Raw genomic sequence first — 72,089 nt, 5'->3', positions numbered from 1 at the left:
CAGTTTCTGAATGTCCATGTATTATTTTATCTACATCAAAAATTGCTTTATATCTTGATGCTGTCATATTGTTAATTGAAAAAAGGCACATAACTCTACATCCTCTTGGTAGAGGTATTCAATATGCCTCAATACCATTTAATGCCTTTTGGTTTATTTTTGTCAGAAATTAGTTATGTTGTGTAAATAATAGCCTATGAGCATGTTTCATTCTCCCATTTTTATTTTTCTGCATAGTTTTGTTTTCTGAGAGATTCTTACAGATACCATGATTTCTAAAAAGATTTTAAAAGACAAATCAGCAGTCTCTATGTTTAAAAGGATTGTTTAAATCATATTTAATATTGATCATGATTTACTGGTCTATGTGAGACTATTCCTGCTACATTTTTTTAGCTATCCTGCTTGATACTGTTTTCTATTGTTGTATTTTCTTCTTTCTCCTGCCGTTTTTAAAATTATTCAAGTTTTCTTCCTCTATTTTTCCTTTATTTATCAGGGGTTTGGAAGTTATACATCTATTTTTATCCTCCTGCTAATTTTTTAAACAATGTATTTAAACTTAAAATAGTTCCAAGAATTAATCCATATAATATTGTTCTCTTTAATGAGACAAATATAAATAAATAATCATGCTTTTCCATATACTTTCTCCCCAGCTTTTATATTTTTGGTCACACAAGAGCAAGTTTTTTAAAATTTCAGACTCATTCTTTTGACTTTCACCATCTTTGAGCTGTAACTTGGATAGGGCATTTAGTATTCGTGCTTCCATTCTCTGTGCAATAGTATTTACAATTAAATAGGGGCACACTGTATACCATCAGCATTTTATTATAATAACATAGAATAAAGTTATAAAAATTCTTTGCATGAATTTGTTGAAGAAATATACACAGTGAAATAAGAAATATCAGTGGAATAGGACAGAGAATCCAGGAAGAGGCAAATGTCTATGTCAGCATTTAAAAATTTGAATCATTTAGAAAAAAATTGACTATTTTATACATGATCATGTAATAACTGACTATTTGGAAAATATGACGTTTAATCGCATACATGCATGCAACATACCTAAAAGTATATTTCAGATAGATATAGAGATGAATGTAAAAAACTTAAAGATATGACACATTAGGGGAAAAATTGAAACATTTTAATAGTCTTGAAATTAAAAAACCTTTTTAAATAAATTACAATCTGAAATCCATAAAGAAAACGTTTGACAGTTTTGGCTAATTTTTATACTTTAGTATTTTCAAATATCTTATAGACAAAGATAAAAAGTAAGGCACCAACTAGAAAAAATATTTTCAACATACGTAGTAGTCAAAATTTTTATAACCAAAATAGATATTTAGCTCCTACGAAACAGAAAGAATAAACAATGTAATGGAAAATGAGAAAAGAATAAGAGAAAGCAACTCAGAGAAGAAATCTAATTAGCCAATAAATACCCAGAAATATCATCAACCTCACTAAGATTAGACAAAGATAAGCTAAAAACAAGATTTCAGTGTTTTGTTTGTTTTGTTTTTTGAGACAAGTTCTAGGTCTGTCACCCAGGCTGGAGTGCAGTGGCAGGTTCTCGGCTCACTGCAGCCTCTACCTCTCAGGTTCAAGCAATTCTTGTGCCTTAGCCTCCTGAGTAGCTGGGACTACAGCCATGGCCCAACACCTGGCTATTTTTTGTATTTTTAGTAGAGGTGGGGTTTCACCATGTTGGCCAGGCTAGTCTTGAACTTATGACCTGAGCAATCTCTCCTCCTCAGCCCCCCAAAGTACTGGGATTGCAGGTGTGAGTCACTACAATCAGCCAGATTTCAATGTTTTGTCAAAATAAAGAGAAATAATTTTAAAAAAACACTAATATCCAATTTTGGTAAAGGTGGAAAAAATGAGCAAATTTCTATACTTTAGTTAAGTCTTTTAGAACAGAAAATTTTTTTAATGACAAAGTTACTCCACTTCCAGAATTGTATTTTAGAGAAATGCAAGCACATGTGAGCAAAAAAGTCTATGCAAAGGTATTCATTATAGCATTGATTATTTATTTAAGAAAAAGTATTTGAGTCATCTTGATGTCTCTCACTACAGAATGATTAAATAAATTATGATCCATTCACACAGTACTTTGCAAGTGTTTTAGAAGTATAAGAACTAAATGTACTGACATGTAATGATTCCTGTAACACTGGGGGCACAAAGTCATCTAAATATGTACAAATATATATTTATATTCCTTTTGTGTAAGATAGTGACAGAGAAAGAGAGAGAGAGATAGAAAGAAAGAGAGGGAGAGAAAGAAAGTCAGGGGCAAAAGGAGGAAAGAAAAGGAAAAGGAAACATATTCATGTATTCATGCAGGAAATGTTTGTTGAACATCTGCTACATATCAGTCTTTATTCCTTGATCAAGACAGACAGGGTCCCTGCTCTTAAAGAGCTCTTCTTCTAGAAGCTGACAAAATATAAACAAGAACATGAACAAATAAATAGCTATGTAAGGCAATAATCCACACAGTAATTACTCACACATTAAGAAATATTAGACAGAAAATAATATAAAGAATGCCATAGAGAATAAAGAAGGGAATGTGGCAAATAATAGATCAGTCCTCAGAGAAGACTCATTTGAACTGAAACCTGAATGATGAGAAGAAGCTAACCAGAGAAGCGAAAAGAGAGTTTCAGGAACAGAGCATGGCATCTGCAGTCGCTGAAGCAGAAATGAGTTTAGAATGCTTAACTTAGGAAAAAGGAGACAACTGATGACTGGTGAATATCAGTACAGACGGAAATGTGAGAGCCAAGGTCAGAGAGGTAGGCAAGGACCAGGTCACATGGGGTCCTGAGAGTCAGAGCAAAAGCTCTGGATTTTACTCATGGTGAAATGATTATTGGACGGTTTCCATCAAGTAACAAAACTTGATTTGTGTTTATATGAGTTTACTTTCACCACTACATATAGAATGAATTGCAGGGGGCAGCAGTTGAACTGAGAGGCCATCTAAGAATGTTACAGTGGTATAAATGACAGCGTATGATGGTGTGCATTGTCAGCAAAAATGGAGAAAGTTAAATGAGTTTACCATATACTTAGGAGGGAAAGCAACAGAGCCTACAGATGTGGAGAATATGAGAAAGAAATCAGAGAAGACTCCAAGGTTTTGAAATTGAGGAATTAGGGTAGATGGTGTAATTATTTATTTAATGGAAAGATAAGGGGAGGAGCAGATATTGAACTTGCAGGAATGAAAACTCAGTTTTGATCATCATAGGCTTGAGTTAGTATTAATAATAAAGCTAGCTATCCTGTAATACTATGTATGTTTTAAGCACTTGTCATGTATTACCTCACTTAATCCTTATAAAGTCCTATAGCATAATAATTCTGTAGAGTTTGAAACTTTATGTTTTGTTTTTTTAAAAAAATGGGTACTCTATAGATTATAAGGTACTCATAAAAATTCTGCATTAACTTAAATACATTTGTTTTTTATTTTGTCACTCTAGCTATGCACTTTTTAAAAACATGAATGTCAACAGTTGCAGATAAAATTTAGAAAATTTTGTGAGAAAGTTGAACATTTTGGTTTATTAAGCCTAAAAGAAAAAGATTTTGAACATTCCTCATAAGCCTGATCCTTGACTCTGAGAGTTGAGGCTCATTGGAGGAGGGAAAGGAGAAGAGATTACATCACAGTTTTTCCTCAGGTTCCTTTATTAGCTAAGGCAGAGTGACTATTTGTACATCTCGTTCTCTGACACTCCATTCCTAACATGAAGACTAGTGAAAAGTTAAACAAATTACTATTTTAACTGAGTTTGAAAAAGTTTATATCTGTAAACTTAACTGGATAAAAATCTTGACATTCTATGGGTTTCCAGTTTTATTCAGCTCTTAAAAGAGAACTCTTGTCATCATGTTTCTATATATATTTTAATTGCACTTTGTTCTAAAGAACTACATTCATCCTACAGCAAATTGGAATGGGATGCATATGTTTGCTCATAAAACCTATAACAGCCCTTAAAATGTAATCAATTTTCTCTAAAAAGACTGAATATTCATTCACAGTCCATCAAGCCACTCCCAGGAAAAGCAGTCTAATTTATCTTCTCCTAAGACCTTCACAACAACTACTTTTTTTTTTTTTTTCTGAACAGAAAAGAGGAAAAACATTTTTTCATTTTCCTAGTGATGTCTGGGACAATGCATTGTCCAAAGCACTTGACTACAACTTTCTTCTTCTTCAATCCATTGACAGGTGATTTGTAAAAGTATTATTGTAATCTGTAAAATCGCCAGACAATGGACAAATGATGCCCTTCCAAACCACACTTCTTGAAATTTCTAATCAAAATGTCCTATCTGAAGTAGCTTGGGTCTGACAGCAGGCCCCACCATGAAATGCCAATGTTTATTCATTCAGCGCCCCTCTGCCTTTCGAAGACAACTCTGGCTTTGTCCTCCTGCAGGGAAGAGCATGCTCTTACGTTTGCAGACAGCATTTGACAAAGTTCCACATCAGAGATCAAGGTCTTGGTAGAGAGATTGAGGTCTAAAAAAGGAGGAAAACAGAATGGACATAAATGTACATAAAATGGATTGAATGCTGGCTAAAGGGCAGAAGAGGGTATGGTCATAAATAAAAACTTTTCATGATGACAAAAGGTAACTGGAGAGAGATTATTGTATCACTGTGAGGATCCCACTTATTTATTAACTGTTAAGGTGAATTTGGAAATAGAGTTGAAAGAAAAATATGTTGTCTTTTAAATATAGTCATGTCAGAGATGTGGAGAATAACACTGAGATTATATTTTTTGGAGGGAAAAGCAACAGTAAATTATTTGATATATATTTTATAAATTGATTCAAGCTAATAGGGCTTCAGTTTGAAATGTTAATCTACGATTTTTTTGTATTGTTTACCTCCATACTATTATTAAAAAGGGCAAGTAGATTCTGGATATTAGCCCTTTGTTAGGTGGGTAGATTGCAAAAATTTTTTACCATTCTGTTGGTTGCTGGTTCACTCTAATGATTGTTTCTTTTGCTGTGCAGAAGCTCTGGAGTTTAATTAGATCCCATTTGTCTATTTTGGCTTCTGTCGCCAATGCTTTTGGTTTTTTATCCATGAAGTCCTTGCCTATGCCTATGTCCTGAATGGTTTTGCCTAGGTTTGCTTCTAGGGATTTTATGGTGTTAGGTCTTAGGTTTAAGTCTTCAATCCATCTGGAGTTAATTTTAGTGTAAGGTGTCAGGAAGGGGTCCAGTTTCTGCTTTCTGCACATGGCTAGCCAGTTTTCCCAACACCATTTATTAAACAGGGAATCCTTTCCCCATTGCTTGTTTTTGTCAGGTTTGTCAAAGATCAGATGGTTGTAGATGTGGGCGTTGCCTCCAAGGCTTCTGTTCTGTTCCATTGGTCTATATCTCTGATTTGGTACCAGTACCATGCTGTTTTGATTACTGTAGCCTTGTAGTATAGTTTGAAGACAGGTAGCATGATGCCTCCAGCTTTGTTCTTTTTGCTTAGAATTGTCTTGGCTATGTGGGCTCTCTTTTTGTTCCATATGAAGTTTAAGGTGGTTTTTTCCAATTCTGTGAAGAGGGTCATAGGTAGCTTGATGGGAATAGTGTTGAATCTGTAAATTACCTTGGGCAGTATGGCCATTTTCACAATACTGATTCTTCCTAACCATGAGCATGGAATGTTTTCCCATCTGTTTGTGTCCTCTCTTATTTCCTTGAGCAGTGGTTTGTAGTTCTCCTTGAAGAGGTCCTTTACATCCTTTGTTAGTTGTATTCCTAGGTATTTTGTTCTCTGTAGCAATTGTGAATGGCAGTTCATTCTTGATTTGGCTCTCTTTTAAGTCTGTTATTGGTGTATAGGAATGCTTGTGATTTCTGTACATTGATTTTGTATCCTAAGACTTTGCTGAAGTAAACTGACACAAGAACAGAAAATCAAACACTGCATGTTCTCACTCATAGGTGGGTGTTGAACAATGAAAACACATGAACACAGGGAGGGGAGCATCACACACTGGGGTCTGTTGGGGGACAATAGAGGAAGGACAGTGGGGAGTAGGGAGGTTGGGGAGGGATAACATGAGGATAAATGACAGATATAGGTGACGGGGGAATGGAGGCAGCAAACCACCTTGCCATGTAGATAACTATGAAACAATCCTGAATGTTCTGCTCATGTACCCCAGAACCTAAAGTGCAATAAATATATATATATATATATATATATATATATATAATATATATATATTTTAAAAGGGCAAGTACGCAAACTGTAAAGAGAAGGAAAATAATTGAAAATAGAGAGTGCATTAAATGAAACTGAAAAGAAGAATCTTTTTTCAAGAGAACCAGGGAATTATGAACTCAGCACAAAGCTATCATTGTGGGGGAACCCTTTCCCCTCTGACTCATCACCCACAAAGTGTCAGATGAAATACAGAATTTCTAGTTAAATTTGAATGTCAGATAAACAAATAATCAATATTTAATATAAGTATGTTCCATGCAATATTTATGGGATAGACTGAGCATGGTGGCTCACGCTTGTAATCCCGGTGCTTTGGAAGGCAGATGGGGGAGGGTTACTTGAGCCCAGAAGTTCCAGGCTGCAGTAAGCTATGATCGCACTACTGCACTCCAGCCTGGGCGACCCTTCCTCAAAAAAATAAAAATAAAAATAATATTAATATTTATTTTTAAAATCATGGGATATAGTTATACTAAAAATTATTCGTTGTTTATCAGAAATCTAACTTTATTGAATACCCTGTTTTGTTGCTGCCTCCTACTGTCATTTTTTTAAGTCTTACAACCCTAACATAGGCATAAACTGCCAGCCAACAGTTCTGAACTTTTATAAACTCTCAGTGAAAAGAATGGAATACTTCGAACCATGGTGTAGAAGAAGAACCTTGCCTATGATTAAAGTAGAATCAAACAGAATTAATTATCATTATTAAATTTAGATTTGAGGGAGAATGTCTTCAATTTTATTCTCTTTAACATACTCTTCCTCCTGCTTTACCTTTTCCTGTTCTCTTCATTAGGAATTAGATAGCTTGTAATAAGTAACATTTTACTGTGGCTAATGCTATAATGCATTTTTGAGTCTTAAGGATTTTTTTGTGTTTTGGCTTCTTTTAATAGAAAAAATTGTTTTAGATTACTTTAAACATACCAAAGTAACTTTAGACAGTTTGAACCCAAAATTAAATTTCTCAAAGCTCCTATCAATACAGGCTAATTTTTTAAAAGTGACACAAGAGTGTCAGGAGGGACAGGATACATAGTTTGCCTCTTCTACTAAGTCGTATTGTATCTTTGAATAACTCTGTGGGTTCTTTTGGTCTCTGTTTATTCATATATGAAAAAAATAAAGTTTAAAAATATCAGAGTTTTAAATTAAGGTCATCTCCTGTCTCAGCACTTTAAAATTGCAAAAAATTGAATTAAAGTTATATTAAACATTGAGACTTTTATAAAACTTTACCTTTTTTTTTTTTTTTTTTTTTTTTGACATGGAGTTTCGTTCTTGTTACCCAGGCTGGAGTGCAATGGCGCGATCTCGGCTCACGGCAACCTCCACTTCCTGGGTTCAGGCAATTCTCCTGCCTCAGCCTCCTGAGTAGCTGGGATTACAGGCACGTGCCACCGTGCCCAGCTAATTTTTTGTATTTTTAGTAGAGACGGGGTTTCACCATGTTGACCGGGATGGTCTCGATCTCTTCACCTTGTGATCCACCTGCCTCGGCCTCTCAAAGTGCTGGGATTACAGGCGTGAGCCACTGCGCCCTGCCTAACTTTACCTATTTTTAATTGATTAAATTATCCATTTTTTTTATCTGTACTTACACGGCGTATGCAACTTGAAATTTCTAGTATAGTCCAGCTTTAAAATTCATTCCAGGGCATGCATTTCCAGCAATATGACTGGCTATTATGAGAACTCCCTTGCTATGAAAATTGCATAAAATATAATGGAAAGCCGTTTATGTGCTTATGAGGCAGTGAAGAGCCATTTCTATGGAATGAAAATGAAGGAAAAATAAACACTAGAGAAGGAAGTGAACACTGACACTTTATTGTAGGCATCCTAATTCTGCGTGTGACTAGAGGGGTAGCCTGTAGTTGCTACTAGCCTTGGCAATCAAGAGTTTGGCCTTTCCTTTTTGTTTCTTTTCTGAGCTTTCATTTTAGGTTCAGGGGTGCATATGCAACTATGTTACACTGGTGAATTGTGTGTTGCTGGGCTTTGGTGTACAAATGATTTGCCATCCAGGTAGAGTGCATACTATCTGATAGGTGGCATTTCAACACTTGCTCCTCACCCTTGTCCCCCCTCTGTAGTCCCCAGTGTCTCTTGTTCTCATCTTTATGTCCATGTGTACCCAATGATTAATTCCTACTTAAAAGTGAGAACATACAATATTTGGTCTTCTAAACCTGTGTTAATTTGCCTAGGATAATGGTCTAAAGCTGCATCCATATTGCTGAAAAGAACATGATTTTGTTTATGGCTGCATAGTATTCCATGGTGTATATGTACTACATTTTCTGTATCCTATCTATCATTGATGGACATCTAGATTGATTCCATGTCTTTGCTGCAATGAACATACATGTACATTCTTTGACAGAACAATTAATTTTCCTTTGGATATATATATACAGTAAAGGGATTGTTGGGTTGAATGGTAGTTCTGTCTTTAGTTCTTTGAGAAATCTCCAAATTTCTTGCTATAGTGGCTGAATTAATTTGCATTCCCACCAATGTCTATAAGTGTTTCCTTTTTCCTGAAGCCTCGTCAACATTTGTTTGTTTTGGACTTTTTAATAATGGCCATTCTGATTGGTGTGAGATGATATCTCACTGTGGTTTTTATTTGCATTTTTGTGCTGATTAGTAATGATGAGCATTTTTTCATATGTTTGTTGGCCACCTATATATGTTCCTTTGAGAAATATCTGTTCATGTCCTTTGCCTACTTTTTAATTGGGTCAATTGGTTTTTATTAATTTGTTAAATTCCTTATAGATTCTGAATATTAGACTTTTATTGGATGCATACTTTGCAAATATTTTCTCCCATTCTGTAGGTTGTCTGCTTACCCTGTTGATAGTTTCTTTTGCTGGGCAGAAGCTGATTAGTTTAATAGGTCCCACTGTCAATTTTTATTTTTGTTGCAATTGCTTTTGGAGACTCCATCATGAAATCTTTGCCAAGGCGGATGTTCAGAAGAATGTTTCCTAGGTTTTCTAGGATTTTTATAGCTCCGGGTCTTACATGTAAGTCTTTAATCCATTTTGAGTTGGTTTTTGTATACAGTGAAATGAAGGGCTCCAGTTTCAATCTTCTGTATACAGCAAGCCTGATATCCCAGCACCATTTATTGAATAGTGAGTCCTTTCCCCATTTCTTGTTATTGTCAACTTTGTTGAAAATCAAATATTTGTAGGTGCGTAGCTTTATTTCTGAGTTCCCTAACTTGTTCCCTTGGTCTATGTGTCTATTTGTGTACCAGTACCATGTTGTTTTGGTTACTGTAACCTTGTAGTATGGTTTGAAGTCCAGTAGTGTATGCCTCTGGCTTTATTCTTTCTACTTAGGAAGACTTTGGCTACTCAGGCTCTTTTTTAGTTCTGTATAAATTTGAGAATATGTTTTTCTAATTCTTTAAAAAATTATGTTGGTAGTTTAATAGGAATAGCTTCAAATCTGTACATTGCTTTGGGCAGTATGACCAGTTTAACAATATTAGTTATTCCTATCCAGAAGCATGGAATGTTTCTCCATTTGTTTATGTCATCTCTGAATTTTTTCAGCAGAGTTTTGTAATTTTTATTGTGGAGATCTTTCACCTCCCTCTGTAGTTGTATTCCTAGGTATTTTGTTTTTTATGTGTCTATTCTAAATTAAACTGTATTCTTGACTTGGCTCTTAGCTTGAAAGTCATTGCTGTATAGAAATGCTACTGATTTTTGTCCATTGGTTTTGAATCCTAAAACTTCATTGAAGTTGTTTATCAGTACTAGGAGCCTTTGAGCAGAGAGTGTGATGTTTTCTATGTATAAAATCATAACATCTACAAAGAGAAATACTTTGACTTTCTCTCTTTGTATTTGGATGCCTTTTATTTCTTCTTATTGCTTGATTTCTCTGGCTATGACTTCCAGGTCTCTGTTGCATAGGACTGGTGACAGTGAGCATCCTTGCCTTGTTCTAATTCTCAATGGCAATGCTCCAGTTTTTCTCCATTCAGTATGATGTTGGCTGTGGGGTGCTGTCATAGATAGCTCTTATTGTTTTGAGGTATTTTGAGTTCCTTTGATACTTAGTTTTTTGAGGATTTTTGTTTAAATTTTTGTGGATATTTAGTAAGTGTATATATTTATTGGGTACTTGAGATGTTTCGATACAACATGTAATGTATAATAATCATATCATTGAAAATGGGACATGTATCCCCTCAAGCACTGATGTTTTGTGTTACAAATAATCTACTTATGTTTTTAAAGCTATTTTAAATGCACAAGTAAGTTATTGTTGACTTTAGTCACCATGTTGTGCTATCAAATACTAAGCCTTATTCATTCATTCTATTTTTTTTTACCCATTAGCTATTCCCACCACACCCCCACCTCATTTCTTGAGGGTTTTTAACATGAAGGGGTGTTTGAATTTTATCAAATCTTTTTCTGCATCTATAAATATGATCATATGGTTTATGTTTTAGTTTTATTTATGTGATGAATCACATTTATTGATTTGTACATACTGAACCAACCTTGCATCCATGGAATAAAGCCTACTCAATCATGGTAGATTCACTTTTTGATGTACTGCTAGATTCAGTGTACCAGTACTTTGTTGAAGACTTTTGAGTCTGTGTTCATGAAGCACATTGGCCTAAAGTTTTCTTTTTTTGTTGTGTCTCTGCCAGGTTTTTGTAACAGAACAATGCTGGCTTCATAGAGTGAGTTAGAGAGAAGTCTCTCCGTCCTCTATTTTTTTGGAATAATTTTAGTAGGATTGGTACTAGCTCTTCATTTTATGTCTGGAAGAAGTAGCCTGTGAATCCATCTGGTCCCAGGCTTTTTCTGGTTGGTAGTTTTTTATTAGTGATTCAATTTCAGAACTCGTTATTGGTCTATTCAGAATTTCTGGTCTTATATATCTTTGTTAGGGCTGGGCGCAGTGACTTGTGCCTATAATCCCACCACTCTGGGAGGCTGAGGCAGGCAGATCACTTGAACCATGAGTTTCAGAACAGTCTTGGCAACATGGCAAAACCCCATCTCTGTGAAAAAAATACAAAAATTAGCCAGACATGGTGGCATGTGCCTGTAGTCCCAGCTACTCAAGAGGCTGAGGTGGGAGAGTTGCTTGAGCCTGGGAGGTGGAGGTTGCAGTGAGTCAAGATTGTACCACTGCACTTCAGTTCCGGCGGCAGACAGAGACTATGTATCAGGGTATTTATATTATACACAATATATTATATATATAATATATAATGTGTTGGTTTTCTGCCTTGATAATCTGTCCAATACTGTCAGTGGGATATTGAAATTTTCCACTTATTATTGAAGTGGGATGTGGTTATCTAAGTCTCTTCACAAGTCTCTAAGCATGCGCTTTATGAATCAACTACATTTTTGAGGGAATTGAATCACCAGAAAAATTCACCATCCTGTAAAAAGCCTTTTACTGATCATTAGAATAATGCCAGATTCTTCAATATATACAGGCAGCTTGTAAACACTGTACAGCTCCAAGAAGTGCATATTGCCCAGCACCCACCTTGGATATAGTCAAATTAAATAATGGACAGGGGAGAATTTACCAAAGAGTGGAGCCAAGGACCATAACCAACAACGGACAAGATAATTTCTCCAGGAATTCAAAATAGGATAATCAAAGAACTTCCTCTACACCTAGGGAGGGATGCTTCATAATGACCGTCAGAGTGATTTCATAATTGCTATGGGTCAGCAACTATTGTGTGTCTCTTGTCCTTCTTTCCAAATGGGGTACTAATGATGATTTTTTAATCCCTGCTCCACAATTGTCTATTGGGTTGGTAGGGGAGAGGAAAGGTAGATAATTTGTTCCCCATGAACAGAAACATCTAGACTTGGTGAACAGAATTGTCCATTAGCTAGAGATCCTGCTTGGATTTGGAGTTGCGACTTAAGGAAGGGGTGTGTGATCCATATTTGGAAGGAATTATTTAATGGATGTGGTAAGAAGATAGACTCTGGCAAGAGTAGGCTACATGTTCACCGAATAATTTTTCCTTTCCTCCTCATCACACAGTTTGACTGCGTTTTCTAACATCACTTGCAGTTAGTTATGGACATACCACAGCTTTGGCTAACAAATTTGATAGAAATGGGTATATATTTCCAGCATCTAATACAGTTTTCAAAATACTAGATGCTCAATAGGAAATAATGAGCGCCCTTCTCTCCTCTCACACTTATTTTCAATTTAGTTATTGTATAAATACTAATTGAGTACTCTCATTCTTTGGCCTGCTAGGACTCTCATGTGTAAGGCTGACCCAATACTTCTCTTCCAATAACTTATGATCCACAATATTTAGCATACCCTCACTACTATTAGAATTCTTTTTCCTCTATGCCTTCTAAATTTTCCAAAGTGGTATCAATTAAACTGTTAAATCATTATTAAAGACATTCTCATTGGTTTCTTTTTTACTTCAATGCACTAAATTTAAAGACACACTTTCATGAAGGCTATCTGAGGTTGTGCGTTAGGCTAGTGAGGATTCGCCCTTTCTGATGTAATTTTCCCCCAGAAATTACCCTATCTCCAGAAATTGAGACAGGAAAAGTTTTATAAAAACATATCACTCTAAGAATAGTTTCTGCGATTTTGCATTACCAGCCTCTTGATATCATTGATAAAAAGCAATTACAATGGCATAAGTCTTAAACACCTCTTTGGAAAGCAAAAACATGCATGATAGATCACAAGGCCAAATTTAAGTTTTTTTATCTGAGATATCTTCACAACAGCAGTACTGTTTGTCTTTCCTTTGTGTGATCCAAAATTAACTGTGAGCAATCTAACTGAAATTCTAAAATGGTAAATATATGTGTTCTTTGAAAATAAACAAACACTTTTTAGACATGACCAGTTGCTTAAACACACTATTGATCATTATAATGAAGACCCGAGTCTTTTACTAACACACAAAGCATAATCATTTTGGTTTATGAATTGTCTGCGACAGGGCCCTTCCCCTTCTCCTTTTTTTATGGTCTTTGAACATCACCTTCCTACACATTTCTGTATATACACTAATTAAGAAAATAACATTACATTTGATTTTCCTATTTTTATCTAAAGTGATTATCTTTAACAAATTCTTTAAATTATTCTGCTTTTTGTATCAGTGATTAATGTATTGTGCCTGGTTCCTCTTGCCTGTTAATTGTTTTATACAAGTGGATGCTAATATAAGCAATAAGGTTTTATTAATGTCCCAATCAAATATATTGAAGCATATATGTGTTAAATACACGAGTGCTAAATAGGTGATCTTTCTTAAAAGAACATTAGGTTTTGAACATTGATCCATATGTATTAATTAATGTCTCTTTCAGAGCCTTTCTGTAAGATGATTAAAATTGTTTATATTTTATTATGTAAAACAGTACATTTATTAACATACGGATTTATTCACAAGTATCAGTGAAACCACACTACCTGAAGACACAAGCTTAAATATAGACAGATTCATAATTCAAAATTATTTTATATTTATTTCAAAATAAATATTTTATTAATAAGTACCTTAAAGTCTTGCTCTGCCAATTTTTTGTTTAGGTTCTGTTGTTAAATAAAATAGAAATTGGGCCAGGCATAGTGGCTCATTCCTATAATCCCAGCACTTTAGGAGGCTGAGGTGGGCAGATCACTTGAGGCCACAAATTCAAGACTAGTTTGGCCAATATTATGAAACCCCATCTCTACAAAAACAACAACAAAACAACAACAACAACAACAAAAAACGTAGCCTGGTGTGATGGCACGTGCCTACTATCCCAGCTACTTGGGAAGCTGAGGCAGGAAGATCACTTGAGTCCAGGAGTTGGAAGTTGAAGTGAGCCGAGATCACGCCACTGCACTACAGCCTCAGTGACAGAGTGAGACTCCATCTCAAAAGATAAATAAATAAATTAGTTAATTAAATAAAACAGATTCTGTTCAAATCTAAAAAAGAGAAAATGTTTGTTATATTTTATACTCTTATACTATCAAAAGCATACTTTCCATTATCAGGAAATATCTTGAAATTAGACTTGGCCAAAGCTTTAGTTACAAAAACCCATAGATACTTCAGGAAAAAAAAAATAATAATAAAGATTTAGCAGAAACACAATAAAACATTGATGTCACTGTAAATGTGATCACATAAAACAAAATTTAACTCTTTTTTTTCCCTCAGTTCTCTGAGAGCTGTACCCTGGAACCTTACCATAATGTTTTACTTGCTTAACCTTCAAAACTGAGTTGCTACCCATCAATGAATTAAATCTGGTGACAGTCTCTGAAATTCAATCACTTCATTATTTTTTATCTATATTTTAAAATGTGAAATTTTCAATTTCAAAAGTAGGTCTTGAAGACAAATATCCTATCTATCTGAAGCCTGGTCAAAACAATTTGTAATAATCCTAAGATGCAAATGATTAAGAGCCACAATAAGCAATGAGTTAGTAAAAATTAATAGGAAAAAGACAAACCATCTGTGACAATTTTAAAACACTTGGTTTAAACTCTTTGTTTAAAATTATGTTTTACTTCTCCCAGTGAGAAATTAGGTCTATGTATCCTTCCTAGGATCTGGGTGAAGCCTTGTGACTGTTTCATCTAATAGAGTATGGAAGAGTAATAGTATTGACTTCCAAAGACGCATGGCAATGCAGCTTCACCAGAACATTCACACTTGGATCCCTCAATCTCTGAGTAAAAAGTCCACCTACTCTGAAGACACTCCGCTATGAGGCAGGCAAGCTACGTGGAGAAACCTAAATAAGTGTTCTGCTCAGCAGTCTTGATCTTTGAGTCATTCCAACCCAGGTGCCAGACATATGAGTAAATGAGTGTGTGTATATATTAGTATTAATAGTGTATATTTATTCAGGTATATATTAGTTTCTGCCATGGACTGATTTGCTACTCCCCTCCACCCACAACTCATATGGTGAAATCCTAATTCCAATGTGATGGTATTAGGAGGTGGGGCATTTGGGAGGTAAATAGTTTGTGGGAGTGAAGTTCTCATGAATGGGATTAGTACCCTTATAAGAATAGATCAAAACTGACCAAAGAAATCTGTGGTTTCAAATCTATTCCTATCAAACTGCCAGCATCAGAATTAGAAAAAACTATTATAAAATGTATATGGAATCAAAAAAAGAGCCTGGATAGCCACAGAAATCCAAAGCAAAAAGAATAACTTCAGAGCCATCACACTACTTGACTTCAAACTATACTACAAGGCTACAGTAACAAAAATAGCTTGGTACTGGTAAAAAAAACACATAAACCAATGGAACAGAATACAGAACTCAAAAATAAAGCTGCATACCTACAACCAACAGATCTTCCACAAAGTTGAAAAAAATAAGCAATGAGGAAAGGACTCCCTATTCAATAAATGATGTTGTGACACCTGGCTATCCATATGCAGAAGAATGATGCTGGACTCCTACCTGTCACCATATACAAAAGGTAACTCAAGATGGACTAAATACTTAAATGTAAGACATAAAACTATAACAACCCTTTAAAAAAAAGCTAGCAAATACCCTTCTCGACATTGGTCTTGGCAAAGACTTTATGACTAAGTCCTCAAAAGCAATTGCAATAAAAACAAAAATAGTCAAGTAGAACCTAATTAAAGTAAAGAGTTTCTGCCCAGCAACATAATCTGTCAACAGAGTGAACAGACAACCTAAGGAATGAGAGAAAATACTCTCAAACTATGCATCTGACAAAGATCAACAGATTGAATGGAAAACCTATGGAATGAGAGAAAATACTCCCAAACTATGCATCTGACAAAGATCTAATATTTAGACTCTAAAAGGAACTTAAATCATCAAGCAAAAAACAACCTCACTAAAAAATAAGCAAAGGACCTGAATGGACACTTCAAAAAAAAAAAAAAGACATACAGATGGCCAACAAACACATGAAAAAAAATGCTCAACATCACAAATCATTAGAGAAATGCAAATCAAAATCACAATGAGATATTATCTCACCCCAGTCACGATGGCTATTACTAAAAAGTTTTTTAAAAAAAGAAAGAAAAACAGATGTTGGTGAGGCTGCAGAGAAAAAGGAACACTTATACACTGTTGGTGGGAATGTAAATTAGTTCAGCCACTGTGGAAAGCAGTTTGGAGATTTCTCAAGGAACTAAAAACATAACTGTCATTCAATCCAACAATCCCATTACTGGATATATACTCAAAGAAAAATGAATTATTCTATCAAAAAGACACGTGCACTTGTTTTTCATGGTAGCACTATTCGCAGTGGCAATTACATGGAATTAACTTAGGTTCTCATCAGTGGTGAATCAGATAAAGAAAAGGTGGTACATATACACCATGGAATACTACACAACCATAAAAAATCATCATATCATCTTCTGCAGCAAAAGGAATGCAGCTGAAGGTTATTTTCCTAAGTAAATTATTACAGACACAGAAAACCAAATAATGTATATTCTCACTTATAAGTAGGAGCTAAACATTGGGTAAACGCGGACATAAACAAAGGAACAATAGACACTTGGGACTATGAGATGGTAGAAGGAAGGGGGAGAGCAATGGTTGAAAACTACCTATTGGGTGTCACCCTCATTACCTGTATGACAAGATCAATCATATCCCAAACTTCAGCATCACACAATATACCCACATGTTAAATGTGCACTTGTATACCCCCATAAATCTAAAATAAAAGTTGAAATTTATAAAAGAATAATTCAGAGATCTGGCTACCTCCTTTCTCACCTTGTGAGGATACAAGAGGTCAGCAATCTGCAGCCTAGAAGAGGGTCTTTACCAGAACTGCACCATGCTTACTTCCCGCCTCCAGAGCTGTATGTAATAAGTTTTCATTATTTAGAAACCACCCAGTCTATGATACTTGGTTTTAGCATCCTGAGCTGCCAGTTTCCTGCTATAATAAATTACTACAATTAGTGACTTGAAACAACACAAATATATTTTCTTGGAATCTGGAGGTTAGACAACCAAAGTGGGTATCCCTGGACTAAAGTCAGGGTATTGGCAGGATTGCGTTCCTTCTAGAAGCTCTATGGGAGAAAATTTTTTCTTGCTTCTCTGGATTCTAGAAGCTGCTTGCATTCCTTGGCTTGTAACTGCTTCCTTCATCTGCAAAGCCAGCAATAGCAAATTGAGTCTTTCTCTTATCACATCACTCTGACACTCCCTCTCTTACCTTCCTCTTTCTCTTATAAAGACCCTTGTAATTACATTGGACCCAGCTGAATAATCCAAAATCATCTGCCTTTCTCAAACTATTGGACTTAATCACACTTGCAAGTTTCCTTTTACATGTGTATCATAGTCACAGGTTCTGGGGTTTAGGATGTGGGTACTTTTGGGGCATCATTCTGCCTATCATAAGGTGATAAAACCAGAACTGGCTTTTTAATTTGCAGAGTCCAGGGTAAAATGAAATACACAACTTCATATCAAAAAATTGTTAAGAATCTCAAGATAGCTACAGCACAGCATTAAACCAAACATGGGGCCCTTCTAAGTGTAGAGCCACATGCAGGTGTACAGGCCACATATTCACTCTTTGAACTGGTTCTGGAAACAGCTCACATCAGTCCCAGGCTTCCGGTACCCCTAGCTGAGATCCCAGACATCATAGAGACACCCTGCTGTGCCTTTCTACATTTCTGACCCATAGAATGCAGTGACACGATAAAATTATTGTTTTAAGCTGCTATGTTTTAGTTCTAATCAGTACATTTTAGTTCTACATTCAGTGTTCATTGTAAATGGAACACTGTCTAATAGAAATAATATTATATGACAAAAACATGATTTTTAGGACCAGAACCACCAATAGCCAATAAATATGAAAAAAAGCTTAACAACTTTATAATTAGTCAAATAAATGCAAATTAAACAATAATATCAGTCTGACTCTTACACATTGTCAAAGGATTGAAAACATGTTACGAATGAAGAAATCTTGATGTGTTTGTAAATTTGTGCAAACATATTAGCAGGGCAAATTGTTAATACCCAAACATATATAAAGTAAACATATAGCCTTTGACCCAGTAATTCTACTTCTGTAAGTATTCTCAGAGATTTCCTTGAGATCACTAGTATAAAGATGTTTACTGTAGCATGATTTGAAACTAAAAAAAAAGAGATGACTTAAATATATAATGATGAGAAAATGATTGCATAAAATACAGTACAGTACTATGCAATATGATACAGTCAGTAAAGAAAAAACTATCTCAGTATTTTATGATACAATATTGAATTAAAAGAATAAAATGTGCGCAATAGTTTCCACTTAATCCTGCTTTTGTAAAAATATGTATGTGTATGTTTGTATAGAAAAATACCTGGAAGTTTATACTACTAAAACTTAATTGTTAATTCTAGGAGAAGAGATTATAAAATAAGAAAGGGAATAGGTGAGGAGATCATAAATTGGTTCTGAGGGGAAATTCTAATTCACTGTGTTCCTGAAGTAATTATGTAAGTTTTAATTACTTTTACTTTTACTCTTAAATATATTCCTATTTGGCTAAAATGATCACTCTAGGAAGAGGAATTATCACTTTTTATTTTATGCATTTCTGTGCTGTTTCAATTTTCTAAAATGCATATTTATTATTTTGTCACAAACACACACATTTTTTAAAGAAAATTTTGGCAATTGTTCCAACAATTTTAACTGTTTATCTTTTTGATTAAGCTTTTTCCCTTCAAGAGAAGAGGAAGATACAAATATTTTTCATTAGAGTATTTTAGTTTTTGTGATAATAAAAAACTAGAAAGAAACTAAATGGTCACCAGGAGGACAATGCTGAACTGTACACAACTGAGTGGAATATTAAGCAACAGTTTTTAAAGAATGAAGGTAGAGGTCAATAATATAGAGATATGGAACAATTGAAAGAGAAAAAGATAGACTGGAAGAGGGAAAGGTAAAGGAAAAGGGAGGGGAGTGAAAGGGAAATGGAAGGGAAAGGGAGGAGAGAAGGATAATTGTAAACGTTTAAAAAATTGTTAATAAAATAAAATAAATGCCTAACAAGAAGAATGATTAAGTATAATATGATTCAATCCAATAACAAAAAACACCATACAACCATTAACTCTGATCATAGACATTAATGTTTACTAACATAGAAATCTATTTATAATAACTTCTTACTATATAACTTATTTTTGTTTAAAAATAAATGAAAACTAAACTGACATAGAAAAAAGTTATTAAAATAAATATCTATGGTAAAATTATGAATATTTAATTTCACCTTTGTATATGAGCATTTTATAGTTTTTATTCAAATAATGTATACTTTTACATAGAGGTTTATTTTTACTCTTACAAACAATACAGAAATATTACAGATAATAAAATCAAATTGCAATATTTTAAGCTTTCTGTAAGTCTCTCAGACACAAACATTGAATGAATTCAAGTAATTTCTAAAACTATAATGTCTCTTTTTCTCTTCCAAATTTTTTATGATTTTAGTAAAGATGAAATAAATTAAGTCTGATTTTTCATATCATAAAATTTATGTATATGTATATATATAAAGTTTTCTTAAGTGAAATATATTACACATTAAGATTCAACAAACTATTTTTTCCAAAACTAAGATCCCAGTTCTGTAAATAAAATCTAGGTTAACTGAGTTCTCCATTACATGACAAACCTTTTATTGGTAAAAAGGAGATAACATTATTTGCAGATAGTGTGATTATCTTTTAAAACTTGAGATACTTTTTTGACAATAATTAACATGAATAACACAAGCAAGTGGTCAGTTGCACCAGTAAATGAAATTATCCTCTTTGTGTGTCTTTGCAAGTTGTTGGTTGTGTAAGCTATCTACTTAATGCTCACTTTTGCTATTCAAGCAAAACAATACTTGTACAAGACAAAGTTAAATATTCCTATCATGCTTTACATCAATTTGTGGTCTGCTCTCATCTACTGTACTTAGTTCGTTTTCACACTACTGATAAAGACATACCTGAGACTGGGCAATTTACAAAAGGAAGAGGTTTAAGAGTTCCATGTAGCTGGGGAGGCCCCAAAATCATTGCAGAAGCTGAAAGGCACATCTTACATGGCAGCAGACAAAAGAAGAGAGCTTGTGCAGGGAACTCCCCTTTATAAATCCATCAAATCTCGTGAGATTTATTCACTATCACAAGAACAGCACGGGAAAGTCCTGCCCCCATGATTCAATTACCTACCGCTGGGTCTCTCCCACAATGCATGCGAACTTGGGGAGTTACAATTTAAGATGAGATTTGAGTGGAAACACAATCAAACTCTATCATGTACTTACATCAAAATAGAGTTTTTTTCTTTCATAATATTTATACTTCTTTAGTGTAAAATGTCTCTCAAATTACCAGTAAAATGACAGACACCAATGTGTACTTGATTCTTTAGGAATTGTATATATTTTATTGATTTAATATAAATGTCAACTCTTTCCTCTTACATTCTGTAGAATTGACACAAATCTCATCCTCATTCAGGGGGAAATCCAGTGTTCTCCCCAGGATATCCGCAGATGCCAAGGTCATGATGTAATTTAGTCACTTCTGCCCTCTCTGTGTTCCTTGGTCTTCTCTCCTTCCTCTTATCCTTATCTTATTTTTCCTCTCCTTTGACTTTCCCCAAGCCCAATTCTCTGTTCATTTCTTATGTTAAGGTATTTGGCAGCTCTCCCACAGTCTCTTTCTTCCCTCTTTAAATTTTTATAGCCAAAAGTTTACCTCTATTTCTCTAAACAAACCAAGCAAACAAGTCCCTTTCCTAAAGAGAATTCCTGTGTCTCCTGCAGTCAGTTTACCCATTACAGTGTGTAATAAAATCTGCATGTTATGAATACTACCAGCTTGTGAAATCGTTTTTCATAGAGGTTAAAAAGCCATTAAATGCCTTTGTGCCTGTCTAGAACTCCTCCCTCATCAACTGTGTTGACCACAAAAGAGCTGAGTCTCCTCTTCAAGCTTCACGTTCCTCATCTATGAAAGACAAACCATAGAAGAATCAGCTTCATGGGTTATTGTGAAGTTTACATGAGGTGATCATTTTAAAATATTTACCAAAATGCTTGGCCCATATTAGGCCTCAAATTAATAATTTTATTAATAGTATTTTTACTAGTTTGATGATTAAGCTTACCTTTTACTTGATAGAAATATTACAGTTTTTATAATTATAATAATGCTGAATAGTGGCAAGTATACATATGGAAATACATAAGCGTACTTTAAAATCAATATTTTTATTTTATGAGATTAAAAAGCAATCATAAAATTAGAATAAAATACCACAAAGATAATCCTAGCAACAAAAGTGTAGGGTACATGAAGGAGGATCCAGGGAAAAAGCCAGCCTGGACTGTTTCTCAATAGGAAGACAACATTGCCTATTGCCAATCACCCACAGTAGATTCATAGTTCTAAAGTAATTCTAATGAAATACCAATAGGTTTCTTTTTCCTTCCCCGCCCTTCATATAATCACTCAATGAGTTCACCTTGCCCACTACCTAGACAGAGCCAATTTATCAAGACAGGGGAATTGCAACAGAAAAAGACTAATTCACACAGAGTCAGCTGTGCAGGAGACCAGAGTTTTATTATTACTCAGATCAGTCCCTCCAACCATTCAGGGATCAGAGTTTTTAAGGATAATTTGGTAGATAGGAGACAGACAGCTGGGAAGCGCTCCCTGACAAAACTCTAGCCTGCACACTGGGAGGAATGCACACTGGGGTGGAGCCACAGAATTTTGCACCATTTGCAGTAGGGAGGAGCCTGGCCCCTCCTCTTCCTGTGTGGAAGTTGGGATTCAGTTTGTGAGGCAAGAAGCCCAGGGCAGGAAGCATACTCTCTGGATTCACTGAGTCTCTGTTTTCCCTTTTTTCTTTTCCTTTTTACCCAATAAATTCCATTTTTCTCACTCTCGTAATCATCTGTGAGCCTAAATTTTCATGGCCACATGACAATGACCCCATTTTTAGCTTAGCTAAGGAAAAGTCCCACAACAGATGAGGAAAGGACAGTGAGTCAAGAGTGCTGATCAGTTGGGTCGGAGATGAAATCATAGGGAGTTGAAGCTGTCCTCTTACACTGGGTTGGGGGGTAGCCACAAGATCAGATGAGCCAGTTTATTGACCTGGATGTTGGCAGCTAATCCATCAACTTCGGGGTCTGCAAAACATCTCAAGCACTGATCTTAGGAGCAGTTTAGGAGGGTCAGAATCTTGTAGCCTCCAGCTGCATGATTTCTAAGTCACAATTTCTAATCTTATGGCTAAGTTGTTAGTCCTACAAAGACATTCTAGTCCCCAGGTAAGAAGGAGGTTTGTTTTGGGAAAGGGTTGCTATCGTCTTTGTCTTAAACTATAAACTAAGTTTCTCCCAAAGTTAGTACTGCCTATACTCAGGAATGACCAAAGACAGCTTGGAGGTTAGAAGTAAGATGGAGTTGGTTAGGTCAGCTATCTTTCACTGTCTCAGTTATAATTTTGCAATGGCAGTTTCACCCACACCCTAGTTTCTCTTTTTGTTTTAACTTTAGAAAATTATTCTAAATTTCATCTTGAAGGTTAAAGGTTAATATATGTAAACATTTTCTAAAATATTGTCTTCTTCTTGAGAATGACTTGTTGACCATTAGGAGGTATTAGTTTTTCTGTGATACATATTTAGGAAATAAAGATGCTCATAACTAATAAACTTACTTTCCTTTTGTCAGTGAACCCAGAATTCCTAAGTATGTTGTTGTTTAAGGCAATCAAGAGAAACAAGATAAAATTCTTTCGGAGTTCCTGGAAAAATTTGTCTGCCTAACTTCTTCCCTAAAAGCATTTTCTTTTTCCTCTCTCACCTTCTTAACAAGAAATATTAACATCCTGAAGTTTTAAAAAAGACAGCATGTCTTAGAATTGGTGTCCTTGTATGACTGAATATCTTGAGGCTGGAGAAATGTGTTCTATTCAAAACTCAGCCCTCTTTTATTTTGACATCAAAAGACATTTGTGTTTTCGGAAGCAAAAATGAAAACTGATAGGACCAGCTTTTTGCTGTTTTCTCCTACTCGACAGAGGGTTCACTCTTGAGGGCACACATATGCTTTTTTTTTTCCTTCCAAGGATGCCATTTGATTTTTTAATAAACACAAAGTGAATGTTTTCTAAGAGGAGGAAGACTTGGCCTCAGAAAAGTCTAATGCTGACCAAGTTATTTATCTTCTAACCGAAAATGTCTTTATTGTTTGCTGCATCTTCACTCAACTTGTGGTCTAAGTTTAAGAGACAGAGAGAGAAAATTGATTAAGGAAGAAGACGGGAAACCACAGGAAGGAAAGAGTCTTAGGTCATCTGTTCTTAACAGCCATCTTTTCTACCATATAGAAATCATAAAGGAAATAATTTAAAATTGGCAAACCCTGTCAATCTTTCTAAAAGCTTGTTCTATTCAAAGTGTTACCAGGAAAATCAGTCTATATATGAATAAATGGAGTTAAAGAAGAAAGTTCAGCCTTAATTAGTTTTCTTCCTATCTTTATGCTCTTTATCCTCCCCTAACATTGGACTGTTTTAACTAAACTTCCTTGAAAATTCCTTCTCTTTGATTCTCTGACCTAAGTAAAGTTACGTGGGGATGATCTCTTCTTATCCTGCCTTCTTGGAAATGTAGCCATTTCCTAAAATTTTGCCCTTAAGACGCTTCTCTTCCCTTTCTGCACTCTTCTATTCAAAAAACACAATCATTCCCATTGGCTCAATTATCACACTTAAGGAAATTTACTCCCAGATCTGTCTCTTCATTCCTGATTCCAGTTCCCTAGTTGCAATAATAAGCTCAACATTTGTGTGTTGTTTCATATCTAGACTATTTTTCAGTTTCTTAACTAAAAAAGTCAAATTCATATTTTTTACCCTTTTTTCCCTCAATTTTATAACTAGTCTCTAAAGCTTAATGGTTTTGCACTGCACATTCCCCTTCCCATTCTTATTGCTACCATCCAGTTTGAACATTTTTACTCCCTACCTTGACTGCCAGAATCACTGCTCATCATGTCTCGCTAGTATTTATCCTTACTAGTATATATCCATCCTACACACGGTTGTCAGATTAGTTTACTGAAAGCGTTACTGAGATCCACTCCTCCTAAAGAAATCACTATCTCCACTTTAAGATCCATTTGAAATTCCACTTCGTCCATGGCATTTTTCCTCTGCATACACACTATAATATCTTCCTTCTTTTACATCCCATAATGTCAACTGTGTGTGTGTGGGTTTTATGTCAGTTGCCTTACACCTATAGCTATTTATTTGACAACGCACATAAAAAAAGAGAAATTCAGAACTTTTCAAAAAAACAAGATGACAAAAATGAATCTAGGTCTCTCAATATTATATTTTGCATTCTTTGTTTATGTGAACTCTCAGACTATTAACTTGATAACTCTGTTTTTCAGCATTCTTTGAATTCTTCATTCACTTAAATGTTAGACATTAAGACTAAACTCTCTTAATTATTCAAAAATTATGATATGAAGATTGACATCCTTCTAGAAAATGATAATTTGGTACAGAACAAATGTAAGTAAAAATAATGAGAGAAGAGATGGAACGCAATGTGTATGTACTATTATATGTGAACTTTGAATTGAATTTCTGAAATAAAGCGGCTCACTTTTGCATTATCTGGAACCTGTCCAAAATGAAACCTCAGCGACCTGTGATTCCTCAAGGCCACACAAAAGCCCAGCTCTAATGATGAACAATAACTTCCATTCCTCCTGTTTCTTAGCCTACTGTCACCGATGGCTTTTTAAATGGCTGCAAAAGTCACAATTACCCAACTCTCAGAGAAAAAAAAAATGTACTGCTAAAATCAAAGGTGTAGCTAGCTCATTTATACAGATTGGAAATATCAATATTCTTTAACACTATTTTTCATCTTGCCCTATAGATGTAGCATCACCCAAAAGCTAGCAGCCCGAGAAAATTACATCATTTTTTAGCATTTTCATGGTACAAAATTGTTCTCATATGGCTGGCAATCTGAAAGATGGCTTATCTTCAAAAAGAATTCCAACCAGAAGTTAGCACATTTGGAATACCTGTGACCATGGCCATGATGTTAAACAGCTTTCTTGACCTTATTCCCCACCTTTTGTTTTCCCTAAGAAGAAAGAAGTATGTTAATTTAATTAAATATTCAAATTAAATATCTAGAGTGAAAAATACTTAGGTCTGATTGGAAGAAAGAGGAGGTTGAGTAGAAGGAAGAGATTACTTATAACGAAATTTTTGTATCCACAGCATCAAAATCAAAATCAAGTAATGTCAAACCCAATGACTTCATGCTTCATAAAAACAGTGCTATCTCTCTTCACTTTAGTGAAAAGAAGCTTCCTCAGTTACTTAAATGGTTGGAGGCAAATATTTTATGGCAAAGAGAAGCTTTCAGCTGGAGGTTTAAATCCTTCAGATTTTTAGAACATATAGAAGTCTAAAGTAATCTAGAATGAACCAAAGCAGCATCTCTTAAATTATTTCCTATTGTTTATTTTGTTAATAAGATCTCTGAAATTTTTGGAAATCCTAAATAACTCTGTCAAAAATCTGAATATTTAATTTACCTCACAGATGAATATTTTTGAAAATATTTATAATTAATAGAATGATCAGACTTTTGCTAAATGATTCATAATGTAACATCAGAACATTTACTTAAAGTAATAAAGTTGAACTGAACTTCACTCCCAATAGAATTCTTGCTTAAAAATAAGAAATACCTCTTCCTCCTTTTTGCTGTCTTCTAAAACCCACCCTTAAAGCCACTTTGCTTTGTTAACTTTCATAGCATGTATTCTCACTACAGCCTTCAACACCTGAAAAATTAGTAGAAGAATTTGACTGATTATAGAGGCTGTTTTCCTTGTTCCACGGCTTGTTCTAAAAAGGATACTCAGCAGAACTTGCATTTTTTTCTTTCATTTTGTGCTGTCTGCATGAGTAATTACCTCCCTGATTTCTGAGATGCAATTGAGTAGCTTCCACATTAGAAAAATCCAAAGATTGATAGAGCCATCTCTCCTAAAGGATTAGTCTGCTGCTGTAATTCCACGGAGTAGGTCATTCAAATAGCAACATGCTACAAAGTTTAATTTATCTGGTTTTTAAAAGCTAGATATTGTTACTAATTCAAGGGGAACTGAGAAGGTCTCATAGGTCTTTTACATAGGTGATGAGTTTTAATATTCCCATTCAGCATTGCTTCCTGCCCTCATGGAATGTGTCATCCCAGGAGATGACCAAGGTTCAGAGCTCACTATTTTGAAAATAAAGCTTATGACAATTAATTTATTCATCTGTTAATTATAATTCCTGAATATCTGTGCTGATAACTTCAGAGCAAGGTGAAATCAACTACGCAAACTTCTTTGCAGTATTTGAATTCTGAAGAAGCTTTATAACCTGTTTCAGTAATGAAAATTACTTCTTTTAAACAGGTGTCATGGAATGGGGTAGCTTGCCATGGCAAAATAGCATAGACTAGTGGCTTAATGGACAGAAATTTGTTTCTCACAGTTTTGAGGGCTGGATATCTGAGATCAGGGTGCCAACATAGTCAGGTTCTGGTGAGAACTCCCTTCCGGGGTTGCAGATGGCTGCCTTCTCACTGTGTCGTCACAAGATAGGGGGAGAGAAAGCTACCTCTGGTGTGTCTTCCTCTTTTATAAAGATACCACTTCTAGCAAAGCAGAGATCCCTGTTTTTATGAACTCATTTAATCTTAATTACTTCCTTAAGGATACCATCTCCAATACAGTTATACAGGGGGTTAGAGCTTCAAAATATGAATTTTGGAGGGACACAATTCAGTCCATAACGTAGTTTGAAGAAAAATAAAGATCCAATGAGAATTCACACGTTTATATGTATAAAATCTGTACACTTCCCAATTCATGTTATGTGTGAAATCTGGGCCTGGGCTCTGGTTTTCTTTCTTTCTTTTGTTTAACTAATCAGTCTGGTGGTCCCCTGTACCAGGCAGGTATCTGGCATGTATACTACAGAGACTGCGAAAAGCATTACAAATAAAATTATTTGTAGCTAGCCAAAGAAAACTGAATCAACTTTTGTTTATTCCCTCATACTTTTCAAGTTAGCTTATTTATTATATTTACAAGCTTATTTAATTTGTTGCAGATGTTCAGTGGATGGTTTTGTAAGCATTCACTGTTAGAATGCTTTTTCATAAACTCCATTTTCCAAATGTCTCAATAATGACAAAAGACCCCCTAACAGAATATTAAGCCAGGAAATTCATCTAAACATCACAACTGTAATCATAAATGGTAAAAGCTGTAGTTGCTGTCTGATTAATTTTGGCTCAGTGTAATGTTGCTGGAATGATTATTTCTGACTCAATTTTTTTCTCTTTAAATAAAAGTAAACACCAAAGTGAAAAGGATATAGGAAGAAATGGTGGCCTTTTAAATTAAATTATCAATTAAAGCAGTGAGTTTAATCCTCAGGTAATCTTACAAAGATGTGCTATTTTCTTGTAGCATTATTAAAAATAGACTCATACTTTTTGGATAAAATGACTGTTTTTTAATTTTAAATACATATTTTTACTTTATTTGCATAGTTGGGTACATTTGTTTAAAAAAGTTTTCTGTTATGTTATTTATTCTTGGCTTTTAAAATTAGTTCTGCTCCATAGTCAGTTTGACCGAGAAGCAAGATCTTTGTAAGTTAGCTGCACATTTAATTAATAGAAATCCAACCTCCCAAGACAAACCACAGATGCTGTACATATTTAGCAGGGTCTTCTAACCAGCTGTACTAATCTGGACAGTAACACTACCCTGTAGCTAAACATCTGGACAGAGCTAGAAAACAGAATAATAAATAGTTTCAGATATCTTTCAGACAGATGCCTACAGGTGACATCACAAAACATAAACATGGAAATAGAAACAGAAATATTTGCTGCGTGATACAGCATTACAACTTAAAAGACAGGTCATGCAAATTTCTCAATACTGCCCTCAACAAATTTGACTTAAAACAACACCATTTTCCATTTTATAACTAGCTGTCAGATTGCATAGTATAAAATCTTTGAGTTCAAACAGAGATGAGGTAGTACAGTCATAAAAATTGCACCACATTCTGAAAAAGCTAAAGCACTGGCTATCTTATAATTTAGTACTTACGTTAGGAATAAACTTACTTTCCCCAGAGAGCATCATGTCCAAAAAATGCTCTTATATCCTAGCACCTCACACTTTATTAGGACACCATTGAATTCACCATAAGACTGGTGAGAACTAGCTGGTTGATTTTAAAGGTTCTATCAGAGGGGCAGCTTTTTCTATCTGTACAGAATTTACTACAGTTGACATTATTTGTTTTCATTTTAGCACAGTTGGAAGCTGAAAGGGCTTCTATACCAGTTGCTTTGAGTGTCATGCTTCCAGAGTAGCCAAACAACTTCTCCGTGTTTCAGGGTAGATTTAAACTTCTTTATATGATACAGAGAAATAAGATAGAATGTCTTATGCCTAATGGCAAATTTCCATTGCAATAGATAGAAATTTGGACTACACTTATGCAATAGACATATTCCTTCTGGAAAGGGTTTAATTGTAAATATCTGCCCCATCTCAGATTAGAAATCAAGTTCTATCATACTCAAATAATTTAAGCCTAAAATAAACATAACCAATGCATACAGGATAGGTTATTTGAAAATTTTAGTTTGATTCTGCAGGAACGCTATACATTTAGAAAATAGTTCTTATCCCCCTGGGAACTCATAGCTCATTAATTAATGTCTCCATGTAATCCTAGATAAAATGTGATAAATTTTTATTTTTTTATTCAGATTTGTCATTCAGTAATTTGGTATAAACATTCACAGTTCAGAGTTCATTTTTATTCTTTCAATGTTATTTCAAATATATCTGGAAAGTAAGCCTTAAAACCTTTCTTAGGAATGCAAACTTAGATATCAACAGTCATGGAGGACAATATTGTTCTCTAAGGCTCTTAAACCAAGATTTTTTTCTCCTATCATAACTTTTAGAAAATGTAATTGCCTCTATGTTAAGATTAAAAGGCTGTCTTCATATGAAAAAAAGTTTTAGAGGTTTTTGAATGTTTATTATCCCCTCTATTGTAGGATAAAGTAGTCAAATATATGATGTTAAGAATTCACAACATGATTGTAGCTGAAAAAACAGAAGTTTACCATTTGACAATGACAGAGGGAAGAATACCCTAAACACTGGTAGTTTGCTGAGCACCATTTTCAGTGTAATAAAAAGATAAGTAAGTTTCATAGAGTGTGTTTAGCATGGTATCAAATGAAGAAAAAGGATTTTCTCATTCTAATGTTCAGTGTCTTGATTGAAAGACAGCCCAGGGTTTGGGGATTAGAAGAATCCTAGAGAAACTTTGTTAGAGGATAAGGTCATATCTAGATAAGAACCAATAAATTAAAATATATTAGGATATAATTTTAGGAAAATAGAAGGATAAATAAACAACATAGAGTAAGACATGGATTAAGAAATTTTCATTTACTTCATTTACAAACATATTTATGTGTATTTGTATATAACTGTATAGCTAGAAAGATAGGTAGATTAATAGTTATATAGAGATATCTATCTATATCACAAATCTATGCATATATTTTTTCCAGGAGCTAAAGTCTAATCTCTCATAGAATATTTCCTCCAGATAGCAAGAACAAATACTACTTAGATAAGTGTAATACTTTGTTATTATTTTGCATTTATTTCAAAATACCTCATCGTAAGTATATTATGTAGCATACTCCCCAAACTTTTGCTAAGACAACAATATGTAGGGGCAATTACCTTTTCCATTTACTCTGTATAACATACTTGACTCAAATTATTATTTGGAAACTATTCAGCCCAGCTAACAATGAATATGGGGTATCCTCAACAACATATTTATATATTTTTAAAACAATTAATTGGAAAAGATTTATAACAAATTGTGGAGTAAGGGCTATATATAGTACAACCAAAGCACGTATATACTATATGTACATGTATATAATATACATATTTAATATATACACACAACACACATTTATGTGTCATGTGCATATACTTATATTTTATGTATAGTTATGTAATATATATGCCCAAATAATATATTTTAAAATAATATATTGTCTATGTAAAATATAAGTATATATGTTGGTATGTAACAGTATGGATTAGGCCAATCCAAGAGATCGTCAAACATGCAGAGAGAACAGAAGTCAAGGGTGAATATCCCCCACTGAGTTACCTCTTTGATTGCTATGCTGCTTCTTGAACACATCAGGTATGTTGCCACTTTGAGCCACTGGATTTAGCTGCTCTCTCCCTTGGAATGTTATTTCCTCATACAGATGCACGTCTTTCTTCATTAAGTCTTTCAAATCACATTCAGGTTTCAACTTGTCAACTTGGCATAAGAACTTCCCCGATCCCCTATTCAGAATTGCTCTTCTATACCCCTAGTCCCAGTACATCTTGTCCCCTTTGTCGCTCTAGGTTTGATTGTTGTGGTAGTGTGGTTGTTTTGTGATTGTGACTGTAAACTACTTATTACTTTTGTTATAAGTAGTTTAAATTAAATATAACAACAATCATTAGAGTAATATAATAACTATTCATTCTAACTAATAGCTGTAGTTACAACTAATAGTTACTGGAATTCCCCCATGAAAATAGGACACCTTCCTGGCCTGAGGCTGTGGGGATTTAAGACATGGAGATGGCATATCCTTCCTTATAAAATGTAAATTCACTGAATTTTTGGATAAAAAAATAACACCTTACATTTCTACAGCACTTTATTCCATTGCATCGTCACAAAATGGAGTTAGGACAGATATCATCAGTCTTCATTTTTCAGATGAGGAAACGGGGTTTAAACAAATTAAGCTTTTCAAGGTCAAATTTCTAGTAAGCAAAAGAACTGGAACTATAATATGTCTCTGGCTTTTAATCTAATGCTGTTTTTTCTAAATCATTCTGCTACCCTTACATCAAAGCCCAGGTCACAGCAACTCTGATTTACTGAGGGTACTGATACCAAATTGAGGGCAACCTGAAGCACCACTCATTCCAATTCATTTCCAGTTTATACTATTGTTTTTCCCCTACTGGCTTTAAATGTCATCATTCTCTCCAATAACAGTAATAACTAAGATTTACAGGGGACCTACTCTTGACCATCATTATACTAACTTTACATTACACTGTTTCTTTCATATCCTGTTGTATAGGAACCCAAGAAGAAGAACAGACAGAGAGAAAAAGAAAGAATGAAATTGTTTATTCAGTCTTCTTCCAGGAATTCTAATAAATCAATGGAGTGAGTAGGTTTCAGTCATTCACATTTCTATGCTTCCTAAATGTATCCAAAATGTGAAGCTATCTGCTATCTACTAGGAAAGACTGAGATCATTCCTTCTATTTGTACTCAGAACAGAATTTCTTAAGCCTAACAGAAAAGAAAGTACATCATTCACATCCCTCATTTCATAGGACCTCTTAAAGTCCCAGGAGAATGCTCTGTTCATTAGGCAGTAAGCCTGGGGTTATTGGCAAAATTTCACTAAATCCTTCCACATCACTTACTGCTGGCATGGATTACTGTGCAAGAGAACACATATTCTCCATCCTGGTGTAATGCCCTGTACTGGCTAAAGTGCAGACCAAATTTCCGGCATCTTAACTCCTAAGGGGAGTGCCTCTCCTCATCTTATCACCTATAACCCTACACTCAATTTCCTGGTCCAACCCCCTGCTAGATCTGGTTCATAAGGGATTAAGGAGAGGATTGAATAGAGGCATGCTGATCTCCAAAGGAACTGAATTTACTTCCTGCATATTAAAATTTTACTGTCATGCTTTATTTTCTGAAGGAATTTTTCCTCCAATACTCTTAAATGAGATTGGGAACCCCTTCTCCAGAAACTGAAAACTTGCTTTTAGCCTGTTAATTCACAAGTCACTGGAAAACCTGGTTACATTACCTGAAACAAGCCCAAGGGTATATCACCAGCTTCACCTTAACTAGGTGGAATGATTACCAAAGATACCTGATCCAGGAGTTATTCCAATCATCTCTCCCCAGAGTGTGACATGTGGGAGGGACAGTGCTCCTAAGAATCTTGCACCTATAGAAAGGCACTGGATAAAGAAAAGGAACTAATTAAACAAAACAAAACCAAACAAGGCAACAAGGGCAAACACACTGTAATAAAGGATAACAAATAGTTTTTTTTAATGTATGGGTTCAAGGATTTTTAATACATAAGTTTAGAAATTAAGGATAATTGATTCTAAGAGGCACATTTTTCAGTTTAACATCTCTAAAATCCGAATCATAGTGGTACAAAAAGTAAGGTGCTATGTGTTCTGACCCAGGCATCTGTGATAAGGAACATGCTTACAGAGACAATCTTTTCTAGTGGCCAGCAACACAGTTCTAAGAGATTCCAAGTTACTCTGAGGATGAGGTATATTTGTCAGTAGACCTAGACTCAGGAATCTGCATAAGGAATAAGTATGTAGGGTTTGTTAGCACATTCAATTTTTAATAAAAGTACAGTCAACTCATTTAACAGTAAAGGACTAAAAGTAGAATTGGATGGTAGAGGAAATGTGGAGAAGGTATAGCTGGTTGAATAGTAGTCTTCAAAAAAATATACCCAAGTCCTAACACTGGCACTGAATGTGACCTTACTTGTAAATAGATCTCTTTGAAGATGTAATTAAATTAAAGATCTCCAAATGAGATCATCCTGGAATTACAGTGGACTTTCAACCCAGTGTCTGGTTTCCTTAAAAAGAAGAGAGAGATTTCAGACACAGACACACAAAGAAGTCCATGTGAAGGTAGAGGTATACAGAGATTGGAATTGTGCAGCTACAAGTCAAAGAATGCCCAGGATTCCCTGCTGCCACCAGAAATTAGGGAAGAGGCATGGAACAAAGTCTTCTGCAGAGCCTTTAGAAAAAAAAAATCCCTGACCAACACTTTGATTTCAAAAATCTCACTACCAAAACTGTGGAAAAAAAAATTATGTTGTGGTAAGACCCCAAGTTTGTGGGAATAGGTTACAAACGCACCAGGAAACAAACACAGGAGTTGAGAGTAAAACTGCTGGGAGAGGACAAAACAGGGAGAGAAACAAAGTATTGTGCAAATGAGATGAGCTGGTAGATTATGCCATTACTCACCCTAGAAATATAAGAACTGTTAAAGGTAAATGGGTAGCTTTAGCACTGCCTGCATTTTCATGATAAAATAAGACTTTGTCAGGTGCTATCGTATAATCTGCTCTTCAGTTTCTATTTCCAAAACAATAGGAAGTATAGCAGAAAGGTTAAGCCTATGGATACCGAAGGCTAGCCTGCCTAGTTTCACGTCCTCCTCCATTGCTCAGCTTGTGTTACGTATTTGTGTGTTTCTTTCATCTGCAAAATGGTGACGATGATAAGACGTATCTGAGTTTTTGAAAGAATTAGATGCATTAATATATATAAAGTGCTTAAAACAGTATAAGTTCTATATACGTGTTTACTTTTATTATTCAAGTTATCGCTACCATCAAAGTTGTGAATTCTCTAATTTTAACTCAGCAATGTTACAGGTCTAATGCACAGATTCAATTTGGAAGTGAGCAAATTATATCACATTACAAGGAAGATGAAAATGAGAGTGGGAACTCTAAAAGGAGTTCAGGAGATAATGGGAGAATACAAAATTGAATTGGGGCTCTGTTGAAGATGCTGACTTCCCTGCTCTGCTCTACCAAACAAGATACCAGCTAACACGACACTGAGAAGGGCTTCCAGAAAGAAGTGGGGACAGTCTAGTGCCATAGAGCCTCTTCACCAGGTCCATGGATCCCCTTCTACAAAAAACATCCTCTCCTCCTAGACTTTGTCTCTCTGCATCTGTGGTTTGAGATTATATTCATTATTTTTTCTTGTTTAGTTTTCTAATTCCTCCCTTTGTTGAACTCTCATTTTAATTCAGTTTCTTTATCTCCTCATGACTTTTAATTTCTTATTTTTTATTTTCCTTTGCTCATCATCAATATTGTTTATTTTGTGTTCAGTTAGAAACTGAATGGTGATTTTATCCTTTATGCTCTTAAATTGTTCAGAAGTAAATATTTCTCACATATCTCACATACACACGCACACAAACACACACACACATCTTATACTCATGCCTTCACTTACAACTTGTGATGAAAATCTCCTATTTTTCGAAGTATCTTCTTTAATCTTCCCTGATTTTCTAAGTATCTTCTTCCATCCCTGCATTATATAGAAGACTATTCTCACTCATTGAAACAAGAAATATTTCATCACATTTTAAAATATTGCATGGCTTGTGCTTGCCTCAGCAGCACATATACTAAAATATTGCATGGCTTGATAAATATCCCAAAGGGAGTACCATTTTTCTAGCAGTTTAATCCTTTTGAAAGTGTCAACTACAGTATACTGAAGTGTTAAAGTTAAAAGAGGCCTTTAAAAAAAAATCTTTTGAAAGCATTTTGAATAAGTGTAATGTAGTCCAAGTTAATTTTTTAATTAAACATTCATGAAAAAGAAAACGTGGAAGAGTTTAACCTTTTTCACATGAAAATAAGATTTAAATAATTCAAAGTGATGACTAAACATGGAGATTAGATTGTAATGTAGTAAAAAATTTTTAGGTAAATTCTAATTTTTTCTTGTACCAGATATCTCCCACAATTTCCACCCATCATCTCTTACCATAAGATAATATATAGATAATACTATAATCATTTTCTTAAAAATATTGAGCCAAGTTTACAGTTTTAACTAATATTAGTCATATGAGCTAACAGGATCTCTAAGACTCTGATATCTTGTGATGATTTAAATTTTGCATTAAAGATTTCTCCTCGGTTCTAAATATAACTTATAGGACCAATGCAAGCATTTAGTTGTCATCCAGCTTTTTATTATACTCTAACTTTTCATAAATACCACAGAATATTTGGAATGGGGAAAGAAAATAAGAAAAGAATGGCAATGGGAAAAAACAAAAACCAAGTTGCATTCATTTTTACTTTGTGGTCTAGCACAGTAATCCTTTTGCCTAGCTGTTGGAGGTGGACAGAGCAAAAACAGTTTTGTTTCACTGGGTTCATATTTATGAAAGTATATAAACTGAACCTTAGAGGAACTTCTCTTTGAGGTCTGGAGGTATGTGTCACATCTGAGTCCCACAGCAAGAGAGCAAGACTACACCACAGTTCTCTTGTCCCTGGGTTTGGAAGAACGACAGCTGCTCCTGTGGCCATTCAAACCTGCTGCCATTTTGAGTAGTCTTCCACACCTCCCTGAATTTCAAGCTCTTTAGAAAATGGTGCTTGCCATCTGCACCTATGTAAGAAAACTGCACATTCCGCACACATGTGCTGGAGCTTAAAGAAAAAAAGAATGGAAGAAAGGGAAAGAAAGAAAGAAAAAGCAAGAAAGCAAGAAAAAAGAAAGAAAGAAAGAAGGAAAGAAAGAAGGAAGGAAGAAGGAAGGAAGGAGGGAAAGAAAACTGAAAAAAAAAAGAGAAACTGGTGCTTGCTTTATGAGGTATATCAGTTGTGTCTCTATAATCAAAACTCTATTAAATCTCAAGGGGCAAAAAGCAGTGGGGTTCTGGCAAAGTTAATGTACCTGTTTCTCCTTGCAGAGTCTCCTCTTTCTCATGTTACAAATAGGCAGTCAGTTTTGTGTGTTCTTGCGTCAGGAATTTTGACTTGTGTAATGGAGTTAAAGATATGAAAGGTAATGACAAGTGTCCAGGAGTGTGAGCTTAGGGGGAGAAAGCTTCTGAATTCAAGGAGAATCCCTAAGACAGGTAAGAAGACATATTTGTTACCTCTGTAACAACAGTAATCATTCGGATATGTGTAAAACACATAGCTGAGAAGATAAGGTCCTAGCCATTGAAGTTTCAAGGCTCATAGAAACCTTGTGCCTCAAGAGTGACAAAGTAGTTGAAGAGCCTCCCGATTTAAAGGGGAATCTCTAGTTACCAGTGCGAGACAATGACTGGCTCTTCCCTGTATCTCAGTTCTACGAGTGACTGTCATTCAATCTTTTAGGGAGGGTCTTATTATTCAGATTAAATTTCCAAACAGTCTTTTAAGAGGAGAATCTCAGTGTTAGAAATGAGTTGATTTTTAAGAAAACAGAGGAAAGCATTAGCTCCTACACACTAAGTTTGTAAGCTAAAACCTGTTAAGCATTAATGCGACCCTTATTGTGGGAGATCTGAAGGAAAACAGTGTCCTGTGGATCTTAGAAGTTTAAGCAGAGATGAGTAAGCCATAGGAATAGAATGACAAACAATGTCCTTGGGTTAAAAAAATTAAAAAGGCGAGAAATTGATGAAACTCAAACTTTTCTTGAGACAGAGTTCAGAAAAAAAAAAAAAGAAAAAATCATTGATTTGAGAATGGTGTTCTACACCTCTATTTTATACACAGATCTACCTACAGCTTTACATATGTGAAATATGGAAAGTCATAAGAAACATTACTTGATTCTTTTCAACAAAGCTGCTCATGATAATTGTGATTACATACAATGAGAAATATTCTGTATCTAATACAACGTTAGGTTAGGAAAAGAGAGAGGTTCCCTCTAAGATGAAATGTAAACATTTTTATACATAATTATGAAAACAAAGTATCCATTGACCCTGTATGATGAGATGTCTATTGGGTCAGAATAGCAGGAACAAAAAAAGAGGGAGTTATGGTTTTGTCCTTGGGGATCTAGACGTTTCACACGAAATGTCTAGAAAAACCAAATCTATGAATAAATAATTTGAAAACAATATATTTATCCTGCTCTAAACATCCAGAGAAAGAAGACTGACATGACAGCATGATAGGGAAGTCTTCCCAAAGGATAGGAAAAGAATAGAGAAGAAATTCAGTCCATAGAAAGATTCTTCTAAACATATATTTTCTGTCTGATTTATGTTTACAATGGGCAAGTACTGTCACTATATTCAAAATTAAAGTAAAGATAAAAATAATTGAAATAACAATTGTTGAGATATATGCATCAATATTTGAAAGTTTGTATGACAAAATATTTTATGTACCACATTCACTTTAGCACAGTAAACATGAAAGTCTAAATTTACCAATGCCCATGGGGAGACAAAATAATCAACTCTCAGCATCCAAAATTTCTCCTCCATTTTACTCCAAAAACATCCTATCATTCGCTTACACATTGGAATTACTACACATAATAAAACACATCCAAATTTACCCCAACGCCAGAGATTCTCCCAAACTCTAAGTTTCAGCTGCGGAAAAGAGCAATTGGACAGACTTGATATCAGACCATCACAAGTCTCCTAGGTAAATTCTGAGGGTTTGGTAAAATGATAAAAATCCACTCCTGAGTGGGAAGACTAGTTGACTACAATAGTTAGACATGGAGCTCTAATCATTATTCAGCACATCTTTTAAAAAGGTCTAAAATCATGGGAAAACTCTGTTTTTTTTTTCTCACTTAAGTGGCACACAAGGAGGGGAAAACCTACAAAAACCATTCGGCATAGTTCTTATTAACCAACATTAACTGCCTGCCCTGGGAATTGAGTCCTAGTTCTCAAAAGCAAATAATAAAAAGTAAATTTCATCACACAGGGATTTTTTTTTTTTGGTTGAGTTTACAAGTGTAGGAAAGAGATTAAACAAAATGGCCTTAAAGGCCACAAATGTCCAACAGAGAAAGCCTTCTTCCTAAGATTCAAATCTATGGCAAAAACTACCTGTTTTTATCAGACAGTTTTCTTTTGATCTCTATAAACTTACTGAGCTCCCTTATACTTTCATTGCATACTAACCTTTTAAGAAGTTCTAATTAATTTCACTGGTTTTGTAAGTGAATAAAAATCTACCACTTCACTGCCGTTTAATCAGATAAAGCATTCATGTTATTTTGATAATGCCACATGTGATTTTTCAGTATTTATATGTATATGTTAAAGATATTTGGACAAGATTGCTAGTAGATACATTCTAATGGATTCCCAGTGGTGCCAATTCACCAATAAATATCCATTTGGCATGTAGTATAACAAGCATAAGATTTAGTTAGCATTATTAGACCTCAAAAATGGACCACCAGAATAATTACTTTTATTTTTGATCCACAATTGGCTACTTAATTATTGTGAGTGAGTTAATTATGCAAGTCAATTAAATAGTATGAAAGGATAATATATGTAGGCTAACCCATATATTATATATATTCTTTTTTCTTTTTTCTTTTTTTTTTTTCTTTTTGAGGCAGATTCTTGCTCCATCAGCCAGGCTGGAGTGCAGTGGCGTGATCTCAGCTCACTGAAACCTCTGCCTCTCGGATTCAAGCGATTCTCTTACCTCAGACTCCCAAGTAGCTGGGATTACAGGCACCTGCCACCACGCCCAGCTAATTTATTTTTTGTATTTTTAGTAGAGATGGGGTTTCACCATGTTGACCAGGCTGGTCTCGAACTCCTGACCTCAGGTAATCTGCCCACCTTGGGATTCCAAAGAGCTGGATTTACAGGCGTGAGCCACCGTCCCCAACCTAGCCCATATATTCTTAACTTGGTTGTGTATTATCATCATGCTCAGGGAGTAAACATTTCTAGCCAAACTTTAGCAATCTAGTTTAAGTATATAAATCAGGTTAATAAATGTATGCATTAATCTACAATTTGTTTCCATCTTCCCTTAATACATCCTAGTTCTATTTATCATCTAATTATGAAATCTGATCTTTAACAGAAATTAACTAATACTGTTTTAGAAATAAGTCATTAGAAATTATACATTAGGGCTGGGCATGGTGGCTCACATCTGTAATCCCAACACTTTGGGAGGCCGAGGCGGGTGGATCCCGTGAGGTCAGGAGTTTGAGACCAGCCTGGCCAACATGAAGAAAACCTGTCTCTACTAAAAATATCTTTAAAAATCAGCTGGGTGTGGTGGCAGGTGCCTGTAATCCCAGCTACTTGGGAGGCTGAGGCAGGAGAATTGCTTGAACCTGGGAGGCGGAGGTTGCAGTGAGCCGAGATTGCACCATTGCACTCCAGCCTGGGCCACAAAGCAAGGTTCCATCTCAAAAAAAAAAAAAAAAAAAAAGAAATTTACAAATTAGAAGACAGACTAACTCTATCTTTGAGCCCCCATGTTTTCATCTTGTCCTTCCTAGAAAGGCCTCCCATAAGTTCTAGATGTCACTACAGGGAAATGCTTTATCTTTTCAGAGAATCACCCAATATTTCGGTTGATCTGAAATTAATTTTTTTAGTATGCTCATAAAAATTCAAATAAAGAAAGCTATCACTAATTTTGTCAGAGATTTTAAACTGAAATATCTACTCAGGCCAGAAAGCTGATTCAAATGAGTACGATTGCCGAAGCATGGACTGTTACAAAATGGACAAACAAGACCTATCCGTCTGAGGGATGCGGAACCACTCAGCAACAGCTTATCATTTTCAGAAGAGCACAGAGCCTAGATCAGGCGAATTTTCCAAGAAAACAAGAGTTCTGGATTTTTATGAAAAACATCTTATGATATTTAAATGCTAACATGAACTAAACATTTCTAAAACACAATGCAAGTCAAAATAAATATATCTGCTGTCTGTATTAGGACCCTTTGGACCTCAATTAAATAACAATGCACTGTAATCTGGATAAAACGTTATAATTTATTCTTAAATGCCATTGTAGATTATAATGGTTCTTATCTCTTCTCCTTATAGGAAGTTATTTTAATATTATTTATCTCTTATGCCTTTGTATTTTATGTATGTTTTTATCATTCAACTCAAAGTTAACCATGAGTGAACTAGGGTTAAGGAGAAAGATAATAGTAGGGAATGTTTCTACATCCAAAAACAAGAGTGGTTAAATGCCTTCTGAACATATTATTTTCTAATATTATATATTCTCTGAGCATTATGATAACACACAACCAAGTTAAGAACATATGGGCTAATATTTTCTGTTACCTAAGTTTAGGTTTTCCATCCTGATCCTAAAGTAAATCCACAAGGAAAGTGCAAATTCATACTGGCTCTTGTTAACTGAGTGGAATTAAAAATCAGTGTTCTGTTCCTATGACTAGAAGGCAATTTAAAACACCCAGGACATCAGCTGGGAAACTTCTGAATTCTTAGCTTTACTCTCATTCAAAACCTATATATGGAAATTCTAAGCAACGCATTCACTACACAAGACACCCAGATATTATTCATCAAGCTTCTTGCGAAGCCCTTTCTACTGTCAGACAGTAGGTGGTAAAAAGGAAGGTGCTTCAATAAATGCTCAGAATTTTGATTACAAAGAGTAAGGATACTTTCCTAATTCTCTCAATAAAAGGAAAGTGAAACATCACAATGAAATAATTTATAATTAGATTGCTTGGGTTGTATCGTGATTTCACCTTAACACATATGCCCAGACTGATTCACTGAAGGAAAAGCTTTGAATGATTCCTTTTGGTGGAAGGAATCATGGCTATTATCAAGGACTAAGAGACATAAGGACTGAAATTATCCACCAAGCAAGAGACAGAATCGATTGTACTTCTGCCAGGTCATCACTCCTTATAACTGAGAGAGAACATACACCATTCTTTGATCAGACCTGATAAAGTGTGAAAACCTAATAAAGAATTGCTGATTTACAAAAACAGAAAAGTACAGACTAATATCCCTCATAAAGACACAAAAATTCTTGACAAATTTTTAACAAATTGAATTCAATAATCCATAAAAAGATTAATATATTATGACTAAATACAGTTTATATAAGGAATGCAAAGTTTGTTTAACATTTGAAAATCAGTGTCATTCATTCTATTAACTAAGAAAGGGATTAAGTAAATACTATCTCAGTAGATACAGAAAAAGCATTGGATGAAGTTCAGTACCACACATTAAGAATTCTCAGCATGCCAAGAAGAGGAGAGACCTTATTTAATTTGATAAAAGGCATCTATTACAATTTAATATTTATAACTAATATTATAATTTAATACTATTGGGAAAAGCCTAAATGTTCATCCATGGGGCACTGATTGAACAAATTATTATATATCTAACCAAGCAACTACTCTAATAGGCGTAAAAAGTAAAGAGGAAAAAGAATATGATGTAGAGTGGCTTACAAGTTATACTGAAACGTGGAAAATCAAGGTGTTACACCCCCTTCAGGAAGCGGAGCTTCCCTTCACCCCCTTTTTAGCATGAACTGGACATAGTGACTCATGACTAGTGAAATTAACTCTGCTCAGTTGGTTAAGGTAGTACTTGCTAGAGTTTCCCACTAAAAAATTACTGCTTTTCTTTTTCCATGTTCTATTATTTGGGAATGAGTGAGTCACTATGTCCAGTTTATGCTAAAATGGGGGTGAAGGCTTAAGCTCCCTTTTTTAGTTAATATAATGAATGGCATTGATTTTCAAATGTTAAACAAACTTTACTTTCCTGATACAAACTGTATTTAGTCATAGTAATCTATACACATGTGAATTGATCATAACTATGGTGGTCTTTTATTCCTGTGGGGATGCAGGGAAATGTCATGTTACTTCCCCCTTCTTCACTGCATCACAGTCATGTTGCCCTGTGTCAGTTGGATGTCATCCACTCCAGATATTATCAATAAAAATATTAAATATTTTATTTAACAAATCAAAACTGTAGAATGTGATATAATCAGGGAAGTCTTGTTCTCACACATAGCCCATCTACTCCAATGTTCCTGTATGGTCTGATGAGAAGGGCACTTTATCTCTGTGGTATTCTTCCCCAAAGTCCATAATCCCAATCTTATCATGAGAAAAACATCACCCAACATGGTGAGCATTCTACAAAATACCCAACCAATACATCTCATGGCAAGGTCATGAATAAATTAAAAACTGGCAAACTTTCACAAACCAGGGAAGACTAAAGAGACATGGTGACAAAATGCATTGTGAGATCCTTCATGGGATTCTGGAACAGAAAGAGAATATTAGCGGAAAAACTTGTAAAATCCAGTTAATAGTCATTTGTAAATGTTGATTTTTTTGCTTTGAAAAATATACCATAGGAAAACATAATTTTAACTGCAGGAGAAACCATGTGAGGGGTATATGAGAACTCTAATATCTTTGCAACTCTTCTGAAAGTCTACCATTATTCTAAAAGAAAATTTATTTTAAAAATCATTATGGAAAAGAGTGTATGTAATGTCATATCTGTTGTGGGAAATAAAATATAAAATAAATATGTTTTTCCTATTTTTACAAAAGAAAACACAGGAAAGATAAACTAAAAACTGATGACAGAAGTTTCTTATAAGAAGTAGTAAGGTTGGAGTAGATGGGCTATGTCTGAGAACAAGACTTCCCTGATTATATCACATTCTATAATTTTGATTTGTTAAATAAAATCTTTAATATTTTTGTTGATAATATCTGGAGGGATGACATCCAATTGACACAAGGCAACATGATTGTGATGCAGTGAAGATATGGGAAATAACATGACATATCTCTGAATCCCCACAGAAGTAAAAGGCCACCATAGTTATTACCAATTTACATGTGTGTAGATTATTGTCCCCCATGACAAAGCTTCAAGCACTAAAAAGGTACATTGGAAATAAGCTCAAGTCATTGTAGTACACTCAAAAAGAAGATGCTAGACACACACTTTATTATAGGTAGTGTTGATGTCCAGGTTAGACAGAAGTTTTCTTTCAGCAATGGAACTTCCTTTCCTTTTCTCATTTATTTTCTTTGGAGGACTCCTTTTTCTGAATCAATTACACTTTATCAATTTTATTAAGCTATTTGGAAGGACTGGTGTAGCCTGCAGTGTAGTCCACCTTTTCATTGAAAACTTTTCCTTCTTCCCCCAAAATCCTCGCTAATGTCAAAAGTTGTTCTTGATTATTTGGAGCACTACAGAATGATTGAACAAAACACAATCATATTGACTGTGTCTTCAATAAAATCTGAAGGCCTGGGCAGATGGAATTGCTGTTCAGAGGAGATATACAGGGAAATGGACTTGGTAGACTCACTAAAAGACCTGAATCAACCTCTGTGTAACTTGTGACTGAAGATGTCATTATTTTCATCTCTTTCTTCTTTTGCCTTGAATGTAGCTGTTCGGTTTTGTAAAGCCTGTCTGGATGACTGGACCCCTGTTCATAGACTCAACAGAAGTGCTAACCCACTTAGCTGATCCATACTGTCGGATCCCGTGACTTCAGAGTTGGGGGCTGGCATCCTCTGGGGCCTTCCAGTCCAGTGTCTACAGCTTGAGCCACCATGAAGGGCTGGCACCTGGGCCCACCTGTGTCCAGGCTAATCGAGCTGTGCCACCAGTTTTGATTTTGGAAGCATGTAAATGTTCCACATGTTCAAAATATAAAATTACACTAAAAATAAAAACATAGAATACAAACAGAAACAAATGAGCCTGAAAGTGTTCTTGCTGGATTTTTTTGTACTAAACCCCAAATAAACAGAAGAATCCAGTATCTGGGATATCCTTCAGGACAGCTGATCTGGCTTATTTAAAGGATTGAAAGCCACAACAGACAGAGTGAGGCTGGTGAGGGAAAGAGGAGTGAACGAACAGTCTAAGGGCACCACAGAGACGTAACAATTACAGTGTGTGAACCTTGATTAGAACCTATGGTAAGAGGAGAAAAATCATCTATATATATAAAACATTTTGGAAAAATGGAGAAATTTAGCATTTAGTATGACTACATACTGTGTAGTGTTACATAAGTAGTATTTATTTCTTAGATATGAAGATGGCTCTGTGTTTGTTAGGGGATGATCCTGGTTTTGCTGATGAAATACTGCAGTTTTTAGATGTGAAGTGTCACCATGGTTGAAACATACTTTGAGATGATTTGACAAGAAAAAGAAATATGTGTCTATCTACACAGAGAGATAAAGCAAACTTGGCAAGTTTTAACAGTAAATCTAGTTGTGGGAGATACTGGTGTTCATTGTACTCCTCTTTTAACTTTTCTATAGGTTTGAAAAAATGTTCAAATAAGAAGAAATTTTAATGTCAATTTATTCACTTTTCTAATCTTCCTTCTGATGAACACTCTCCATCAGGTTAGGCACATTTTTTTCATGTATTTTAACCATTTTGTCTATAGTTACCAGCCTATTTATGTTTTATATTTCTCTGATCAATTTTGCTAATTTTTATTCTTAGATTATCCATGTCATCCATATTTTCAAATTCTTTAGCACTCTCCATATTAAAGAGTACATATATAGAGTGTTGTTTAAGCTATGGGCTTCCCACCCAAAGAAGTTTCCACTTTCTTCCATATTTAAGTCACTTGAATTTTAATTTCTTATATGGAAGCAAACAGCCACAAGCAATATAGGCCAATGTATTCAGCCTTTGGATCTGGTTAACTTGCTAACTGCCCACTAGATTTGAAGGCACCAGTAGCAGCTAGCTAGGAAAAAGTGCTGTTCATAGATATTTGGGATTGATACCAGAGAAAGTGTGATCCATTATCATTAATGATTAAATATGCTAATGTATACCTATGATTTTAAACTCTTTTCCTCCTACATGCCTTCCTCTCTCTTATTTTTGAAAGGACAGGATTACAGTCACAGCCACACAAGTTGGTCCCAGGCCAGTGATACTGCTGGGATACCTGGCAGATGCAAAGGGCAGACTCACAGTGGGGCAAGATTTCCTCAAATGCAGATATTTTTCTATGTACAGGATGGTATTTTGGAAGATTGTTTTCTAATTGCATTTCTTCTCTCTAAGTGCCTTCTCCATTATGTAAATATTGAAGTCTTGCTATCGGAGTTACAAAGAAATTAAAGAAAATATTTCATACTTCCTAGTCTTAAAATATTAAAATCTAAAACCTGGAAGTAACACAAAAGCAGAAAAACCAAATACCGCATGTTCTCACTTGTAAGTGGGAGCTAAATGATGAGAATTTATTAACACAAAGGGGGATCAACAGACACTGGGGTCTACTTGAGGGAGGAGAGTGGGAGGAGGAAAAGGAGCAGAAAAGATGACTATTGGATATGGGGCTTAATTCCTGGGTGATGAAATATGTACAACCAACCCCCATGACATGAGTTTACCTCTGTAACAAACTTTCACGTGTACCCGTAAACCTAAGATGAAAGTTTAAAAGTAAATAAATAAATAAAACCTGGAAAAATACTCACTAATACATAATTTGAGGACAGCTTATGCCTCTGAAAAAGAAATATAAAATATTTTACCCCAAAAATAGGCAGCCAGAAGTTTAATAACCTCAATATGATTCTCTAAAAATCATATCAGTATTATTCAACAGTTTAGAAAGCAGAATGTTATAAGAAGCAGATGTTGTTTCTATGTTTCCCTACTTATTTAATTTTAATAGAAGAGGATGATAACTTAATGAGTTCTAAAAGTGAAATTGAGAAACTAAAATCTCATCCTGGAGTATGTGGGAAAATGCATGGGCTTTCTGAGTTCAAACCTAGCTCTGCAACTTCATAGCACATGGTACTGGGATAGTCACATTTCCTCACCTGTAGATTAGGGTGAGCAAATACCTATCAAAACAAAAATAAATAATAAACTAAATTGAAAGCTGGAAGCAATGTGGAATAAATGCACAACAAATTCATGGTAGATGAAATATAACAAACATTTAAAATCTACCTCTTAGAAACAAAAAAGGAAAATCCCAGAAAATAGGAATAAATGGGAAAAATTAAGGCATAGCAATAATGCTAAGTCTGATTCTGCAAAAGTTCTTGAGTGGGAAAATGAGACTATTAAAGTCAGTTAAAACTAAGGGTTCAGATTTTATTGCCCAGGCATGCAAAGACTTTGAAGCCTTAGGAGGACTAAAAAATGCATAAAATAAGAAGTGGCATGCCTTAATTGCTGAGACAGCTCGAAAGACTGCATTACCAGTAAAAGAGGATGCTGTGGGACAGAGACCGGGGGAGAATATGTCTTCCTACTAGGAAAAATGAAGAAGTTTGTTTCTGTCTCAGCTGTAAATGAAAAAAGAAAAGAAAAAAAAAAGTCTTTCTTGATAATTTGAAAACACAGACTGTGCCTTTCCTAGGTTAGAATCTAAATATATACTATAAGAATAGTATGGTAAAATTCAACTTGACTAGTTAAAATTAAAAGTTAGTGAGGCAAAATCTAGAAACATAAATTAATACAAAATACTGACTGATGCTAGCCAGCCTTCAGTAGAACAGATACAGGATCATAAAGTAAATGATTGTATTAATCCAATAAGGAACATGCAAAAAGATATGGAAGAGTAGGTATGAGGGTGTTTAAAAGAAAAAAAAATCAGGGCTTAAGTTGAAAATGGGAAGTGAAACTATTTGATGCTGAGAAATAGGTATGGTAAGACACAAAAGCACTGGATATCACAGTGATGTCAAAACAGGTGTAGTGAGAGAGAGATCAGAAAGGTTAGGTCTTTGTATTAAGAAATTCATATCCTACATATAGTATGTTAAAATTTAAGATTGCTTTCATGGAGTAAGTTCAGGCTAAGAATTTCTAAATAGGAGAGAATTTCTGAACAGAAAAATTAACAAAGGTTTACAACTGTGAAAGAAATTAATGTTAGAGTCAGGATGTCAACCACCCTCACCCAGAATTGTGGCTGATAGAATGTACACAGGCTGATAGGGCTTAAAATATCAGCTTATTAATAATAGTGCAATGCCCTTCAAATGCACAACCCTGTGACAAAGCTAAATATAATAATGTTGCTGTTATATGAGGCCAAGGTGAGGGCCTTCAACTACCTGCTCCAATCTAGTCTTAGATTGGACTGTTGGGAGTGTTAAGTCCACAAAGTGGATTCTGACTTACCCACCTTGGTTCACCTGCCAAAGTGAGTCATGAGCAGAAAAGGAGGTAGAAGAGAGAGTGACAACCTTCTGACCTGGTTTGTACTTATTATACAGGAAGAAGAAGTAGAGAAGAGCCCAATTCATTTCATGCCAGTTTTTGAGGCAGGTAAAAATGAAAAAAGGAACGACATGAGGGAGGGGAAGGAGGGTAAGAAGGAATGAAAGAGAGAGGAAAATAGACAGAGAGAGAAAGAAGCCCGTGTCCCATTTTTGAGGCTGAATAAAAACATTAAAACAAAAAGGAAAAGAGATTCCAGGCCAAGATGGCCAACCAGAAGCAGCTAGTGCGCACAACTCTCACAGAGAGGAACAAAGGGGACAAGTAAATACAGCCCCTTCAATGGAAACATCCAACTTCTCACACTGAGACTGATCAAAGAAACAGCTCAACCCACGGAGAATGTAAAAAAGCAGGGCAGGGCAATGGCCCACCCAGGAGCGGGAGTGAGACACAAAGCCAAGGGAACCTCTCCCCACCCAGGGAAGTGGTAAGGAAATGTGTGATTCTGGGAAACCACATTTCTTCCACACATCTTTGCAACCTTCAAGTCAGATGATTCCCCTGTGAACCTACTCCACCAGAGCCTTTGGTGTGACATATAGAGCTAAATGAAGTCTCAGCAGAGCAGCTGTTCAGGCACAAAGAAAGAAACAGGAGCTTTACATGCTACGGCTCTTTGCTCCCCAGCAAAGATGATTGCAACTCAGGCAAGGCAGGAGTTGAACCTCCATCCATACCCCTGGAAAGAGGGCTGGATCCAGGATGCCAAGCAGTAACAGTCTGTGGGTCCTATTTCCATGGTTCCTCACAGAATTAGATCCATTGGTTTAGAATTCCAACCAGCCACCAGCAACCATTGGGACTGACAGAGTTCCCAGGAGGAGAAACAGGCCACAATTTTTGCTATTGGGATGACTCAGCTGTTCCAGCCTTTGGGCTTTGGAGAGTCTATACTGACTGGAAGTGAAAGGATCCTACAGCATAATAGCACAGCTGCTCTACCAAATATGATCAGCATGATTCTTTAAGTGGGTCCCAGATCTGTTCCTCTTCACTGGGTGGAACTTCCCAACTGGGGCCTCCAGCCACTCCTGCTGATGTTCTCTGGCCACGAAAGATTTGGAAATGTCCTGGGACAGAGCTTCTAGAGAGGATGAGCTGCCATCTTTGCTGGTTCCATGACTTAGCCAATCCAGCCTCCAGGCTTTGGAGCACTCAAGCCAACTGGGGGTGGAAGAAGTACCCCATCACAGCACACTTGCCCTACGAAAGCATGGCTATACTCCACCTTTAAATGAATCCCCAATCCTGTTGCTCCAGACTGAGATCTCCCAACAGGGGTCCCCATTCACCTCCCACAAGTGTATTCAGGCTGGCAACAGGTTCATACCCCGCTGGGATAAAGCTCCCAGAGGAAGGGACAGGATGCCATCTTCACTGTTTCACAGCCTTCACTGGTAATACCTCCAAGTACTAGAAAATCTGAGGTGACTAGGGACTGGAGTGGAGCCCGAGAAAACCACAGCAGCCCTACAGAAGAGTGTCCAGACTGTTAAAAGAAAAAAAAACTAAAGGTAAACAACCTCAAAGATTGAAGGTATATAAGCTCACAAAGATGAGAAAGAATCAGCAGAAGGCTGAAAACTCAAAAAGCCAGAGTGCCCTCTTCCCTTCAAATGACTGCATCACCTCTCCAGCAATGGATCAGAACTAGGCTGAGTCTGAGATGGCTAAAATAACAGAAATAGAATTCAGAATATGGATAGAAATGAACTTCACTGAGGTAAAGTAGCACATTGTAACCCAGTACAAGGAAGCTAAATACCATGATAAAGCATTGCAGGCGCTGAAAGACAAAATATCCTGTACAGACGAGAATTTATCCAATCTGATAAAGCTGAGAAACACACTATAAAAATTTCATAATGTGATCACAGGTATTAATAGCAGAATAGACCAAGTGGAAAAAATAATCTCAGAGCTTAAAGATTGCCTTTCTGAAATAAGATAGGCAGATAAGAATAGAAAAAAAGAAAATGAAAAGGAATGAACAGAACCTTATTTGAAGATCTCTAAGAACTTGCTTTGTGAATCTAGGTGCTCCTGTGTTGGGTGCATATGTGTGCGTGTATGTGTGTGTGTTTCTGTGTGTGTGTGTGTTGTGTATAAAGGATAGCTCTTCTTGTTGAAGTAAACCCTTTACCATTAAGTAATGCCCTTCTTTGTCTTTTTTGGTCTTTGTTAATCTAAAGTCTGTTTTGTCAGAAACTAGGATTGCAACCTCTGCTTTTTTCTACTATCCATTTAAATAATAAATTTTCCTCCCTCCCTTTATTTTGAGCCTATGTGTGTCATTGCATGTGAGAGGGATCTCTTGAAGATAGCATACCAATGAATCTTGTTTTTTTTATCCAGTTTGCCACTCTGTGTCTTTTAATTGGGGCATTTATCCCATTTACTTTTAAGGTTAGTATTGTTGTGTGTGGATTTGATCATGTCATCATGATGCTAGCTGATTATTTTGCAGATTTGCTTGTGTAGTTCCTTCATAGTGTCACTGGTCTGTGTATTTCAGTGTGTTTTTCTAGTGGTTGGTAATGGTTTTTCCTTTCCACATTTCAGACTTCCTTCAGGAGCTCTTATAAGGCAGGCATTGTGGTAACAAATTCCCTCAGCATTTGCTTGTCTGAAAAGGATCTTATACTCCTTCACTTATAAAGCTTAGAATTGGCTGAAATTCTGGGTTAGAAATTCTTTGCTTTAAGAATGTTGAATATTGGCACCCAATCTCTTCTGGCTTGTAGAGTTTCTGTGGAGAGGTCTGCTGTTAGTCTGTTGGGCTTCTCTTTGTAGGTGATCTGATCTTTCTCTCTGGCTGCCTTTAACATTTTTTCATTCATTTTGACTTTGATTATGTTTCTTACAGATGACCTTCTCATAGAGTATCTTACTTGGGTTCTCTGGATTTCCTGAATTTTAATGCCGGCATATCTAGCTAGGTTGGGAAAGTTCTCATGGATGATATCCTGAAATATATTTTCCAAATTGTTTCCATTCTTCCCATCTCTTTCAGGTGCACCAGTCAGTCACAGATTCCATCTCTTTACATAATCCACCTGAAATGCCAAAAATCTAAATATACCAAAAAAAGAAATTGTCAGAGTGTATCAAAAAGCAACATCCAACTATATGTTGTTTTCAAGAAGCCCACTTTAAATATGAAGACACATATATATTAAAAGTAAAGAGATGGAGAAAGATATGCCATACTAACAAAAATCAAAATAAAGCTATATTAATTTCAAGTAGTGCAGACATCAGAGCAATGAAAGTTATCAGGGATAAGGGAGGCATAACATAATGAAATATTAGTTAATAATCCAAATAAACATAGCAATGCTTAATGTGTGTGTGCCTAAAAACAGAATGTCAAAATACATGAGGCAAAAGTTAATAAAAATGCAAGGACAAATAAATTAATCCACTATTTCTCAGACATTTCACTATCTATCTATTAGAAATGGGCAGATTTCGTAAGCGGAAAGTAAGAGCTGGTTGAACTCAACATCAATTAACTAGATGCAATTGACATCTATAGACTACTTCATCCAAAAACAGATTAAACACTTAATCTCACCTTACAAGGAACATTCACCAAGACAGACCACATGCTGGGTTATAAAACACAACTTAAAAAACTTAAATAAATAGAAATCATACCATATTTGCTCTCATACCATAATGGAATTAAAATAGAATACAATTCAGTAAGATAGCTGAAAAATCTCAAAGTACTTGAACATTAAACAACACACTTCTTAATAACACATGATCAAAGAAAAAAATCTCAAAAGAGATTTTTTTTATACAATTTATCAAAATATGTGGGATGTAGTAAAGGACGTGTTTAAAGTGAAATTTACAGTCTTGAATGTGTATAGTGGAAAAGAAGAAAGATCTAAAGTCAATAATCTAAGCTTCTACCTCAAAAAACTAGAAAGAAAAAGAGCAAATAAAATCCAAAGTAAACATAAAAGAGAAATAATAAAAATTAGAGTAGAAATACATATAATTGATAACAGGAAATGAGGAAGTCTTAGCCAGAGCAATCAGGCAAGAGTAAAAAATAAAAAACATCAAAATCTGAATAGAAGAAGTCAAAGTATCTCTCTTCATTGTTAATAGGATTCTATACCTAGAAAACCCTGAAGATTCCACCAAAAGACTTCTGAACTGATAAACAAGTTCAGTAAAGTTTAAGGAAATAACGTCAACAACGTATAAAAATCAATAGCACTTCTGTATAGCAATAACATTCAAACTCAGAGTCAAATCAAGGATACAGTCCCATTTACAATAGACACACACACACACACACACACACACACAACTAGGAATACATCTAACCAAGGAATTGAAAACTCTCTGCAAGTAGAGCTACAAAACATTCCTGTAAAATTGTAATTGACTTGAACAAATGGAAAAATAGTCCATGCTCATGGATTGTAATAATTGATACTGTTAAAATAGCCATCCTGCCAAAAGTAATCTATGGATTCAACATTATTCCTATCAAACTACCAATGTCATTTTTCACAGAACTAGAAAAACCATGTTCTAAACTTCATATGGAACCAAAAAAGAGCCCAAAGAGGCAAAGCAATCCTAAGCAAAAAGAACAAAGCTGGAAGCATCACATTATTTGACTTCAAACTATACCATAAGACTACAGTAACCAACACAGCATGACACTGGTTAAAAAAAAAATACCAGACACATAGACCAATGAAACAGGATAGACACCCCAGAAATAAAGCCACACACTCACCGCAATTTGATCTTTGGCAAAGTCAACAAAAATAAGCAATAGACAAAGGACTCCTTATTTTTACAATGGTGCTGGAAAAAAACAAAGCTGTAGGCATAATGTCACATGACTTCATACTACACTACAGGACTACAGTAATCAAAACAGCATGGTACTGGTACAAAAAAACAGACACATAGACCAATACAACATGTCTGTTTTTGTAGAGAGCCCAGAAATAAGGCTGCACAACTACAACCATCTGATCTTTGACAAACCCGACAAAACCACAAGCAATAGAGAAGGACTCCTTATTCAATAAATGATGCTGGGATAACTTGTTAGCCAAAAGCAGAAGATTGAAAGTGGACTCTTTCTTCATACTATATACAAAAATCAATTCAATATTAATTAAAAACTTAAATGTAAAACCCAAAATGATAAAAACCCTGGAAGACAACCTAGGCAATATCATCCTGGACATAGGAACTGGTAAAAATTTCATGGCAGGAAGCCAAAAGCAATCACAACTAAAACAAAATTTGACAAATGGGATCTAGTTAAATTAAAGAGATTCTGCACAGGAAAAAAAAAAAATCAACCAAGTAAACAGACAGCTTACAGGATAGGAGAAAATATCTGCAAACTATGCATCTGACAAAGGTCTAATATCCAGCTAAACAAATTTACAAGAAAAACAAATAAACGCATTAAAAATGTCCTTTTTTTCTAAAATTTTGTTTTATTTTAAGTTCTGGGATACACGTGCAGAAGGTCCACATTTGTTATATAGGTAAATGCGTGCCATGGTGGTTTGCTGCACCTATCAACCTATCACCTAGGTATTAAGCCCCAACATGCATTAGCTATTTGTCGTGAAGCTCGTCATACCCCCAACCCCCAACAGGCCCCTGTGTGTGTTGTTCCCCACCCCACCCACCCCATTGCCATATGTTCTTATGTTCAGCTCCCACTTATTAGTGAGAACATTCAGTGTTTGGTTTTTCTGTTCCCGTGTTAGTTTGCTGAAGATGATGGCTTCCAGCTCCATACATATCCCTGCAAAGGACATGAACTAATTCTTTTTTATGGCTGCATAGTATTCCATGGTGTATACGTACCACATTTTCTTTATCCAATTTTATCATTGATGGGCATTTGGGTTGATTCCATGTCTTTGCAATTGCAAATAGTGCTGCAATAAACATACATGTTTATGTATCTTTACAAGAGGATGATTACTGTTCCTTTGGGTATATATACTCAGTAATGGGATTGCAGAGTCAAATGATATTTCTGGTCCTAGATCCTTGAGGAATCACCACACTGTCTTCCACAATGATTGAACTAATTTACACTCCCACCAACAGTGTAAAATATTCCTATTTCTCTACAGCCTCCCCAGCATCTGTTATTTCTTGACTTTTTAATAATTGCTATTCTGACTGGTGTGAGTTGGTATCTCAATGTGTTTTTGATTTGCATTTCTCTACTAATAAGTGATTTTGAGGTTTTATTCATGTTTTTGGGTTGCATAAATGTCTTCTTTTGAGAGGTATTTGTTTATGTCCATTGCCCACTTTTTGATGCAGTTTTTTTTCTTGTAAATTTAAGTTTCTTGTAGATTCTAAATATTAGACCATTATCAGATGGATAGACTGCAAAAATTTTCTCCCATTCCATAGGTTGTCTGTTCACTCTGGTGACAATTTCTTTTGCTATGCAGAAGCTCTTTAGGTTAGTTAGATCCCATTTGTAAATTTTTGCTTTTGTTGCAGTTGCTTTTGATGTTTTTGTCATAAAATCTTTGCCCAACAAACTGCCATCAGAGAATGCTATAAACACCTTTACACAAATAAACTAGAAAATCTAAAAGAAATTGATAAATTCCTGTATACATACACTCTCCCAAGACTAAACCAGAAAGAAGTTGAATCCCTGAATAGGCCAATGACAAGTTCTGAAATTGAGGCAGCCAAAAAAGTCTACCAACCAAAAAAGCCCAGAACCAGATGGATTCATAGCTGAATTCTTTCAGAGGTACAATGAGGAGTTGATACTATTTCTTCATAAACTATTCCAAACAATTGAAAAGGATAGACTGCTTCCTAACTCATTTTATGAAACTAGCATCATCCTGATACCAAAACCCGGCAGAGATACAACAAGAAAAGAAAACTTCTGGCCAATATTCCTAGTGAACATTAATGTGAAAATCCTCAGTAAAATACGGGCAAATCAAATCCAGCAGTACATCCAAAAGCTTATCCACCATGGTCAAGTCAGCCTTATCCCAGGGATGCAAGCCTGATTGAACATACACAAATCAATAAATATAATCCCTCACATAAACAGAAACACATGATTATCGCAATAGATGCAGAAAAGGGCTTCAATAAAATTCAACATCCCCTATTGTTAAAAATTCTCAATAAACTAAGTATTGATGGAACATATCTCAAAATAATAAGAGCTATTTATGACAAACGCACACCTAATGTCATACTGAATGGGCAAAAGCTGGAAGCATTCCCTTTGAAAACTGGCACAAGACAAGGATGTTCCCCTCTCACCACTCCAAGTCAACATAGTGTTGGAAGCTCTGGCCATGACAAATAGGCAAAAGGAAGAAATAAAGCGTATTCAAATAGGAAGAGAGGAAGTTGTGCTAGTTTGTTTTCATGCTGACAATAAAGACATGCCTGAAACTGGGACCAAAAAGAGGTTTAATTAAACTTAACAGTTTCACATGGCTGGGAAGGCCTCAGAACCATGGTGGGAGATGAAAGGCACTTCTTTCATGGCAGAGAAAAATGAGAAAGAAGCAAAAGTGGAAGCCCCTAATAAATCTATCAAACCTTCTGAGACTTATTCACTATCATGAGAACAGTATGAGAAAGGCCGGTCTCCATGGTTCAATTATCTCTCCCTGGTTCCTTCCACAACACGTGGGAATTCTGGGAAATACAATTCAAGTTGAGGTTTGAGTGGGGATACAGCCAAACCATATCAGAAGTCAATTTGTCTCTGTTTGCAGATGACATATCCTATATTTAGAAAACCTTATCGCCTCAGCCCTAAAACTCTGTAAGCTGATAAGCAACTTCAGTAAAGTCTCAGGATACAAAATCAATGTGCAAAAAATCACAAGTATTCCTATACACCAAGAGTAGAAAAGCAGAAAGTCAAATCATGAATTTTAGTCTCTTTGTAGCAATTCACAATTGCTATTGCTTTGTAACAATTCAGAATTGCTACAAAGAAAACAAAATACCCAGGAATACAGCTAACAAGGGATGTGAAGGACCTCTTCAAGGAGAACTAGAAACCTCTGCTCAAGGAAATCAGAGAGGACACAAACAAATAGAAGAACATTCCATGCTTACAGATAGAAAGAATCAATGTGATGAAAATGGCCATACTGTCCAAAGTAATTTATAGATTCATTGCAATCCTAGTAAAATCCCAGAAGTTACTTTGTGGATATCAACAAATTGATTATAGTTTATAGTTTATATGGAGAGGCAAAAGACCCAGAATAGCCAATTAAATATGGAAGGACAATGGGAAACTCAGAGGCTTGACATCATCCAACTTCAAGTCTTACTATAAAAATAGAGTAATTAAAATAACATGATATGGGTGAAAGAATAGAGAAATCAATCAACAGAATAGAGTACAAAACCCAGAAATAGACCTATACATAAACAGAGTCAACTGATATTTGACAAAGGAGCAAAGGCAATGGAACACATCTTTCAGCAATAGTGTGGAACAACCAACATCCACATGCAAAAAATAAAAATAATCTAGACACAGACCTTGGACCTTTTACAATTAATAATTATAAGTGAACTTAAACTCATAGACCTAAATATAAAATGCAAAAATATAAAACCATAGAAAACAATTTTTTTAAAGTCCTAAATTAACTTGTGTATTTTTTTACGTTTTTAATGAACCTGACATTGCAAACATAGGCAAATTACTTTTTAGACACAACACAAAAGGCATGATCCATGCAGGAAAGAATTGATAAACTAGATTTCTTGAAATTAAAACTTCTACTCTGTGAAAGAAAATGTTAAGAGAATGAGAAGACAAACCACAGAGTAGGAGAAAATATTTGCAAAAGACACGTCTATAACAGAATATTATTCAAAACATATAAAGAACTCTTAAAACTCAACAATAAGAAAATGAACAACCCAATTATAAAATGGGCCAAAGACCTTAACAGACACCTCACCAAAGAAGATACACAGATGCCAAGTAAGCTTACGAAAAGATGTTCAACATCACGTGTCCTTAGGGATTTGCAAATTAAAACAACGAGATGCCACTACACTACTACTAGAATGGTGAAACTCTAGAACACTGGCAACATTAAATGCTAGCTAGGATATGGAGAACAGGAATTTCCTTTCTTTACTAAAGTGTATGCAAAATGGTACTGTCATGTTCAACAAAGACTGTTTCAACAGTTTCCTACAAATCTAAACATATGCTTACCACACAATCCAGCAATCGCATTCCTTTTTATCATCCAAAAGAGCTGAAAACTTATGTCCACATGAAAACCCACCCAGAATGTTTATAGAAACTTTATTTGTACCTGCCAAAATCTGAATGCAACCGAGATGTCCTTCAGTAGGTGAATAGATAAATAAATTGTGATTTATCAGGATTGGAATATTATTCAGTACTAAAAAGAAATGAATTTTCAAGCCATGAAAAACACAGAGGAAACTTAAATGCATGTTACTAAGTGAAAGAAGCCAATCTGAAAAGGCTAAATTTTATATGTTCCAACTATATCACATTCTTGGAAAGACAAAATTATAGAAACAGTATAAAAATATTAGTGATTAGTAACAGTAGAAAGATTAGGAAGAAAGAAACGAATAGGCTGAGCACAGATTATTTTTATGGTAGCAAAACTCTTCTGTATGATAGTAGAGTGGTGAATACATGTCATTATACATTTGCCAAACTCGCTGAATGACCAACACCAAGAATAAACCCTAATGTAAACTGTAGACTTTGGGTAATAATGATGAGTCAATGTAAGTTATTTAATTATGTATGCCACCCTGTCGAGGAATGCTGATAGTGGGGTAAGTTGTACACGTACAGCAATAGGGAGTATATGTGAACTTTGTATTTTCCACTCAATTTTGTTTTGAACCTAAATCTGCTCTAGAAATAGAGTTTATTAATTTTTTTTTTTTTTTTTGAGACAGAGTCTTTCTTCATCACACAGGCTTGAGTGCAATGGTGCAATCTTGAACCACTGCAACCTCTGCCTCCCAGGTTCAGGCAATTCTCCTGCCTCAGCCTCCCCAGTAGCTGAGATTACAGGTTTACGTCACCTTGCCTGGTCAAATTTTTTTCTGTTTTTAGTAGGGTTTAGTAGGGATTTCACCATCTTGGCCCAGACTGGTTTCAAACTCCTGACCTCAAGTGATAAGCCCATCTCGACCTCCCAAAGTGCTGAGATTACAGAAATGAGCCACTATGCCTGGCCAAGTTTACTAATTTTGAAAGAAAAATTGCACATTCATACTAAGTCTCCATCTCAGTCTGCTACCTGGCATTTCTCCCACTTACACGAATTTGCCTTTCAAATGTCCGCCCCATTTTTGTGATACCTATGCAGGCTATCACCTTTTCATGAGCAAGTGCTTACCTCTTCTGTCTTTTACTGTGCTCTACCTTTCTCCTCCAAGCCTGGTACACAGCTTAATGAACTACAATGTGTAGTGGTGGAGAGTCTGCACAGGCTTTGATTTAGATTCAGACAAAACACGTTTCACATCCTGGTTCTACTAGCCACTAGAAATATAATCATGTATAAACTACTTAGATATTCTGCACTTTAGTATCCTTTTCTATTCAATATGCTTAATAATACCTGCATCATAGGTTTGTTGTATAGAATAAATGAGGTAATGTATGCAAATATTAAAACATCAAACTGTGTCTGGCATATAGTAAGGACTCAATAAATGCTAATTCACGTTTTAACAAATTTGGCTATCATTTTGGAAACATTGACAATTACTGTCACCATGTCTGAAAAATCTCTCAATGCTGGCCATGCCAGTTACTTGCTTTGTGGACAAAAAACATATTTCTTACATTTCCACTGCAAGCTACATTTCCTAAGCCACAGTTATCAGCCGGCTGACAGATAAGTCCAGTCATCAGAAGGCACAGACAATAGATAGAAGGGCAGAAGGAAAGGAGAGGACAGGGTATAGCTCACCTTCTCTCTCTTCCTCAGGCAGCCTCTCTATCAACAGCTTCTGCACTGGACAGGTTTTCACTCTATGGGCCTAGCTTCCCTGGAGACCCTCTGCCATGTATCGACCTGCAATCAAGCAAGACTAACTCTGGGGCTCTGGTAACGCCACATCCTTCTTCGGTTCTCCAGCCTCAGGTATGGTGGTGTTTTTTCCCTGTAACAAAGGTCTTCACTTCCTTATCAACTTGTCTTTTGCTTTTCAGCTCTCCTAACTCTTTTGTAACTTGCTCCCTGTACTAATTTCCTCCCTTCCAGTATATGCCATGTGCTGTGTTTTCCTGAAGCAGTCAAGTTAGAGGTATCCAAATTAATAATGAACTTCTTCTTATATATTGGCCCAATGTGCATGTGATTATTTATAAGACACAACCTTTTAATCAGGCTTTATTCTTATAAATTAAATGCCTATGCTTCCAAAGCTCATATTGTTAGCAGAGAGTAGAAAGAATTAAAGCAGTTTATAAGGCTTAGGGGCATTGCTGAGAAGCATGAGGTAATTCCTCTCTTTAACATAAACGAGTCTATTAGTCATGCATATCACTCTTACATGGACAGCCAAAGACAACCATATTTTCAGGCTGCCATAATGAAGTACCCTATACTGCGTCACTTAAACAGCAGATATTTATTGTCCCACAATTCTATAAGCTGAAAATCTGGGATTAAGATCTCAGCAGGTTTGGTTCCTTCTGAGCACTGTGAAATCATCTGTTCCATGACTCTGGTGATTCACTGGGGATTTTATCATTTCTTGACTTATAGAAACATCATCTAATCTCTGCCTTTACCTTCACATGACATTATCCCTGTGTTTCTGTGTCCAAACTTCCCTTTTTTACAGGTATACCAGTGATATTGCATTAGGGGCCCACCTTACTCCAGTATGACCTCATCTCATCTATTTGTATCTACAATGACTCTATTTCTAAATAAGGTCACATTCTGAGGTACTAGTGGTTAAGACTTCAGTGCAGTAACTGATGAAGATGCAATTCAATCCACAACACAGGCCAAGGTGCTCATTAGGAGAATTTAATCTTTTATAGGTTGCTACAAAATCTAGTTGCCTCTTTGAACATAAACTTTATTTTACTAAAATAGAAAATCTCCAAGTGTCTTTATTTTTTTCTACAGCATTTGGAAGAGATACGGGAGAAAATCCAAATGTAACCAACTTTCCTTCATTCATAACCCTAGGTACTAAGTGATTTGTGAATATATCAGTTTATGTTTTGAACTTATATACAGTATTGAATGATGTAACTGTATATAATTTATGATGGCTATTCCAATTAGTCGGGTTCCTTAAAAAGTCAGGTCAGCCAGAGACATTTGGGAGGCGTATTCATTAGAATCAAATAAGACAGACTAGCATTATATGCCATCACTATAAAAGGCACAGTAGAATCAAAAAGGAGTGATTTGCTATAAGCGATTACAGGAAAAGGAGACACTATATTGAAGGAAGGAAGGAGGAAAATAGGACAGAAAAAGCTGAAATTGGTGCACTACAATCCAAGAAAGAAGCAACCAAGATATTATTGCTTAAGATAGCCTAGAAAGTAGGAAAGAGATCAAATGTTATCAACACAGATATATAGCTTAAAACCAAATAGGAATGAACTCAAATATACACTTCGAGAGCAAAGTTGTTATAACAAAATATTTTTAACTTGTGCTTCTATTTTGATGCAATCAAGGAGGGAAAGGGTATCATAGATAGGAAGGGGAAAGCAGGTTGTAGACCACCCTCACAAGGCTAAGCTCCTATTTATGGTATAGGTGCTTGGGAGAAATTATTTTATGAAGAAGACTGTTGGGGCAGAAAAGAAATACAAATTTCTTAAGCTTTAAGGAAATTTGCCCCCAAAATCTTTGAATTTTAAATAGAGATACGGAAAGCTAGAAATAACTTCACTTTTGAAGGCTCATTGTTGCTTTAGCTTTAAAAAAGTAAAAGACTTGAATTCACCTTTGGGGTACTAACTTTCTTTGAGATTTAAAACTATCAAAGGGAATTTTTCTAATCATGAAAACACAAAGCAAGTTCTTCTTCTAAAATTAAGAAGTTTGCCATACTCTGTATGGTCATATGAGATGGTGGATTTTTTTGTGGTAAATGGTGCATTTCTAGGTCCATGTATATTTTCAAGAAATATTTGGAAATAATTATTTACATGACAATGCCTCTGGAGATTATTGCTTGTTGGGGTGTGTGTATGTTTGTGTGTGTCTGTGTGTGTGTCTGTCTCTGTGTGTGTGTGTGTGTGTGTGTGTGTTCTTGTAGAAGTAATTAACATCTGGAGATTGGAATTGAGACCTTGAAGATTACAAGATCTCATATTCTCAAGCCAGAGGACAGCCTATTAAAAAAAATAGCTCTGCACTTAATAATGCTTAACTTAACCTTTCATTTGTGTTTGTGGCCTAATGAATTTTTATTCCAAACAGGATAACTCAGATCTTGGGGAATAAACTACGTCAGTCTATGCATCCTAATGTGAGCGCACTGTTGGAGACTAAAGACAAATACAACTTACTATGAATAGGGGATGGGTAGTGAACGGATAATCCTAAAATGGAAGTGATTTGGGATAGAAACTGAAGACTGAATCTTAGACTGGGGTGAAAATGAGTTCTCTGACTTTAGATCTGTTCAAAAGGCTGACAATTCTCAACGCACAGATTTCCTGAAGTCTTCCCAGAATGGTAGGAAAGAATGCTGGCATTTATGATAGACATAGAGTTTAAGGAAGCATATCTGGCAACAAAATCTAGTTTGAAATTTCCCTGTATTGGGTACCCATAAGGATAATATTCTGTTATCTTCAAGTCTTAAAGAACAATTTGTTAAATGTTACAATCTCATCTCATCTGTCCTTTGAGGAATTAGGAGCACGTCTATGTTTAGGACAGAGTAGTATGGAGGACAGCGCTTGTATTCTTCCGCTTAAGATTGAATATTGACAACAGCATCTTCCCAAAGGAGGTCAGTTTTTGAGTGGGCAACAAAGCAAGCTAGAGATCTGACTGTGTGGTTACCAGTGTAAAATCAGGCAGAGACAAAACATTATTGGAGATAATGGGGGAAAAGTTAAAATAAGTAAATAAAACTTAGGGGAAAATGGAGGATCTAATGTAAAACAAATATAGTCTTCCAAATATTCTGGAAGGAAAGGACATCTATAGAGAGTGGAAGTTTTGGAATTTTCCATTACTACTCATATGGGAGTTACTAAGCAAACAACAGATATTTTCAGTTATGTACACTTAGAAGTTTCTATGCTTTGTGTTCTGTCTTCTGTGTACTATTAAGTGATTCAGCTTTGGTAAATAAACTAATGCATGCTGTTCTTATACAAACATTGTTTTTAAAAGTAAAGGCAACAATACATTCATCTTTCCTTTGCACTTGAGATGATGAAGCTCCCTAAGTAATAAAAAAAATTACTTCAGCTAACAATTTCCTTTTCCTCTCTTCCCAGTCTTCCTTACTTGCACACTTAAAACTTTTAACCATTTCCGGAAAAAGTTAGAAAATGCTTTTTCACCTTCTCTCCCTGCCCATCCTTTGATAAGCCTGCTAATGAGTAGTGAAATAACCAAGAGGGGAGGAGGAGAAGAAAAAAGAAGAGAGGTTAAGGGGACTGAATAATCAACACACTAATTAATCTCATCTGACTAGTCCTTGATTCATAAAGGAACATGGAAAATGTCCCCAAATATTAACATCACTCTGGCTAGATAGGCTATTGACATTCTCACAGGGCAAAGAGGGAAGAAAAAAACACCTTTGCTATAATTTTCGAGTAGAAATGTTCAGGGAGTGTGTTTCAGGCATGAAGGGGAGAAATAGCATAAAGTTCTCTCGGCCATCTTCTGGTAGTAACATAAATAGAAATAAATTGGACTTTATAATGTTCATGAAAATAACAAATAATGTATGTTTTTATCTATTCAAAAAAAGAAAGAAATATGGAATGGGTAGATTGGGGGTCATGTAGCCCATCCTTCTGTCTCCTGACAGAACAACACATGCATTTTCAGCCTCACAATTGGCAACTTTACCAGAAAAAGTAGCTATTTTGCTTGGTAAATACAGGTGGGTCCCACATTTTTTCCCAATAAATATGTTCTACTAAATATGCACAAATCAAATATTTTTAAAAATATACTTTATGAGATTCCTATCTCAAGAAATCATGTAGTGGTTTTTGTTCGTAAATGTCATTTTAGGATTATATAATTACTTGATGATTTTTAAAAAATTAAAGCATGTCTGTAGTCTAAAAAATAATGTAATGTATTTGTTCTACCCCTGCCTCCCTAAAGAACAGAAATGCTAATCAGGAATTGTATAGACTAATAAGTTTGTGGTATTTACTAATAATATAGTAAATACTCTCCTGGACAGAAAATTTCAGTCTTCCTCGAGCACTCCTACATCCCATGCTTTACTGAAAGGAATGTTTTATTTGACTAAGTGCTCCTCCTTGTCAAAGGTCACAGTTAATTAGTGGCAGGGCCAGGTTGAGAAATTGCCCTTTGTTCTTTGTTTAATGTTCTTTCAAGTGTACTACATTGTTCACCTTCAACACTGCCCTGTTTCGAACCTGGGTTCTAAGTATTCCCTGGATCAAACATTGTCCTAAACTTGTTCACGGCTTCTTCTACCTTCTACACTGGTTCTTTGCATTTTCCCAACTTGTATTGTCCACAGTACAGCTTGACAATGCCTCTCTACTAAAGATGACCTTCAAGAGAATTAGTTTAAGGTTGTTCTAAAAAGAATACCAGTAACCAACTACAATTTCTCTTTTCTTGAGGAAATAATTATAATGTCCTTTAAGACCAACCAGTCCAGTTCTTTAAGGGAGACAACACTGTCATTGGTCCCCAAGGTCAGCAACCCCAGGAAGGAAAGTTTTCTTACCCTTGAAAACTCAAAATTAACTCAAAAAATGGAGAGAATCAGAAATGCCAAAAAGAATTGCCTTCATTCTTATACTTTTTTTGATTTGGTTTGCATTTTCCTAGACCATGTGAAGAAATTCGGATTAAATTCTGTGCACCAACTAAGATTTGACCTGATTAATTTGTGTACTATAAAAAGAAACTATGTTTAAATGAGTTGAACACCTTCTATGGCTAACTCTGCTCTTCTCATAGGTGGGAGGGAGGATGAAGAAAGAAAGAGGGGGAGAAGGAAGCAGGGAGGAGGAAGGAATGAAGGGAAGGAAGGAAGAAAGGAAGGGAGGATGGAAGGGAGGGAGGGAGTGAAGGAGGGAAGGCGGGCTGATAGATTATACTGAAGAGATCTCAGAATTCAAGGGGATTTTATTATTAAAAAGTGGGGAGTTATATATAGGCTTTATGATCCTGATTATTAGGCTTTCAGTGCATTTTGATTTTTTATGTCTTTAAATGTGTGAAAGAATTAAAAATTTTCAGATAGCAGGATATGTTATGAGTACCTGTTCCAGGATAAAACAGATTCTACTTGACTAAAGAAAACCAGATCTTCTGGTTCTTTTAGGGAAAATATATTCAAATCCCCCATATCAAGCAGGAAGCCATATTATTTCTTTGTAAAGAGGAATGGAAGAGCAGAAAGGAATGAGAAAACATTTGTCATGCTAACCTCACTCTGCTTTCTGGGACCTATTTATCTCTTGCTTATTATGTAGTCCATATAAAAGGTGCAGTCTCTAAAAGCTGTCCTACAGCTCTGGAGAATAGTGAAAAGCCATATTCCATGGGCCTCATAGAGAAAATGGTGTCCCCCTTGGAATCAGATATGGCTCCCCATGGCTGCTCAACCTTAGAAACTTGTAGAGTGTCCACGCTCGAGGAACTACCAAGGTAATTTTGCTCTGGATAGAGCTCAGAGAGGAGCTGTTCTTCACATGCTATTGATCACAGATGGAAATATATCTTCCTTAACTGGGTATGCTGCCCTTTAAAGTCTCCCACTTCAATGTAATGGGACAGATTGAATATTTTTCCATGTTAGTGGGTGGAAGTTTTTCCGATGCCACCCAGTTGCTCTTTTCTTCCAGAAAGCAAAATACAGATTTCCTTTGGGTGCAACAGACATCAAGAAATAAAAAATAGCTGTCTCACATGCAATGCAAAATGACATCCAAAGAAATCACACATCAGAATCACACATGGCAGAAATAAGCTTCCTTTTGAAATATTTTGGCACCTGACACAAGAGCAAAAGAATTGCACAGACCACCTGAAAAAAAAAAGATTTCTGCTATAAAAATATTAATTAAATAATATATTCTTACAGGCTTATCCTGAAAATATAGATTGAGGGCTGCCTATTAAAAAACAATACTTTGTGAAATATATTTTAATATTTAACAAACTAAGAAATAGCAATTAGACCTGAAAGAACAAATTGAAGCTGGCTTGAATGCCTACATAATATAGAATCTGCTCTCATTGCTATAGCCTAAGCAAATCAGGTGCAATAGACTTGGCCCATTATGAACACTTTATGGTCAAATAGTCCCCAAGATTTTTTTTTAATCTCCTAAACAGGAAAAGAGTCTCTTAAATTCTAATTCAAGTGAGTTCTAATTCATTTTATTAGATATAAATTCCATTATAGAATTTCAAAGGACTAATCATTTTTATTTTGAAAGTCATTGACTCCTTTTGAAAATTTCTTAATGCTTCTTCTAGAGATAATGACATTCTCCCCCCAAATAAGTTAAAAGGTGATGCCTGGAGGCAGATTAAGGAAAAGTGTATGCCTCATTTCTTGAAAACGTGCATTTTTATATGTCTGCAAATACTAAATACCAGAGAGCTTAAGAACTGAACTTCATATAGTACACCTGTGTGAAATATTAATGAGACAAGTTCCCAACCTGCATGTAACTCAATGAAAGAGTTACCTAGGCAGAGAATTGGCTCAGGAACATCTAATTTATTGGTTGAAATGTTAGAGGTGATGTTTGAAGTTTGTAGCCTGTCAGAGCAAGTAAGAATATGAGCCAGTTCACTTGCTGCAATACCTTACATTTTGAGGAGGGGGGGGATTTTTCTTGATAGCTGGACAACTAAAATAATTTTAGCAGATAAAGTTCTCTAAATTACAGACCTGGTGTCATTGCATGCTTCCTGGTCTATCTCCTAAGGTGAGAGAACTCTTTGTTCTATGGATGATCTTACTGTAGGCAGAAAGCAAGTGATGAACAAAATGTTCAAAATGCTTTCCTCATTCTTTAATTTTATGCTGATTGTAATACAGCCAGAGCCCTAGATTTTCCTGTAACTCTTTTCTGTGGATATCAATGTGAACTTAAAAATTAAACCTAGGAAGATATGACCTAATTTTGCAGGTTGCTGAAAAGAAGTATTTTGTCATATTTTGGGAGGTCAGGTATTTTGTCAATTTTTTACGTGATTTCATTTGATTTCTCTGCACATTAAGTACAAATGGCTTAACCCTAGTGGGAACGCTAGGCACATAATGTTCCTCCAGTGTTCTTACTTTTTTATTCCAAAAACATTTATTGAGCTCTTACTATATGCCAGGAATGGGGTTAGGCTCCAGGGATACATGAAAAGGGCTGTGACAAAAATATAAACTAAATACCATGGTACAGAGGAGACAGCATAATTTTGCCCAAGAGAGACTGAAAACTTCACTAAAAAGATGACATTTGAGCTCTGAAATATGCACAGGAATTTTCCTGGTGGAAAAAATAAAAACAGGAAAAGAGCTTCAAATTTAAGGAATAGTATATGCAAAAGCAAGGGGTCCTAAAAGGGTCTAATATAATCAAGAAATGACAAGCCCTTCTGACCAGGCATAAAATAGAATACGTGATGGGAAATGATGACTTGGAGCCAGCATAATTACAAGTGAATGTGAATTTATTCTCCAAACAGCAGCATTATGAATTCCTAAATCCTCATTTTTTTAAGATGATTCTGTACATGGCTGGCTCTACCCTGCCTTACAATTTTACTCGGAATTGTAACAAATACATGCTATGGAAAACTGCCAGTTGATTTGACAAAGAAAATTGATAGAATATACTTTCTTGAGTAGAGGGACTGTGGGTACCTTAATTAGAATGGAATAAGAAGCAAAATACTGAAAATGGTGTGAGAAAATAAAATAAATCCTATGTCTATAAGAAGATAAAACTATAGAGAAAATTTAGATAAAGGAAGAAACATTATAACCTGAGATGCATTGGATAAACTAAATTGAGACAATTAAACTGTCCACAAAACAGGATGGGCACATAGCAGGTATTTGAGAAGGGAGAGATAAGAACATAAAAGGCCGGGTGCAGTGGCTCAAGCCTGTAATCCCAGCACTTTGGGAGGCCAAGGCGGGTGGATCACGAGGTCAAGAGATCGAGACCATCCTGGTCAACATGGTGAAACTCCATCTCTACTAATACAAAAAATTAGCTGGGCATGGTGGCACGTGCCTGTAATCCCAGCTACTCAGGAGGCTGAGGCAGGAGAATTGCCTGAACCCAGGAGGCGGAGGTTGTGGTGAGCCGAGATCGTGCCATTGCACTCCAGCCTGAGTAACAAGAGCGAAACTCCGTCTCAAAAAAAAAAAAAAAGAACATAAATAACCATTTTTCTTCTGTACTCGTGCCTAAACAAAAAAGCTATTGGCGATGTTTTCTCTCATTGTTTGCAGGGAATGTTATAAATTATATAATACATATAATAGACTCCAAATATTTTATTCTAAGACTTACTGATCTCTTCACTTAGTTTGGCCCAGTCACTGGGTCATTTCTTCACAGATGAGAAATTCCATAATAAATGGGAAAACAGTGGAGGATTTCATACATAGACATAAAGGGAGTAGGATTACCAGATTTGTTTCTTAAAAGATAAACACTGGTGACAACATTAAAAAAAAGGCCTAGAGTTTAGAGAACCACTAGATTCTGTGATGCTTAGTGAGTAAATGAAAACTGTCATGGCTTCTATGTACAAAGAGTAAAATAATAACTGTAAAATTAATAGTTGGTCATTGCTGCTAGTTTTCCAGTGAGAAAGGCAAGGTGAGCTTGCAACACCCAATGCGAGCTACTGTATCAGTATGAACCACTCCTTTCACCATACCTGCTGGGATATGGCATGGCTTATATGGTATGAGAGGACCTGGAGGAAGTCTGGTTAGTCTGATCAGAAGACAGAGCTTTGATCATGCAATTTTACAGGAAGCATTTGGAGGGAAAGCAGAGCAAAGTATTACTATTCATAGAAAGCAAAATGGCTTGAAGCTAGTAAGATGGCCAAATAGGAACAGCTCTGGAGTGCAGTTCCCAGCAAGAATACAGAGGGTGAGTGATCACTGCATTTCTAAAGGAGTTTTTACTGCCCACAGATCAGGAGATTCCTGGGCTGAAAAGCACCACGAGGCTCTAGCACAGCTGTTTCAGCCAGCACAGCAGGTCTCCACACAAAAACTCACACAAATCTGGGTGGCTGTTTCAACTGGCACCTGGAGTACCTGGGAGACAGAGTTACCCATTCAACTGAAAAAAGGGACCATTACTGAAGCAGTCCATCATTACCAAGGCAGTCCACCATTACAGAGGCAGTCTGCCATTACTGAGACAGTCTGCCATTACTGAGGCAGACTGCAATTACCAAGGCAGTTCTAACTATACCTCTATAAACAAAGCCACAAGAAAGTTCACACAGCAGCTGGGCAGAGCCCACAGAGGCTCAGCAATGCCTCTTCTGGCAGACTGTGACTAGGTTACCTCCTTGCTGGGCGAGGCATCTCTGAAAAACGGCATCAGTATGTCAGGAACTTATAAATAAAGCCCCACCTTCCCAGGACAGAGCACCAGGGGAGAAAAGGTGGTTATGAGTCCCACTCCAGCAGACTTAAATGTACCTGTCCAGCAGCTCTGAACAGAACAACAGAGCTCACAGCTCAGCATTTGAGCTCCTATAAGGGACAGACTGTCTCCTCAAGCAGCTCCTGACCCCCTTATATCCAAAGAGACACCTCATAAAGGAGAGCTCAGGCTGACATCTGGCAGGTATCCTCTGGGACAAAGATAACAGAAGAAGAAACTGACAGCAACCCTTACTGTTCTGCAGCCACCACAGTTGATCCCCAGGCAAGCAGGGTCTGGAGAGGACCTCCAGCAGTCCTACAGCAGAGGGGCCTAATTATTAGAAGGAAAAAAACATAAATAACTTCATCATCAACAAAAAGGACATCCACTCAGAGACCCCACCTGAAAGTCACCAACTACAAAGACCACAGGTAGTTAAATCCACAAATATGGGAAGAAACTGGTGCAAAAAAAGGATGAAAACACCCAAAACCAGAATGCCTCTCCTCCTCCATGGAATCACAACATCTAACCAGCAAGGGAACAAGGCTGGATGGAGAATGAGTCTGATGAATTGACAGAAACAGGCTTCAGAAAGTGTGTGATAACAAACTTCTCTGAGCTAAAAGAACATGTTCTAACCAATGCAAAGAAACTAAGAACCTTGAAAAAAGATTTGACAAAATGCTAACATGAATAAACAGCTTAGAGAAGAATATAAATGAATTGATGGAGCTGAAAAACACAACATGAGAACTTCGAGAAAAATACACAAGTTTCAATAGCCAAATTGACTAGGCAGAAGAACGGATATCAGAGATTGAAGATCAACTCAATGAAATAAAATGAGAAGGCAAGATTAGAGAAAAAAGAGTAAAAAGAAATGAACAAAGCCTCCAAGAAATGTGGGGTTGTGTGAAAAGACCTAATCTACATTTGACACATGTACCTGAATGTGACAGAGATAATGAATCCAAGTTGAAAAACACTCTTCAGGATATTATCCAGGAGAACTTCCCCAATCTAGCAAGGCAGGCCAATATTCAAGTCCAGGAAATATAGAGAACACCACAAAGACATTCCTGAAGAAGAGCAACCCCAAGGCACATAATCATCAGATTCACCAGGGTTGAAATGAAGGAAAAAAGACAAAGGGCAGCCATAGAGAAAGGTCAGGTTACCCACAAAGGGAAGCCCATCATACTCACAGCCAGTCTCTTGACAGAAACCCTACAAGCCAGAAGAGAGTGGTGGCCAATATTCAACATCCTCAAAGGAAAGAACTTTCAACCCAGAATTTCATATCCAGCCAAACTAAGCTTCATAAGCAAAGGAGAAAGAAAATCCTTTACAGACAAGCAATTGCAGTGAGATTTTGTCACTACAAGGCCTGCCTTACAAGAGCTCCTGAAAGAAGGACTAAACATGGAAAGGAACAACCAATATCAGCCAGTCCAAAAATGTACCAAATGGTAAAGAGCATCGACACAATGAAGAAACTGCATCAACTAATGGTCAAAACAACCAGCTAGCATCAAAATGGCAGGATCAAATTCACATATAACAATATTAACCTTAAATGTAAATGGGCTAAATGCCCCAATTAAAAGACACAGACTGGCAAATTGGATAAAAAGTCAAAATCCATCGGTGTGCTGTATGCAGGAAATCCATCTCACATGCAAGGACACATATAGGCTCAAAATAAAGTGATGGAGGAAGATTTACCAAGCAAATGGAGAGCAAAACAGGCAGAGTTGCAATCCTAGTCTCTGATAAAATAGACTTTAAACCAACAAAGATTAAAAGAGACAAAGAAAGCCATTACATAAAGGTAAAAAGATCAATGCAACAAGAAGAGCTAACGATCCTAAATATATACGCACCCAATACAGGAGCACCCAGATACATAAAGCAAGTTCTTAATGACCTACAAAGAGACTTAGACTCCCACACAATAATAGTGGGAGACTTTAACACTCCACTGTCACTATTAGACAGATCAACGAGATAGAAAATTAACAAGGATAGCCAGGACTTGAACTCAGATCTGGACCAAGCAATCCTAATAGACATTTACAGGACTCTCCACCCCAAATTCACAGAATATACATTCTTCTCAGCACCATATCACACCTACTCTAAAATTGACCACATAATTAGAAGTAAATCACTCCTCAGCAAATGCAAAAGAATGGAAATCATAACAAACAGTCTCTCGGACTACAGTGCAATCAAATTAGAACTCAGGATTAAGAAACTAACTCAGAACCACACAACTTCATGGAAACCGAACAACTGGCTCTCGAATGCCGATTGGATAAACAATGAAATGAAGGCAGAAATAAAGATGTTCTTTGAAACCAGCAAGAATGAAGATGCAATGTACCAGAATCTCTGGGATGCATTTAAAGTAGTGTCTAGAGGGAAATTTATATCAATAAATGCCCACATGTGAAGCAAGAAAAGATCAAAAATCAACACCCTATCATCAAAATTGAAAGAGCTAGAGGAGCAAGATTAAGAAAACTCAAAGCTAGCAGAAGACAAGAAATAACAAAGATTGAAACAGAACTGAAGGAGACAGAGACACAAAAAATCCTTCAATGAATCCAGGAGCTGGTTTTTTGAAAAGATCAACAAAACAGACTGCTAGCCAGATTCATAAAAAAGAAAAGAGAGAAGAATCAAATAGATACAATAAAAAAAGATAAAGGGGATATCATCACTAATTCAACAGAAATACAAACTACCATCAGAGATTACTACAAACAACTCTATGAACATAAACCAGTAAACCTGGAAGAAATGGATAAATTCCTGGACACTTTCCTCCTCCCAAGCATAAACCAGGAAGAAGTTGAAACCCTGATTAGACAAATAACAAGGGCCAAAGTTGAGGCAGCAATTAATAGCCTACCAACCAAAATAAGCCCAGGTCCAGATGGGTTCACAGCCATATTCTACCAGACGTACAAAGAAAAGCTGGTACCACTCCTTCTGAAACTATTCCAAACAATACAAAAAGAGAGAATCCTTCCCAAATCATTATGAGACCAACATCATCCTGATACCAAAACCCAACAGAGACTCAACAAGAAAAGAAAACTCCAGGCCAATATCCATGAGAAACATAGATGCAAAAGTTTTCAATAAAATACTAGTAAACTGATTGCAACAGCACATCAAAAAGCTTATCCATCATGATCAAGTAGGCTTCATCCCAGGGACGCAAAACTCGTTCAGCATAAGCAAGTCTATAAATACATAATCCACCACATAAACAGAACCAAAGACAAAAACCACACGATTATCTCAATAGATGCAGAGAAGGCCTTTGATAAAATTCAACAGTCCTTTATGCTAAAAACTCTCAATAAACTAGGTATCGACAGGATGTATATCAAAATGATAAAAGCTATTTATGACAAACCCACAGCCAATATCATACTGAATGGGCAAATACTGGAAGCATTCCCTTTGAAATCTGGCACTTGACAAGGATGCCCTCTCTCACCACTCCTATTTAGTATAGTATTGGAAGTTCTAGCCAGAGCAATCAGGCAAGAAAAAGAAATAAAGGGTATTCAATTAGGAAAAGAGGAAGTCAAATTATCTCTGTTTGCAGACGACATGATTGTATATTTAGAAGGCCCCATCATCTCAGCCCAAAATCTCCTTAAG

This window comes from Aotus nancymaae, unplaced genomic scaffold (genome assembly GCF_030222135.1).
Source record: "Aotus nancymaae isolate 86718 unplaced genomic scaffold, 86718_ANA_hifiasm-v0.15.2.pri h1tg000029l, whole genome shotgun sequence".
NCBI lineage: Eukaryota > Metazoa > Chordata > Mammalia > Primates > Aotidae > Aotus > Aotus nancymaae.
Note: the sequence above shows the minus strand (reverse complement) of the source record.